Source organism: Eschscholzia californica, unplaced genomic scaffold (assembly GCF_041429995.1).
Source record: "Eschscholzia californica isolate CP2 unplaced genomic scaffold, dmEscCali1.0.p SCAF_3, whole genome shotgun sequence".
NCBI lineage: Eukaryota > Viridiplantae > Streptophyta > Magnoliopsida > Ranunculales > Papaveraceae > Eschscholzia > Eschscholzia californica.
The window spans coordinates 11044730-11105677 of NW_028238420.1; the positions used below are offsets into that span (position 1 = coordinate 11044730).

Genomic DNA, 60948 nt, shown 5'->3' on the forward strand with positions numbered 1-60948 from the left:
TCTCATCTGAATCTTTTAAATTTAGTTAGTTAGTCTATTTCAAGAAGTTATTTTGGTGAATTTCTTGTTTCTCTTACTCAGGTGTCCTCTAAGGAATTGAACACGAAAAACAGATAAAACCAGGAATTAAGAGTAGTCTGGTAATTGTGACTAATTTTGATACTCTGATGAAAACTAGAGCGCAATATGAACTCACCGGCGAAAGCAGAAGTCAAATCGGGGTCCGGGGGGGAAAGATAGTCCAAGTCAAAACCAGTTGACAACATTAGCTGGAGGACACGTGGCACAAATCTAGAGGAAGGACATGGAGCAATCTTGGCGTAAGCGGTATACTATCGGGTTGTGCGGGACAACATTTGAGACTGTCGGTGGACGATCTGGTGTAACCAAGCACACGATAGTTCAGTTGCCTCTCGGTCGCGCAGGCTAGATCCGACGGCTGAAAAACTATCCACTCAGTCCATGGTCCTGGACGCGCGACGCAACTTATTAGCTTGTCCCCGGAAGCATCCAATCAATTGTTATTATGTCAAGCACTCCCTATTGTTGAACCCCAAATTTATGGGAATTCCTATCTCCCTTTCCATCTTGTTTCTCTCTTTCTACTGTTTAAAAGAAAGAGATAAATCTAGAGAGAGATGGAAATAAATGAAAATCTGAGAGCTTGATTGATATCTTTCTTCAGAGTAATTAAGAGGGATTTCGAGAGAAGATGATAATACTCTATAGATATTTTTCCGGAACAATATCTTTATAGTAGAGAGAAGAAATCGAGCACCATTTCTGGAGATTTTATGGAGAGATTAATTGGAACAATATCTCTGTAGAAATTTTTTTTTTCAGAGAATTAAGAGAGAGGATACTTTCTGATTCGATTTGTATATGCAAAGAAAGAGTAAATCAAAGAAAATTAATACACATCCTAGAGAGAGAAATCGGGAGCTATGATTATAGTCTCTTTATAGTAGAAAGATAGAAACTTTGAGCAAGATCACATGGATTTGATTGAGCTGCTACTATATTGGTTCTCCTCTGATATAAAAGGAGAATTGGGAGAATAGAGGAAAGACATCTTGTCTTCATCTGGAATAGGACTGCAACAGAGAACTAACTCCATTGAGAAGTCATCACTTTGTTCTTCTCCTCTGAACTTCGAAGACAGTTTAGAGAGAGAGATAGAGAAAAGAAGAACAGAGAGAGGGAAGCAAATTACTGTAGAGAGAGTGAGGAGAATTTAGAGCGGAGATTAGAAAGAATTTTGTTAGTTGTCTATGAGTTGTTCTTCTTCTTCATCTTCGTTTGTTTTTCTATTAATTAGAACAACTCAGAGACAACTTCCTTTGTTCTTCTTCATCTTCCTCTCACTAATAGAAAAAGAAAGGAAGATGATGAAGAAGAACAACTGAGAGACAACTTACAAAATTCTTTCTAATCTCTTCTCTATTTTCTCCTTGCCCTCTGTACAACTCTGTTCTTCTTTTCACTCTCTCTCTCTAAAATATCCTTGAAGTTTAGAGAAGAAGAAAAACAGAGAGATGAATTCTCAATGGAGTTCTCTGTTACAGAACTTACAAAAAGGCAGCCGAGAGGGGGGAGTTTTAGGAGGCAGAAAGTGGACAGAGAGCTTAACAGACCCGAACTTGGAGTTAGTAGAAGGAGGACAACAACTACAACTTTGAAGGTGGACGAAGATCGACATTTGTGACTTATTTCTCATTTTCTTTGTTTCGACTACTTTCATTGTTGTAATGGAGTACTAACCTCTTCACCTAGAGTGAAAGATAAAGCCATGAATATGAATAAAATAGTGTTCAATCTCTATGATTCTTTTGAATGTGTTTTATTATAGGAAAATATCAAACTCTTATTAGTTTCTTCTCATGATACATTTTCATTATTTATTCTTTCGATTTGATATATCATATTTAGATTTGAATCTTTAATGATTAATGATACATTTTCATTATTTATTCTTTCGATTTGATATACAGTATCATATTTAGATTTGAATCTTTAATGATTTATGCTTTTAGTTGATAGATAATAGTTAAATTATCATTGTTTCGCTAAATTGACTTTAATTCTATATATGATTGTGTGCTTTAATTTGAAACTACATATTATCCGATGTTTGAATGCAAGTGATATATCAAATATCTATATAATATAATAGAAAGGAAAAATGATGATTGGGACAAACATCCTTTTTTAATAAAAGACTAGGTTCCCACCGCGCCCGTAGGGCGCGGTAGATCTCTCTTGGCTAACGCCGTCGAGACAGACAGATCACATGGTCCGACTTTTTCGGGGCGAGCATACATCTACGTGTACATGTTCCAAAGAAAAAAAGACTTACTAAAATATTTTACGAAAAAAATTATTGAAGAAACAAAATAAAATACTTCAAAAGAGGTCTTCGATTGTCAAACAACTTTAAAAATTCAAAAAGCTATTGTGATATGTGACAAAGTCAATAATTATTTTAGGATGTAGATATTCGTTTACAACTAATGAGTATACATTTAACAAAAAAAAAAAGAGTATACATTATAGACTATGAGCAAGAAATTAGAATGTCCAAAATAAAGTGCATTATGGAATCAGAGATAACAAAAAGAACGAAAGTTATACAAACTTGCATTTTTTACAAATTCTTAAATGATACAGTCATATCATATATAGAGAGCACCCACAAAAAACGTCCAAAAATTATTAATGTGCACGCCCTTTATGTCCTACCTTGATAATAGGATTTATGAATGTAGGTGGTTCGTTGTTCTTCTTCATTGCACAGAGAAAACACTGCCTACAAAGAAAAAGAAGACAATGAAAATTAGAACATAAATGAATATCTTTGTCAATTATATACTGTGAAAAAGACAATGAAAATGGAAGAATAAGAAGTTAAGACAACAAAAATTAGAAAGACGATTAAACCTTGAAAGAAATTAAGGAAACTAATGGGTATTTTATGCTCGATTGGTCTCACACGATTTGCTACTAATTGTAGAATTCAAATTTTGAGAGAGAGGCAAGTGTAACTACTTAAATTAGTTTTGATTTTATGAGAAAAAAGTGGAAGAAAACAGTGGGTAGTCTTTTCGGATGCAGGGGTTTTATGTGGGCGGTTATAAAAAAAAGTGGAAGAAAAAAGAGATATTCTCAAAATAAACAAATCGTGAGAGATAAATGTAGAGAGAGAAGAATCTTGAGGTCTGAAATAAGATAACCGTGGGAGAGTAATGGGAGAAAGAAAAACTAATCGTGAGAAAATAAAGGAAGTAGTTTTGTTCAAGTTATTTATTTATTTATTGACATAAATACCCTTCACTTTTGAGTCTATTTACATAAAGAGATTTTATGTCATCTGTCGGATGTGTTTCCAACCAAATCTCTAAAATAAAAGGGACGGTCAGACTTATCCCCTGGATAACCGACTGAGCTGTTTTAATATAATAGATATTATCTAGAAGCCCTTCCTAAAATTTAAATAGTCCTTCTTAGAAATAAAATAACCATAACGAAAAATAACGATGTCCTTCTTAGAAATAAAATAACAATTCATTCTCTTCTTCTCTTCTAACAATTAGTATTCTGTGTGTCTAGAATGCTGATTAGGAAGTAATTCTAGTATATGTAGAAAAAGGAAGAAAGAAGTTTTGAGTGAATTTTTAAGGCGTCTAGAAGATCATCCGCATTAGTCCAAGAGCTCATAATATTTATGAAGGTTTGTCTGCTTTCAGAATATAGAAGTATCATCTTAAAATTCTGAAAGGAAAGTCGTTGTATCTCGAAGGCATACACCCTAACGTTTGGTACTATTACGGGGGTGCAAAATCTCTTAAGGAAAGAGAACTTATTCTCCCCTCGACTTCTTCTCTTAAGGAAAGAGGAACAACATCTTCTTCTTCTCCTTTTTCTTCTCCTTCTACTTCTCCTTCTTCTTCTCCTTCTTCTCTTATTCTTCTCCATGCTAATAAAGAAGATAGAAGGAATCTAGAGTTATCCATTAGATAGTTACAAGATGACTGTGGAATTTAACTTTTATCTATGATACATTAAAACTTTAATGATTGTAATATATCCACCACAAATGTATATCCTATCAAGAGGGGCTTATATCTTCAAAGTTTCTTACTTTCCGTGAGCACTTGTTAATCAACATGACATGTTATACTTGTCCAGTTCAACTGAATCATTTAGTTATGGTACTTGAACCCAGCAATTAAACCTATATGCAGATAATCCTAAAATCTATATCTTGAAACCTGTGGAACTCTTCTATACCTCTTTGTATTCTCAATTGACAATTCTGAGTCCTAACTTAGGGGTATTAATTTCTTAATTTTGTATGATCGTGGTTTCAGGTTATGTGGGATGATAATAGCATTCTCTGCAGAATGTAACGAGTGTGAGCCCTAGACAAGTTCAAGTGATTACAACACCATATCCTCCTAGAAAGAGACAATGTGGTTCACACGCTGAGTTTATACCTGATGGAAATGGGCCTTATTTAGTTCACCTAACAGGATTAACTAACTTCGTGATCGGGTCAAGCTCGTGCCCCTTCGCTGGGGACAAAGGAGAGAGAGAGATACTAAAGGGAAGAAGAAGAAGAAGAAGACGAAGAACAAGAATAAGAGAGAAGAAGGAAGAAGAAAAGAGAGAGAAAAGTTTTTTTCAAGTTTGGTCGTCGGTCGGTGAGTTCACGCCGTTAGGCCCAACTTTGATTTAGGCATTGCCTCCTAAACACACATTGCCTTTAACCCTACTAGGAATTGCCCCTTTATCGATATTTCCTTTAACAACTTTGGGCATTGTCTATAAAATCTCCCTTCATCTTTTACCAATACTTCCTATAACAAATTAATAGGTTTTGTTGCTGTTATATGATATATTCCTGTAAATGTTTGTTTGTTTGGGCTCGTGAGCAGCAACTTTCATCTACTTCCAATTTTTTTTGGCTGCTGGTATTTATAGAGGTACTTTGGTTTTTTGCAGAGTCCAAAAATTGGAATTTTTTCACATTCTCTGTAAATAAGACTTTGTTATTTACAGATCACAGAGGGACTAAAATCAAATTTTGAAAAGGATCAAACTGAAAAAAGATTATCTCCTTCATCCTAAACCTCACCACCAACACCTTCCACCACCAACACCTTCCACCACCCCAACAATCCCCATTACAATTATGAACAAGCAACTCACAATCACCACCACTGGTAATGGAAGAAACTAACAATGAGAAAGGTGCAATAATAAAGGAGCTTGGTTGTCCAGAAGCTTCATTAATGAAAGAGTTTGATATTGAAGAACTCAATTACAACTCTTTATTGGACTTATATAACAACATTCTAAGTGAAGACAGAAGTTTAGAGGTAAGATCAACTAATTTGTGGTGATTATTCCGAAAAAGAACTCAGATTTTGGGTCAACATTTTTTCCTCGCTTTTATGAACAACCCAAACTTTTGGTCAAATATTTCTTAATACGATGAACATTTTCGGTCAGTTCTATGTTTAATTTTTCAACATTTTTGGTCACTTCCACGATTATCTTTTCTACATTTACGTTCAATGTGGCCATTTTTTTATGCAAATTTATGGTCATTCTGACCGTTTTTTGGCAAAATTTTGACACGATTATTTACACTAGGATTGTTAGATTAGTAGGTCATTATGCTTAAGTAATGGTGATTTAGCTAAAGTAAAAGAATACTATCTCAAACATATTTAGATTTGATTACGGAAAAAAATACGAAAGCCCCACTCTCGTCTTACAACCCCAAAAGTTTAGAAACACCAAAAGTCTTACAATATCTATTATATATAGCACAATGGTCTTTTTTTAGAAGGACCGTAGGATTTATCTCTAGATATTCATGATCGTCCGATTTATTTCTAATCTAATGACTGATTTTAAATTTTAGAAAAATAACCACCCACCCACTATTCTCTCCCTCCCACGTTTTTTTCACAACTCTCCCTTAGGCCTCGTTTGGTTCGGCTGAAAATAAGCTAAAAGCTAGTTTTTAGCTTATTTTTAAGTGCTTATTGGAAGTGAGTAGCGTTTGGGTAAATAAGCTACAACTTATTTTAAGCTGTAAAAGCCCATTATTCCTAAAAAGCAGAAGCCAAGAATTTCTGGCTTCTGCTAATAGCTTTTTCGGGAAGCTATCGCGGAGCGTGCAAAGACGGAAAACGAATTTGTTGAGTACCAAATTTATTTTTAAAATAAAAAATTATTCTCTAGGGCAGAGTTCCCTTTGCTTCGTTCTTCTATAAATCAAAATTTTAGGGTTTTGAGAAGGTTGCTCGTTGTCAGGGGTGATCATTTGATCTTCATTGCAAGCAACCATAGTTATAGACTGCTCATGTGTGATTTGTGTTCATTTAATACCAAAATCAATCTATCATTGTTCATTGATAATATGTTCAATATTTGATTGGATTACATACTAGTTTAATTAAAATTTTAAAGTCTAGATGATCTTATTTAACTCAAGAACTTCCGATTGGATTAATGGAGATGATGATTTAGAAAACCTTGTTATCTTCTCATTAGATCAAAACTTTCTCTCTCTAGAAACCTTCCTTGTAAAGAGAGAAACTCTCTGTTTAGAGAGATAAAAGAGACCATATGTAACACCCTCACTTTATAGGGGTGCTATTAGCAAAAACGAGTGTGCAAATAGCAACACCCCTATAAAGCTTGAAAACCCTTTAACCCTTCCCGACCCTTTAATTTCTTTCACCCTTTTTATTTCTTTTCTTCTCATTAGCTGGGAATTGAAAAAAGGTAATACAACCTAGAGAGAGAAAGTGATTTCTAGAGAGAAGAAGTGTGGGAAAGTGAGGGAGCTTCAAAGGGTTACTAAAGGGTTTGGTTTCTTCTTCTTGGTGCTACAAAAATCAAGTAGGTTTCTTCTTCCCTAGGGTTTACATAGCCCTTTTCAATTTTAAACCTAGATTTGAATGGTTAGAACAATAACAACTTTAAACCATGAATTTTTGCTAGGTTATCATCAAATTAGTACCAATTAGTGATACAATAGACTTATACCATGATTAGAAACTAATTCCAACAACAATAAAGTAACCCGAGAACATTATAGTTATATTAATGGAGTATACATATACCCGGACAACAACCTAGGTTATTTAGGTTATACAAATATGATATATATATATACACCCGGACAACAACCTAGATATTAAGAATTGTTTGTGTTTATGTTATTGTTATTGATAATTGATTGTATGAGATTATTTGTGTGATATTGGAGCATGAGTGCTACCAATAGTTGTGTGTGATATATTGCTTTAGGTTGTTAACCTAGAAAGCATAGGCTAGTCGGAACCAAGACTGGTTGGCTCGACATGTGAGTCGATTGCAAACACTAGTTATTTATGTGATATTAGATAACTTGGTGGACCATGATCTTGAGTTCCGTTAATGGAATGAACTAAGACTGGTTGGCTCGACATGTGGATCGATTGCAAACACGGGTTTGTCAATGTGATATTGGACAACCCAGTGGACCAGGGGTTTGAGTTCAAATATGGATTGACGATCGTAATCCATAAGTAATCGGTGGTTGGCTCGCTTCCTGTTCATATGTGCTCGTGTTGCACGGATCCCCTTTTTCGGAGGTATCCCTAATTTATGAAGAGGTCTAAGTCGATGCAAACACAAGATCATTCTTGTGGACCACATACTTCTAGTTTGAGAAGTAATTACCAACTAGAGGTTGGCTCACCTCCTGCTCATATGTAAAGTGCTCGTGTTGCACTGTGCTCGTGTTGCACGGATCCCCTTTTTGGGTGGTATCCTTTGTCTATTGAGAGGTTTAAGACGATGCAAACACGAATGGTAAGTGACGCTATCTCGTGGACCTCAAAATTGGTTATGCCCCTCCAAAAGGGAAGTTGTATTGTACGAATCCTTTCAACCGTGTAACAGGTTGACTTCAGTTGTGTCGGCACGAAAGGTGTAACATAATGGACTGTTATTATTGTTCTGTTGTTCGATACTTGGTTTTGTGTTGAATTGGTCTATTTAGACCTTAGGTAATTAGAAATCTACTAGTTGGGTTCTGACCCAGCCTACTATTTTTCAGGTGATAGAGATCGGGGAGCGCCACCAGTTTGATCTCAGTTCGTCAGCTCGGAGTTTCTTTCTTAGTTTTTGCTTTCGAGATTAGGTAGTTATTTGGAGTTTCGCTTTCTAGATAGTTATTTGTTTCATTCGTTATTGTCCGACCTACGTGTCGATGATTCAGAACCATTGTTTGGGTTAAGAAAGTTTAATGAATTTCTTTTAGATGATTTATTGATTCTTATGAGCTTCACATTTGATATTATTTGTCTCTTATGATGGGTATATCAACTATGTTTACTGCTCTGCGGAGAAATGCTTTGAGTTTAGGTTTTCATGGCGGCCGACGTGGAAATCTAGGCTTGGGGCGTTACAAAGTGGTATCAGAGCTCTAGGTTAATCAATCCTAGGATCAGTGTGTAGGGTTCAACCCTTCTAAGCGCATAGTACGTAGTTAATTTTTGTACGAAGCTCTTGACTGTCTAAGTTTTGACTTGGTTTCTCTTTTGGATTTGAATAGAGTAATGGTTAGCGAAGGGGCTACTGGTCGTGGCAGAGGTCGTCGCAGTGCTCGCACCCGAGGGGGTGGTAGAGGTCGAGGTCGAGGTGTCCTACCTGAGGAAAGGGGTTCTACAGCACCAGAGGGTACACATGGACAGTCAGGTGGTCATGAGACCACAAATCCTAATCTGAACGGAGGAAATACAGTAACAATTGATGCAGCCGCATTGCAAAATTTGATTAACATTGCAGCAGAGGCTCAAACAAGGGAACAAGCTCAGACGCAGAATCCGACACTAGAGACGGGAGGTCCTGCTGTGAATCTGAGGCCACCGACTGAGATGACCTGGTTGAAGTACTACCATGAGTTTATGAAAATGAAACCGCCAACATTTGATGGGACTGGAGGACCGGTAGAGGCATATGAATGGTGTAAGGAGATAGAGAGGATCTTCGTGGCGTTTGATTGCTCCGAGGAATATAAGCAACGGATGGCAGTGTTCCAGTTGAAGAAAAATGCAGCTACTTGGTGGGACACTCAGTCTAGGCTAGTGGATCCGTTGAGGTTCACCTGGGAAGAATTTAAGAAGGTCTTCATGGAAAACTTTATTCCTTTCTCGGCACAACAAACACTTAAGAGGGAATTTCAGGAATTGAAGCAAGGGGAGAATCAATCAGTTTTGGAATATGAGAATGAGTTTCACAGACTCTCCCTCTTTGCCACTCAACTGATTCCCACAGAGGAGGAAAAGATTGAGAGGTTTGTCAATGGGTTGCGTGACAACATTGCTAGGTACATTGCTGGACAACCTAGTTTCGACACCTATCAGAAGGTGGTTTCTTGTGCTAAGGTTCACGATGCTCGGATACAGGAGGCAAAGAAGCAGAGAGGAATCAAAGTGCAAAGCAAGGGTGAACAAAAGGGGAACAGTAACAATTATGGGAAGGTTGGTTGGAATCAGCGCAACAACTATAATGGTCAACGGGATGGTAAGAGGCCTCGGATCGAGGGAGGCAACAGGGATATGACAGTGGTGACTACAGGTAGGCAACCGCCAGTGACTAATGTTGATGGTGTGGAACAGAGACCATTTAGAGGAGTTTGTTTTAATTGTCAGGAAGTAGGACACAGGTCTTTTGATTGTTCGAGGAGGACTAGAGCTCAGACAGGAAATCAGGGGCGTCATCATGAGCGTAACCCGCAGGGCAGACCACAGGGACGTGGGCAACAACCACAGTTGAATGCCATCCTTCCTAGAGATGACCGCGAACCTACTGATGTGGTGGAAGGTACATTCCTTATTCATACTAGAATGGGTAAAATTTTATTTGATCTTGGTGCCATGGGCACATTTATCTCTATTTCTTTTGTTCGTAAGTTACCCATAGAGCTAGATCGATGTGGGAGATCTTTTTCGGTGTCTTCTGCTTGGGGTGGTTTGATTGTGATAGACCACATCTGTAAGGGGTGTATCATTAGATTGGGTGAGCGAGACTTCGCTGCAGACCTTTTTGTGCTTGAGTTGGTGCGGTATGATGTGATTTTAGGCATGGATTGGCTTGCCTCATACCATGCACTTGTGGACTGTTATGCCAAGACAGTCACATTTTCTCTTCCAGGGGAAGAAGTGTTTACAGTGTCAACGTTGACTTGTCAGATGAGGGAGGTTCACCTGAGTCACGTAGAGCTAGAAGAGCATCCGGTAATGAGTGAGGGGCTTGATAGTATTGATGTGGTTAGTGAGTACCACGATGTGTTCAGAGATGTACCAGGGTTGCCACCACGCAGAGAGGTTGACTTCTGCATTCAGTTGGAACCGGGTACTAAACCTATAGCCCGAACTCCTTATCGAATGGCTCCGATAGAACTGCGAGAGCTTAAGGACCAGATTCAGAAATTACTAGATCAGGGGTTCATACGTCAGAGTAGTTCTCCTTGGGGTGCACCTGTTCTTTTTGTTAAAAAGAAAGATGGGTCAATGAGGTTGTGTATAGATTATAGAGAGCTCAATAAGGTTACTGTGAAGAATAAATATCCTTTACCAAGGATTGACGATCTGTTCGATCAACTGAGAGGGACCAAGTGGTTCTCTAAGATTGACTTGAGGTCAGGGTACCATCAGTTACGAGTCCGAGAGGAGGACATTCCTAAGACGGCATTTGTGACACGTTATGGCTCGTATGAGTTTCTTGTTATGTCTTTCGGTTTGACTAACGCACCTGCAGTGTTTATGGACCTCATGAATCGGGTGTTCAGGGACTTCTTGGATAAATTTGTCATTGTCTTTATTGATGACATTCTTATCTACTCCAAGACTAAGGAGGATCATGAAGATCACTTGAGATTGGTGTTAGAGAGACTGATGGAACATCAGTTATATGCAAAGTTCGAGAAATGTGATTTTTGGCAAGAGGAAGTAAAATTCCTAGGCCATGTTATTTCGAAGGACGGAGTATTGGTTGACCCTTCTAAGGTTGAAGCTGTGCTTAATTGGAAGCAACCTACCTCGGTTACTGAGATTCGCAGTTTTCTGGGATTGGCTGGGAATTATCGTCGGTTCATCAAGGGGTTCTCAAGTATTGCAGGACCTTTGACGAATCTTACAAAGAAGGGAGTGACATTCTCGTGGGATACAAAGTGTGATAAGGCTTTCAAAGAACTTAAAACGAAGTTGACTACGGCACCGGTGTTGGTCATTCCAGAGAGTGGCACCAGATTTGTGATTTATACAGATGCTTCTATTCAGGGTTTAGGGTGTGTATTGATGCAAAAAGATAAAGTGATTGCTTATGCTTCTAGGCAGTTGAGGCCACATGAGCAAAACTATCCAACTCATGACTTAGAGTTGGCAGCTATAGTGTTTGCTTTGAAGATTTGGAGGCACTATCTGTATGGTGAGAAGTTCGATCTCTTTACCGATCATAAGAGCCTCAAGTATCTCTTCTCACAAAAGGAGTTGAACATGCGTCAGCGCAGGTGGTTGGAGTTGATGAAGGATTATAACTTCACGTTGCAATACCACCCGGGTAAGGCAAATGTGGTAGCCGATGCACTAAGCCGACAACCGAGGGGTATCGTGGCAACATTGATGATGAACCAGTGGAAGATGTTGGAAGATGTAGCAACATACGACATTGACGTGGTTGGGTCAGGAATTGACTCGTTATTTCTGGGTAGTATGGTTGTTAGACCATCTTTGTTGAATCGTATTGTGGATGCCCAAATTGATGATGAGTGGTGCCAGAAACAGGTTTCGTTAATGCAAGAGACTGAGACTGAGTTCAGTACCGGGCAGGATGGCGTATTGAGATTTCGAGGGAGATTATATGTACCGGCAGATCCGGTCTTGAGACGGGATATATTAGATGAAGCACACCGAAGTAAGTACACAGTTCACCCCGGGGGTAACAAGATGTACAAAGACTTGAAGAGGCAGTACTGGTGGTCAGGGATGAAGAAAGATGTTGCGGAGTATGTGAGGAAGTGTAATGTGTGTCAGATGGTGAAAGCGGAAAATCGACATCCATCCGAACTCTTAGAACCGTTGCCCATTCCGGAGTGGAAATGGGAGAATATATCAATGGACTTCATCACGGGTTTACCGCGATCTAGTAGAGGCTTTGACGCTATTTGGGTGATAGTTGACAGGTTGACTAAGTCGGCTCACTTCTTACCAGTGAAGACGACAGATAGTGGGGACCGACTGACACAGTTTTACATTAAGGAGATTGTCAGGTTACACGGCGTTCCGGTGTCTATTGTTTCAGACAGAGATTCGTCCTTTACTTCACGATTTTGGAAGAGTTTCCAAACTTCTATGGGGACATCTTTACATTTCAGTACAGCTTTTCATCCTCAGACTGATGGGCAGACAGAGCGAGTTAACAGAGTACTTGAAGATATGTTGAGATGCTCAATACTAGATCTTGGAGGGAGTTGGCAAGATCGTTTGCCTTTGGTAGAATTCGCATATAATAATAGTTACCAATCTAGTATTGGCATGGCACCTTTCGAGGCATTATACGGGAGACCTTGTCGGTCACCATTGTGTTGGACAGAGGCAGGTGACGCTAAACTAGAAGGACCAGAGGTGATTCGGGACACTTCTGAGAAAATTGCTTTGATTCGAAGTAGGCTCCAATCAGCTCAAAGTCGTCAAAAGAGTTATGCCGACAACCGACGAAGGGATTTGGAGTTTATTGTTGGAGATGAGGTTTTGTTGAAGGTGGCACCTATGAAAGGTATTTTGCGATTTGGTAAGAAAGGAAAGTTGGCTCCTAGATATATTGGACCTTTCAGAATAGTTGAGAAGGTGGGAAAAGTAGCCTATCGTCTTGAATTGCCTGCAAGCTTCACAGGAGTCCACAATGTCTTTCATATTTCGATGCTTCGAAAACATGTGAGAGATGGAGATCAACATTCAGTGATAGATTACCATGATTTGGAGCTCCAGCCAAATGTGTCATATGAAGAGGAACCAGTTCGTATCATTGATCGTAGAGAGCATGTTCTTCGCCGAAAGACGATTCCCGTGGTCAAGGTTCAGTGGCATCACCACAATGACAAGGAAGTTACTTGGGAGCGTGAGGATGATATGCAACTTCGTTATCCTCATCTTTTCCTCTCATTAGGTACGTTCAATTTCGAGGACGAAATTTCCTTTTAGGAGGGGAGATTGTAACACCCTCACTTTATAGGGGTGCTATTAGCAAAAACGAGTGTGCAAATAGCAACACCCCTATAAAGCTTAAAAACCCTTTAACCCTTCCCGACCCTTTAATTTCTTTCACCCTTTTTATTTCTTTTCTTCTCATTAGCTGGGAATTGAAAGAAGGTAATACAACCTAGAGAGAGAAAGTGATTTCTAGAGAGAAGAAGTGTGGGAAAGTGAGGGAGCTTCAAAGGGTTACTAAAGGGTTTGGTTTCTTCTTCTTGGTGCTACAAAAATCAAGTAGGTTTCTTCTTCCCTAGGGTTTACATAGCCCTTTTCAATTTTAAACCTAGATTTGAATGGTTAGAACAATAACAACTTTAAACCATGAATTTTTGCTAGGTTATCATCAAATTAGTACCAATTAGTGATACAATAGACTTATACCATGATTAGAAACTAATTCCAACAACAATAAAGTAACCCTAGAACATTATAGTTATATTAATGGAGTAAACATATACCCGGACAGCAACCTAGGTTATTTAGGTTATACAAATATGATATATATATATACACCCGGACAACAACCTAGATATTAAGAATTGTTTGTGTTTATGTTATTGTTATTGATAATTGATTGTATGAGATTATTTGTGTGATATTGGAGCATGAGTGCTACCAATAGTTGTGTGTGATATATTGCTTTAGGTTTTTAACCTAGAAAGCATAGGCTAGTCGGAACCAAGACTGGTTGGCTCGACATGTGAGTCGATTGCAAACACTAGTTATTTATGTGATATTAGATAACTTGGTGGACCATGATCTTGAGTTCCGTTAATGGAATGAACTAAGACTGGTTGGCTCGACATGTGGATCGATTGCAAACACGGGTTTGTCAATGTGATATTGGACAACCAAGTGGACCAGGGGTTTGAGTTCAAATATGGATTGACGATCGTAATCCATAAGTAATCGGTGGTTGGCTCGCTTCCTGTTCATATGTGCTCGTGTTGCACGGATCCCCTTTTTCGGAGGTATCCATAGTTTATGAAGAGGTCTAAGTCGATGCAAACACAAGATCATTCTTGTGGACCACATACTTCTAGTTTGAGAAGTAATTACCAACTAGAGGTTGGCTCGCCTCCTGCTCATATGTAAAGTGCTCGTGTTGCACTGTGCTCGTGTTGCACGGATCCCCTTTTTGGGTGGTATCCTTTGTCTATTGAGAGGTTTAAGACGATGCAAACACGAATGGTAAGTGACGCTATCTCGTGGACCTCAAAATTGGTTATGCCCCTCCAAAAGGGAAGTTGTATTGTATGAATCCTTTCAACCGTGTAACAGGTTGACTTCAGTTGTGTCGGCATGAAAGGTGTAACATAATGGATTGTTATTATTGTACTGTTGTTCGATACTTGGTTTTGTGTTGAATTGGTCTATTTAGACCTTAGGTAATTAGAAATCTACTAGCTGGGTTCTGACCCAACCTACTATTTTTCAGGTGATAGAGATCGGGGAGCGCCACCAGTTTGATCTCAGTTCGTCAGCTCGGAGTTTCTTTCTTAGTTTTCGCTTTCGAGATTATGTAGTTATTTGGAGTTTCACTTTCTAGATAGTTATTTGTTTCATTCGTTATTGTCCGACCTACGTGTCGATGATTCAGAACCATTGTTTGGGTTAAGAAAGTTTAATGGATTTCTTTTAGATGATTTATTGATTCTTATGAGCTTCACATTTGATATTATTTGTCTCTTTTGATGGGTATATCAACTATGTTTACTGTTCTGCGGAGAAATGCTTTGAGTTTAGGTTTTCATGGCGGCCGACGTGGAAATCTAGGCTTGGGGCGTTACACCATATTCCTTATATTTTTAAATTTGTATATCAAAAACTGAAAAACTCTATCTTATGTTCTATAAAGAACTCTCTCTTCTTACATTCAAACAGATTGTATAGAATCTATATGTTTAACTTTCTCTCATGATGATCATCAAGTTCTGAACCTCCCTTACCATTTTTTATGCTTGTTCCAAATAACAAAGTGTCAACTTATTCATATGTTAATTGTTACAAACATTTTAGATTAGTGTTCAAGGTTGATATTAACTAATGTTTGTGTAATTTCTCTTTTAAGTAATTTCCCTTGTTTTTATATTAAGTTGAGCCTTTTATACCAGATGCAACCTTATGTTTTGGAGATAAATAAAAGCTCTTTTAACTTGATTTACCAAACGATCAAAATAGCTTATCACAAAGCCCTTATATTTAAGTGCTGAAAAAGAAGCCCATGAAAAAAGCTATATGTGTTCCCAAATGAGGCCTTAAACATCCTATAATCTCTCCACATGTTCAGAAAATTAGTTACAAACCACCCACTAAATTCTCTTGCTTCCCACTTCCTACTTATTTTCACACGAAATTATGCCGTGGTGGAGGCACGGGCTATACCCTAGTTACTAAAATAGAAAAAGATTTGTTTCGTCTTTCTTCATGCCTATGATTTCACAAAAAAGTTCTACCCCTCTGCGAGCATTTTCCTTACTAATCTTCACTTTCATTGTCTTCATCATCTTCATCGCTTGATTCTACCAACGCGACCGTAGTTTCTTCATCGTTTTCATTCAGCCTCTTAACTTTCCATAATACGGACCATAGTTCTTGTGACAAATGATTGACCTCTTTATGTCGTGTTTGAACCCTTTAAGGATAAATAACAACAGTTGTGTCGAAACACACAATAAAACCAACGTAATATTGTCAGGGTCCCAATGGATAATTTGTTCGATTTGCTTTGTAAGGATCCCACACAACGTGAAAAAAAATAAGAAAATCAATATACAATTAGCTAGACTCGTACAAGTGCAAATTGTAAGATTTTTTACACTTAAATTTTCATTTTATACTTACATCTTCATCTTTGAGATCATCAATTTCCTGGCGTAGATTCCTTAAACTCAAGTTCATGTCATTTACTTTTTTCATTTCAGGTTTGCTCCGACGTAAAAAATGCATCCCAGGTTGGAAACCATGTAGTTCGACTCTTCTGTGAGTCGGCAAATGAAGGTAAATCCAACTTTGTGATAAAAAAATGGAGGAAAAAAAATAAGCAAATTTGTCAAACAAGCAGTGTTCCCCATGAATAGTTTTTATCCTCATGAACATCCCTCAAACATATATAACAAGTATAAACTGAAACCCTACCACCACCTCGATTTGGAAACAAACAAGTACCAACACCTTATCTAACAAGCAATGTGATTTTTAAAGGAACGGATAAGAGAAGGGTCGGATGGTGCGAAAGAAGATTCATTAACTGCCGAGGAACTAGGGATGATAAAGGAAGTGTGGGTAGAAGATGGTGAAGGTGCAGTTTCCCCCTCTTAAGTTTGTGTTACGACTTCCTTCTCTAAAGTTGGTGTTATGACTTCTACCTCTCGAGTTGGTGGTACGACTTCCTCTAAAGATGATGGTGCGGTTTCCTCCAGTGTTTGTAATGCGGCTTCTTTTTGAATTCGTTGCCATTTTTCAGCTCTCTTCCTTAGATTAGACTGTGTTGGTCTCTCTCTTTCAACTCGTACTTCTTTGTTTCTTTCCGTCTGATCAGTTAGACGGGTGTCGGGTTTCGTTCACCTGTATAAAGTAATGAAGTGAAATATCTAATCTATAACATAGGAATGAATATAAACTATGAACATCAAATAAATTTTTAACTAGAAAAAAAATTTTCAAACTGAAAAAAAAAACAAAAACTATAAGCAAAATATGGTAACAAAAAAAAGATGTGTTGTCGGTAGGAACCGCCGAATTTAAGCCGAAAATTTTCGGGAAGGATCAACAAAAATATGGCAGCAAAATCTCATCTTATTCTATGAATTTTCAACCAAAATTTTTAATCATCCTCAAAATCCTACCATGGAACCCTAATACTCAGTAAAAGAAGCCATGAAACCCTAGTTAAAACTAGTAAAATCCTACCTAAAGAGCTAAAGAGAAATCTACTTCCATGAGCATATATGGTTTCTAGAGAAAAAAAGTTAAAAAATCATAACATAATCAGATTAACTACAAGAAGCCATGAAACCCTTATACATCAAGATATATCTATAACATTAAGGAGAAACTTTTGACCAATAAAACCCTAAATCTATAACAAGATTGTTATTAAAAATATAATTAAAACTAGTAAAAAAAATAGAGAAAATAATTGAGCAATGATTCAGTAAAATAATAAAGAAACTTATCTTTTTTCAAGTGCTTTATGATAACCAGTAAATGAACCAACCGAGATAATAAACCTGCAACCGTCGAATTTGGTATTGCTTTTGCAGTATCTGAGCGAAGTCCCCTAGGATTCAACTGTTCTTTATCAGAAATTGAAGAAGCAACCTTCAAATCTTGATCTTCTGATCTTGATAGAGCTATAACAGAGTAGAGAAGAAGAAAGTAGAGAGAGAGAGAGAGAGAGAGAAAGGGGGAGATTTCGTTTTCCGTGTGTTTTTCCTGTTGGTTTCCTTATTTATAGAGTGGGAAACTTGATCAGACGACTCAAGGTCATTTTGACCCAACCGTGAAAAATAACTAACCAGTACACACGTACTTGGACTGTTTCCAATGTAGCAGTGGGAGGAAAAATTAGGTACTTCTCTAGTAGACCTAGACCAAGACCAGGACCAGAACCAGAGCCAGAGTTGGGGGCGGCGCAAGGTCGGTGACCCGACCCGCGAGTGTATACATGTGAGAAAGAGAAGAAATGAATGTGCTAAGGTATAGGTGTGCCTCTAAAAAGTGATGAGTCTTTCCTCCGGAGAGCACTATTGTAACCCCTAGGGGCGACACCCCTTACACCCAATTTTCTTTATATAAACTCAAACTAGTTTCTTTCTTTGAAAGATGTGGAATAAAACACTTTGTTTGAAGTTTTCATTTCTATTTTAGAAAGAGGGAAGAAAAAGGTTTTACACTTTATGTTATTAGTGTTGTTAGAACAAAAGTAAGTTTTTGTTTATTATGGGTAAAAAAAGTTCCCTCCAAAAAGGTGAGCTCACTTTAGCTCATTTTTCAAATGTAATAAAACTAACAATCAGTCAAATGAATAAAATTAAAAGAACTGAAGAGAGAAGAGAAGAATACGAGGCATGTGTATCAGCAGAGGTGTCGTTATGACTTGAACCTTTGCCTTGTGATAGTTTGTCGGTACTACTAGTCTTTCGGTGAATATTATATTCTTGAACTGAACTTCTATATTGTAGACTCGATCAACACCTCACACGCAATTCCTCTAATTTTTATCAAGATCATTCGGTTGTGCTCGTTATCCGCCATGAACATATCATAGTGTTCATGATGCTCTAGAGAATAACCCAATTTTCATAGAAAGCGACCCCACTTCCACACTCATATAGGTGAGTCTATCAAGGGTGTCATGTTCCACCCCACTTGGTATACTCAAGCTACAGATCTCATCCCCCACATTGAACATGTACACTCTTTGTTTGTCATAGGGATGGCTAGGAGTTAGCTCCTTTGAGTGTTCACAATCTATCATCTACAACTTAGTTGCCCATTGAACCAAGATCATGGGATCTCCAATTCCAAGGTTGGGTGTCCGTCATAGATGATTTAGTCTGATATAGGCTTTAACACCATCTTCCTCGACGTTACATTTACAACATCTCTTGATAATCCTTTCGCCAAAGGATCTACCAGGTTTTCCTTCGACCTCACAAAACCTATGGAAATTATTCCATTAGCCAACAATTTCTTAACAGAGTTATGCCTTTGGCGAAGATGTCTAGACTTTCCGTTATAAATGTTGTTTTTAGCTTTAGCTATTGCAGCTGTTAAATCACAGTGAATCAGAATTGAGGGAATTGGTTAAGGTCAAATTGGTATATCGTCCAAAAAGCTTCGTAGCCATTCAACCTCTTCAGCAGCTTTATCAAGTGCGATGAATTCTAATTCCATAGTCTATCTAGCTATGCAAGTCTGCTTTGAGGACTTCCATGCAACTGTCGCTCCTGCTAGTGTAAAAACAAACCCACTAGTGGATTTGAATTCTTCTGAGTCTGAAATCCAGTTTGTGTCAGTATGTCCTTCTAAAATCGCAGGGTTAATGTAAACTGTGTGATAGGGTGTATTTAAGGTATCTTAGTACCTTAAATAGTGCATCCCAATGGGTGTGCTCAATATTACATGTGTACCTGCTTAGTCTGTTTACCGTGTAAAAAATGTTTGGTCTAGTGAAGTTCATTAGAGCATCTCCAATGCAACACTCAACTTACAAAACTCATTTTGACACATAGGACTACTTGAGTTTTTGACAAATAACACTCTCTAATGCAACACTCAACTGGAGTCTCAATATGATGTGGCAACAATAAATATTGAGTTACTCAAAAGAAAACTCAATTATTGAGTTTTCTTTTGAGTATCTCAACATTTATTGTTGTATCTCAATTGATCCACATCAACATTTTATATATTAAAATAATAACTAAAAGTAAAAAAGTAAATGTTGAGTTTTTTTTAGTGTTGCATTGGGGATGAATTTTGAATTGAGTATCTCAATAATGCAACCTAGGAAAGAGAAACTCAACCCATACTTGACACATTGGATTAATTGAGTTTTTGTTGAGTGTTGCATTGGAGATGCTCTTATATACATTGGACTTCCTATCGCCTTAGAGTACTCAAGTTGGGATACTGCATACTGCCCTACCCTTATTTTTCTTGAAGACTAAAGAATGGTCAAATGGTCAAATTGAGATAAAAGGCGAGCTCAATTTAACTCATTTAATTCAAATGTGTTAATAAAACTAACAAAAATGTTTTTGAAAACTTAAACAAACAAGCAAGGAGAGTAAAAAGAACAAGAATCTTACCTTTGCGTCTGAAAGTACGGGTATACGACCCATAAGCTAAGTATAAATATTAAAGGAGAGAAAATTGTCTCTTTTAGTGATTTCAAACTTTGTTTTTTCTTTATTATGTGAAATATTTTGATTCATGTATGTATTTGTCTGTTTGTCTGCCATCCTACTCCCAATGTAGTCCATATTTTTACACAAAAGTAGGACCAATAAGCTAAACACAAAAGAGTAAAGGAAAGAAAATTGTCTAAATATTTGGTTATTGGATTCTTTTCACTCCTTTTCAAGACAAGTCCTCATTCTTCTCTTTGAGAAATACTAGAAAGAGAAAATGGAAAATGAAAGACACCAGCAGCACTTGAGGAGTGATTGAAGGAGAAACTTTAGGTTAAAGAACAGATTTAAAAAGGGAAGGAGATGAAAAGTGATTAATGGCAGGAGCAGAGGAAGAGTTAGAGAGAAGGAGTAGATTTTTAAGTAGTCTTATTCAGAACAAGAAAGTTATTGAACAACACCAACATCATGAACGTCTTAATATCAAAGTAAGAGCAGCTGATATGTCCCTTCCTCTTCAAAACCTAGCTTTCCGCTGTGCTAAGGATTCTCTTGATTCCATGCCCAACAAAAAACTCGACAGTAAACGCCTAGCTCTTGCCCTAAAAAAGGTCCTCCCCTCTCTCTCTCTCTTATTCTGATTTAAATGCTTTCTTTCTTCAGAAATTTGAAGGATTTGGGTCATTCTTTATGGTTGAACAAATTGGAACTCTTTCTCTGATTATTCTCTAAATATAAGGTATCAAAGGAATGTTAAATTTCCCCACTATTTTTTCCATTACTAGTGAAAATAGAGTAAAATTGAGTTCTTTTTGTTTGAGGAAAAAAGTTTGTTGAATTTAGGAAAATGGATAATTACCCATATTTAGAGAATTCTTGATTAAGAAAAAGGGGTAACTTTGGGTCAAAATCAAAATACAAAGATAAATAATAGTTTGGGGAAGTCTTTTTTTTTTGAAGCCACGGGAATCGATTTCCATTCATAAGTGATAAAATCACATTGTTTACATGGATGAAATTGTTATTTCTCTCTTCCAACTTCACGAGAGTTGCATACCTTTAAATGCAAAGTACCTCGTGAATAAGAAAGAAATTGGACTAGACTCTGACGAAAAAGAAAGAAAAAGATGAAAGGATCCTAAAGATCACGAATAAAAGGACCCTAAAGGTCAACAAAACATAGAATAATACAGAATAAAGAAAAACTAATTTAAATCTCCGTCACATTCGTCGGCAAACCGCCATTGTCGCCGGAAAACCGCCGTCATCACCGAAAAAACGTCACCACCATAGAAAAAACCGCCATCATCAACTCTTGAATAGTTGGATTTCACTGCCTACCATGGTTCATAATCTTGTCTTTTCTACTCACATGGTTCATAATCTTCGTTTTCATCTTCTTAATCAACATCTTTGTTAGAACAAAGGAGAAACTCACAACAAAATAATTACAACAACCAAGAATAATAGAAAAATGAAGTAGTTACATTCATTTTCATTTAATCAAGAGAGGTAGAATAGTTGTTCTCTGTGTACAAAAGTAACTAGATCGAAGAATAAATTTGTTGCGAGAGTGAAAGAGATCATTATGGTAGTTATAATGGTTATGAGTAGTAGTGATTTTGGGGGAAATTGCAGAGAGGATCATGCTCTTCAATGAAAGATGAACGACAAACAGAGGAAGTAAAGGTTATTCTTCTTCTTACTTTCTCTCTCTAAAGAAATGAAAGAAGAGAGAAGAAGGATTGAAGATATAATATGTACATATAAAAGAGGAAATTCCGGCGAAGGAAGACCCTTCACCGGAAAACTAATTGATCAAGGTAAAGAGAGAAACAGAGGAGAGGATATCTATCTTTGCAAATTCTTATGTGATGTTTTATAGTTTGGGGAAGTCTTGAAAAATTGGGATGTGGTTTGAGGTTTAGATGCACAAAATGTTGTGGTAAAGTGCAACATGTGGTCAAAGTAAGCCCTTAAATCATGCCGACCCATTCTCTGCTGTAATTTAGGCAGCTTATACTTAAACATTTAGGTGTACTAGGGCAGCAATTTATCTAGATTTTAAATTCATCAAATGGTTTGATACCCGAGCCCTAGATGAGCATGTGCGCATGACTTTCGTAGTCGTTTTCTTTTTTCAAGAATTCTTTTGATGACTTTCGTAGTCGTTTTCTTTTTTAGAAAACATTTTTTTTACTTCCCGTTCGTGTTAGACTAAGTCTACTTATTGTTATTGAGGACTTTGATGTCTTTCAACTTGGCACCACTAGCACTAGATTCTTGTTAAACACCGATCTATACACAAATATATGTATCAAGGCCCAAAGCTGGAGTTTCAGTAGATTGTAGAGTAACGTTATTCCGGAAGTATAAGTTTCTTAATTCCAATTTTCAGCAGTATTTAAAGTAGACAAGTAGTGTCATTCTCCATACCGAAATTTGTAGAATTACTCCTAATGGCGAACGCTAAGTTTGTAAGTATGCCAGTAATAGATTCTTTTTTTCTTGCCAAGCTAGGGATCTAGTTCCATGGTAGGACTAGATTAAGCGCATCAAATATTGGAGGAAATGGATATCCCATTAATGTCGTGCCATAAAAAGCATAATTTTTCAATAATAGAGTTGGCTACTAGAGTGGGATGAAGCCGGAATCCGACCGGTTAGCTAAGGCTTGTTGGTTGTTGCCAAGGTGGGAATGTCTAAATTCGTGGAATCTCAAAAAAGGGTTTGGCCAACATTGTATGTGCCAAGTAACTTTAGGAAGGTATAGGCATCGGTGTTCTTTGAGAGATGGGTTCTGCGAAGTGGTTACAAATTTATTTCAACACTGAAGATTTGCATGTTGGAAGTTTTATATTCTTTCACCATTAGTCTCCCTAATCCTTCTTATATCTTCTTATTTCATCTTGTAACCTCATCTTATCATGCAGCTTTCGCCATGCCTAACCTAGTTTGTTGTATATTTACATAAAGTTGGAAAGAAATTTAGTTGGTAAATGAAGATGTTTAGTTGATGAATCATTCATAAAATTGCTTTAGTTACATTTCATACATTTACCTAGTTCCAGGTATGTGATGCTTAAACTGTTCAACCATTAAGTATCTCCACTCTATCTTTACGAAAAATCTACTGCATTTTCCTGTTCAAACTGCACCAACAAGATATTATTATTCAGAAATTTAGAAATTCAAGTTAAAATTAGAGAACTACACCTATTATATTAGTTAAGATCTAAGTAGTTGGCTCACGAGTAAGTCGAACTCACCAGTAGGCTTATACTAGAGCTTAGTTAGGCATAATATGGATTGTTTCTTCTACTCATCATGTAATCGTTTTTTTTTAACTTGAATGTAGTTACTTTTTTGTATTAACCAAGTGTTCAATATTGCTTTCTCTCGTATTTATGTTTACCAGGAATTCGACTTATCATATGGTCCGGCGTGGCACTGTATAGTTGGAACAAGCTTTGGTTCGTACGTTACCCATTCTGTAGGAGGTTTCTTATACTTCTCCATCGACAAGGTTTACATACTTCTTTTCAGGACTGCTGTTGAGCCTTTAGAGAAAACTCCTACTGATAATGTGATTTAAACTCTTGCAAAATTGTAAGATTTCATCTGTTTGTAAACTATTGCACGAAAATTGGGTTATTTGCTTGTTCCCTATCATTCGTAATCTAGAAATGGTTGGTTTCTTCGACTATAGTATTAGTTTATCTTTTATATTCTTTTTGGCTTTGAAATGGAAAATATATACTACCCATTGTTAAATCATTGAAATGAGACGAAAAATGAAAAAAAGGGTTTATTGGTATTTGTCTTCACTATGCTTACTGCTAAGCTGATATCCCTGTCTCTCTGTTCCTCAATTTGAGGGTGATTTTAGAGATTAGATGATGTTGGTACAGAGGTGTAAGCTAACCCAAAGAAGAAATGAATGGAGTTCCTTTACGATAATGGGAATGTGTCTGATGTTAAGCTTACCGGACGCAACTACGTCATGAATGAAGTGGTAATCTATTGTAATGTGTTTTTTGCCCCAGTTTTGTCTCAATATAGAATAAACAGATCAGTAGTTTCAAACGATATAGCCTTGTAGTCGGGTTCTGATGAAGAACGGGCTACAATAGCTTTTTTCGAGCTTCAAGAGACCAAGGAACTCCCCAAAACAATGCAATAATCAGTTGTACCTCTTCGAGTATCAAGAAACCCTGCCCAATCTGAAGGGGAGGCTACCAACTTAGGGATATGCTCTTTAATGATGGTGACTCCACAGTCAGATGAGAACGAGGGGCATGCATATGTTGTGTTGCATAGCATATGCAGTGTTACCCTGATCATGACATCCCCCATGGTTCTGTAAATGACCATCAAGCATTGACAGTTTGTTACCACTGAAAAGTGGAGTCGAACTCAATTTGGAATCAAGTAAATCGCCCTTCTTAAGTAACTCGAGCATATTTCTTCTGAGGGAGGAAAAAAGCAGAAGAAGGGTGTCTAGTGGCTTCATATGTGGAGGAGATGACGATCTTCTTGTCGTGTCCTTGGGTAAAGGAGGTGGTTGAGGAGTTTGCGCCGGGATTAGTTGAATTACACATGGTCATCTCCTTGAGTCGACCGAAACTAGGCGAGGGAGGCAATCTCTTGAGCTTTAACAAAATGGCATGTCACCTGGAAACATTTGGAAGGAAGGATGAGAAGCATTTTACTAGGAAGCAGTTTAGGTCGGAAAGAGTAATCCTTCGAGCTCAACATGACTTTCACAACTTACGAACAATAGAGACAAACATCGAAAGTGTAGCGAGTACTATTCTTGCTCGGGAATAATCGGCCTAGACAACGCCACCATAGGGATGGGTAAAGATTAACGTGGATGAGGCATACAAGAGTTTTGATGCTGCGTGTGCTGCGTTGGCTCAAGACATAAATGATGAATTCATCAGGGGAGCAAGAAAGGTTCTATCACCGGAAGAGAGTAAGGCTCAAACTTCCTGTTGGGGATGTCAATATCAACGGGATTTAGAGACATCTTTATAGATGGGGGACTCGCGGGAACTAGTGAGACATCTTCTAAATCCGGAGGGAGGAGTACCATGGCGCATCCGCAACATCATATCCGACACCATCTCAATCACGCGGGAGGTCCACTCGGTTTTCTTTTTTGTTTTGTACTCAGTGATCCAATTTGATGATGTTGAAAAGCTATTTCTCAGTTATCTTCCTGATTGTCTAGATCTATGGTTAGATGATGAATTCTATGCAAGTATTTAATGAAATTCAAGTGGGACTGAGCCTGCAAAAAATAAAGATACTCTGAAGATCAAGTCAGTGAAACGTTTTTTGCAATTTAAGGAAATAATTCAAAGTCTAAAGTGTGACATTCCACCCCTTTTTAGGGAAAACTTGATATGGTGATATAGGTTTGGATGACTGCAACACTGAATGGTTGAGATGATGCGGTGGTAAGTCGCCAATTTTGATGATATCCACGCGTGTATTGGAGGATAATATATGATGATCACGTATGTTCTGACACTGACAGATCTTCTAACACATAAAAGTTCGTTGGATCTTTGACTTTGCCTGGCCTTCAACGACAATGTTATTCTTTTTAATCAGAGCGGAGCTCAAGGTGCGGAGCTAACTTCTGCGGACCTCCTACTTCGGCTCTCTGACCAAAGCAGAGTTCAAGGGAAGAGCTAAGTCGGACCCACCTTCTTTTTTGCCTTGAGGCAGTATAACGGTCAAGGTGCCGAGGTGATTAATGCAGACCTTATTTTGTTTCGAGTCTTAAGCAGCTCTTGGGTAGAGCTGACTCTGCATTTTGCCGTGCTTCTTGACCAGCTCAAGGTTTAGGTGCCTAAGAGACTCATGCTGACCTCCCATGCCCGAACTCAAGTAGCAAGATTTCGTTTTATCCACCTCCTTGATAGTCTCAACGAGGATCTGTTCTCGTTTGCAACCTTGGTCAATTCGTTTATTCTTGACGTGGTCAAAGCTGGTCAATATTTGACTCAACTGTAACATCGCAACAATTAGCTGCTTATGTTTTTTTGTCCCTTATGTTTTTTTGCTGCAAAATTAGCTGCCTATGTTAGTATTAATAATGTAGAGTAAGCCACCTTTTTGTACTGTGAGTACCCTCACTAGTGATCTTTGAAGCTAATGGAATCTTTCTTATCGAACAAATAAAAAGAAGTTCTGTCACACCATAAAATTGAGTAAGCTTCATTGTTCATAATCTATTAAGCATAGTCCTAAAAAAGAGTGTATCTTTAACACTAAGCACAAATTTATAATCCTTTAATAAAATCTCACTTTTTTTTCTTAAAATATAGGAATAACATAAAACAAATCAATATACATATAACTATTAGTAGCAATGTACATATATATGTAATTACTTTTATTCTCAAAGATATAATTGTAAATTGTATTCCTTCAACTTTATTTTAATTATAACGGTGAGTTCTATCATCTTCATGGTATCCTTGCAACTTTCTAATCATGTTCTTCTCCTTGGTTTTTAGTGCCTTCACCCTTGCTTCTTTTTCAATGGTCGACTCAACAGTTAATACCACTTCTCCTACTCTTCATACCCCACCACAACCGTCCTCCACCTCCATCCAGTATGTTTCTTCATTTCCTAACCTTTCTAACATTGCTCATCTGGTTTCTGCTCTCCTTGATAACTCAAACTACCTGTTGTTGAAGAGCCAATTTCTTCCAATTCTTCATTCTCAAGACTTATTCAAATTTGTTAATGGCTCTTATCCTCCTCATTCTCCTGAGTTTCTACCCTCTCCCCCTAAGACTTCCTCTGCTCCATTAATCAACCCTGACTATGTCTACTGGCTCTTATCCTCCTCCTCTTCCTGAGTATTGCATAGACCAGATGCTTCTCTCTTGGCTTAATTCCACTCTTCTTGAACCAGTGTTGAGTCAAAATTCTTGGCCTCACTTCCTCCAAAGTTTTCTGGGATTCTCTTGAAAGAATTTTCTCCTCCATTAATTCTGCTCGCCTAATGAACCTGAAATTACAACTTCAAACCACAAAAAAGGGGACTCTCTCTATCAATGATTATCTTCTTTGAATCAAATCAATTTCTGACTATCTTGATGTTGTTGGTCACCTAATAGCCGATGTTGAACTTGTGTTGGTTATCTTATCTGGTCTTCGTTTAGATTATGAAGGTTTTGTTACCTCCATTACCACTCGTCTCACCCCACTAACTTCCCCTGAGTTACACTCTCTATTACTTACTCATGAATTTCGTATCGAGCTTCTTCCTACCTAAAACATTCAACCTGCTGCTCTTCTCTTTCAATCTTCTCCAGCTCCTCGAGCTCATTCTTTTTCTCCTCATAGAGGTAAAAGAGGTCGTGAAAACAGAGGAGGTTATAAAGGTTTTATCAGAGGTTACAATCTAATAGAGGAGGTTATCAGAGACATACCTCTTCTATTCTTGGTCCTCACCCTCAACCTCTTATATGTCAATACTGTGGAAAAGCTAGTCATTCAGCTCGTCAATGTTATAGTCTACCCCATATCAATGAAATGGCTCAGTCTTTTGCTGCCATGGGTGTAGAATCTGTTTGTTCTGACCCAAACTGGTACATCGACTTTGGAGCATCAATGCACATCACTTCTGATATTGCTTCTACTTCATCTAGGTATGAGCTAAACCTTCCTGAACATATTATGGTTGGCACTGGTAATGCCACTCCTGTCTCAGGTATAAGAAATATCCTTCTCTCTTCCACTAATTTCTCTCTTAAAAATGTTTTGGTATTTCCTACCTTAAAAATGAATTTAATCTCTGTTTCACACCTTCTTCGAGATTTTAACCGTTTCGTTGTATTCCATCACAATGGTTTCTATGTTCAGGACATTCCATCAAAGAAGAAATTCCTCGTAGGAACGTGGTCTCTTTCGTCTTTCACCCAGCAAAGCCACTTCAACTCCAACATCACTCTTTGCTTCATCTCTGTCCTCTGCCTCCTCTGCTACCTCTAAAGTCTGGCATCGCCGTTTAGCCACCCACATCTGCAAATTTTCAATTTAGTAGTTAAGAACAATGTTTTACCTTTCAAAAATTCTGTGATGAAATCAATTAAATGTTCGAGTTGCATTTCAGCCAAACACCATCGTTTTCCCTTGACCAATATGGTTCATAATTCCTCTGCACCTAATGATATATTCAGTCTGACCTTTGGGGACCATCTTCGATCACCTCCCCATCTCAGCATACATCAAATCAGCGAGAGACACATGGCGAATGCACAAAGAGTCAGATGGATGGTAACGATTTGCGAGTGAGACACGTTCGGGCAGATCATGAGGACGCAGGCAAATCAGCGAGATCCTCAATTTTTTTGTGTCTCCAATGCAAAACTCTGAACTTATCTTAGTTACTTATGTGTCATTGTTATTTTTGTAAATAAATAATTAGTTATTTAGAAAATATAGAAGAATCGATTTCAATTGGTTGAAAATCTAATATTGATGAGTTGGACAATTAGAGAAGAAGACACTCTAGAAATAGAGTGTCCTCTTGAGATATCTCTATTTCACCCTCGACACGTCATCTTAGAGATCCAAATAGAGTGTTGCATTGGAGAGAGTTTTTAAGAAAAAAACTCTGAAAACCATATGTGGCACTCAAAGTTTCTAAGACTGAGTATTGCATTGGAGATGCTCTTAGAAACCAGAGAAAGTGTCTGAAATTGAGAGAGATAGAACTGAATATGGAAAGAGAGATTTGGCGAGATTGATTGAGAGGATTTCGAATTCAGTTTACTCTCTTTATAACAGGAAGAACAGAGACAGAGGAGACATCTCCCTTTGGAACAAATTTTTTTATCAGAAACCTTCCATCATCCATCTCATCTCTGACCCTGAAGAAGAACGGAAAAAACCAGAGAACATTACTTTTATCATTTCATCTACTTGTTTTCTTGTGAGAGTGTTAGAGTGAGAGAAAGTGAGAAACGAATTACAGTAAAGAGAGAAAGAAAAATAAAACAGAGAACCTTCATATTTCACTTGTCCTTCGCCATCCTCTGATCTTTGTGAGAGAGAAAAGAGGGTCTTTGTAGAGAGAGGGAGAAATAGAGATTAAACAGTGCAATATCAAGGAGTCAATATTATTTTCTTTACATTCTTTATCAAAGGATCTTTATTTGTATTTTTTAATAGTTGTTTGAGAGAGAGGGGGATTAGAAGAAGAGCAAAGAGAGAGATGAATTTTGCTGTTGAAGAAGAAGACCTTGTTTGGCTTTCCAAGGTTGTAGGAAAATTATTTTCTCCAAAGGAGCGTTTGGCTATCAGAGGGAAAATCACTGAGACAATTGTAATTCTTCTTCCATATTTCTCCCTCATTTTTCATTATAATTAGTTTTAATCGCAATCGGGTTACGTCTTTTGTCTAAACGGAGGAGCAGTAAGCTGGAAAAGCTCAAAGCAGACTACTGTAGCAGACTCTACCACAGAAGCAGAATACCTAGCTGCTTCAGAAGCAGCCAAGGAAGGAGTTTGGATCAAGAAGTTTATCTCCGAACTTGGTGTCGTTCCTAGCATAGAAAGAGGGGTAACTCTATATTGTGACAATAATGGAGCTATTGCCCAAGCTAAGGAACCAAGAACACACCAAAAGTCCAAACATATCCAAAGGAAGTACCACGTGATAAGGGAAATCACTGAGCGAAAAGATGTGGTCATTTGCAAAGTCGATACGGACGACAACGTTGCCGATCCGTTAACTAAACCACTACCTCAGCCCAAGTATGCGAGTCATAGAAGCGGCATAGGTATAAAGCGATAAAGCGCATCGAAGAATGGCTTTAGGTTGTAATTGGATTAATAAAAGGAGTTTTATGTAATCAATTAGCTACATTCAATTAAAGAAATAAATTAATTATTTCTGTCATTAAATAATGGTTTAGTGTTTAATTGACAGTCCAAAAATAATGAAGCATTCCAGGTAGGTTTATCAGATGCGTGATCTGGTAAATGAAACCCTACTAAGTGAATTTGGAATAGATTCATTATTAGGTCCCTAGTCCAGGTCATTGCATGGACTACGACTCATGAAGACTAGCATGGGAGATTGACTGATAGCGCAGTTTCATGGGCTATAGGAATATAGTATTTAAGTCAATTACATGAGTGTATGATTAGAGAACTCTAATATACACTGGATAACCCAAACATGAGAGTTCTTCAAAAGTTGAAAAACGTCATGAACACTCATAGGCAAGATTGGAGAGATTCCTTAACATGAGTACTTCACTCATCTTATGTACGGAATGTCGAAATTTGGTACCGTCAAACGTCGTGCCGTAAAAGGAGGTTATAAAGACGGATTACTGGGGGAGACATGATAGACATAAAGTTAAGTGAGAGTACAAGACTGGATGATGTCCTCCTATTAAGTTAAGATAAGTATCTCCGGGCCACTTGAGGAGAAGCAACTGGAAAATGTGTGGCCACACTCAAATGGATTAATGGTTAATCATTTGCTTTGACAGTTGTTCTCCATATCAAGAAAGTCTGAGTAATATGACGTATCAGATGAGATACGAAGAGACATGGGAATCGAGCATTGCACTTGTTCTAAGTACAAGTGGGAGACTGAAGGATATATCCGTTCGGTCTGAAGGAGATGTCCTTCGACCAAGATGGCAATGCGATCAATTTGTCAGCTAGGATAACGATGACCATACTGTGAAGATCATCCAGTCCGGTCCAATTAGGGGTCGTAATGCTTTGCTAGAAGCCAACTACGATCATCAGATCACTTCGGTGATTAGCGGCTAACATAGACCGGATCCTACAACGGGTTACACATAAGAGTGGTAACTTGATCGGAGAGACTTGACTAGATGGGAACAGGCTATAGATGGATTGGATCCAACTAAATAAGCTGAAAAGGTTCGAATGGAGATTCAGAACTAGATAGAAAGAACCGGGCCTAAAAGGGGTGCCCGGAGTAAGGCTTTTTTGGCCGGCCATATGATGGCCGACCAAGGTAAGTGGGCCGGCCATATAAAGCCCATAGTGGGCTGCCCTGGCCGACCACACTTAAAGGGATAGCCAAAATACCCTAAAAGGGTATTTTCGTAATTATCTTTTCTGTGACCCAAAAATAGAAAGACCCAATTGTATATGATTCTAATTAGGGTTTCTCTATATATATGGTCATTAGAGAACAGAAAAGGTGTGGATTTTTCTTATGATTTTTCTAAGGAAGGAACAATATACAGCTCTCTCTCTCTCTCTCTCAATATACAGCTCTCTCTCTCAATATACAGCTAGTGGAGAGAGAGGATTGTAGAGAAAAAGCTCCCGTTCTATCAATCTAGTCAAGAAGAAGAGTTTTTCTCAACCTTCTATTAAGTCCTAGCAGTCTGAAAGGAAGGGAGATCAAGTAAACCTACTCGGTGTCTCAAGTAGAGGAGCGACAATTGGAGCTCTCGATCTTCACACGCGATTGGAAAGATTCGGGGGAAAAACGTGATAGAGGTATTTTTCTTATTCTAGTTCATTGAATAGTTCATGCATAATCGATCCTGATAATCTAGTGTTAACATATATGTATGTTGAGATTCCGCTTAGAACACTAGACAATTAGGTGTATTCGATACACACATATCCCTATAGTTTCGGTATTGAAACAATCAAACGAGGGTTTCGATGCTAGAGATGTCTCTATTTCACGGTTTTTAGTGGTGTATAGCCGACCTGTTACATCTAGTAGTTAGCTTCTTTCTGATGGTGCAACTAGGGTTACGTGAGGTGCACCAGTGAAACCCTAATTTATTAGTTGAGAAGAAACTCTCAATGGAGATTTTCTCGACGGGTTAACTAAGGTTTCTGGACTTGACACCCGAGTTACACCATTAGAATGAAGCTAACAATTGTACCATTGATAGTGTCTTTCCTACAGATGTTTGTTTTGAGGAATTTTGGAGAAGAATTGAGACGAAAGCTTTATGGAGACGCTATAATTTGTGTATCCTCTTGCTAGTCCTTTTTATTGTGATTTTCTTTATCATATGTTTTCGATCGAAGATAATCCCTTATTTGCCTCCATTATGACAAAATGAGTCTAGCTTTTAGGGAGCGCACCTTATCTTTCTTCTTAGTCCAACGGGGGTGCTCTAAGTCTCTGGCCTTAACTATTTTATTTGTTGTGAAAGCCCTCCTAGCGGGCTTTCAGGCGAGTTATTTGTTTACTGGTTGGGGTAGAGTCGGGAGCGTCTGAAGGAGTTGAAGGAGATGTCCTTTGACCAAGATTGCAACGCGAGCAATTTGTCGGCTAGGAAAATTGATGAAGAAGATCATCAAGTCCGATTGATTTAGGGGTCGTAGAGTTTATGCTAGGAACCAACTACGATCGTCGAATTACGAAGTAATTCGCGGCTAACTTCGATCGGATCCTACATCGGGTTACACATAAGAATGGGTATTTAATCGGATGATATGACTAGTGAGAGTGTGATATAACATTGGGAATGTCCATAAACATATCTCACAGGTTTAAATAGAATTTGGGCAAAGATAGTACAAAAAGCCCAAAAACAGCGTTTTGGGTCTAGACCGATTCGGGCACTTTTAGGGCTCGGATTGGGCTGATTTTTGGAGGGGCGTTTCCTTATGTTATGAACATTAAATATGCCAATTTTGGCTGGTTTTGGACGTCATCTCCTTAGAGAATTGAGAAAATATCAACTAGTTGCTATTTTCGATAATTTCCCTAAATCTTATTCTAAAGGGTGTTTTAGGAAACCTAAAAAGAGGTGGATTCTTATTAGGGTTCTATATAAACACTCTTAGGACAGAGAATAAGGTGTGGAATTTCTCCTTAAGCTTTCTTACTCTACCACATCAAGTAGAGAGGAGAAAGTGAGCTAATTCCCAAGCTATCTTCTAGTCAAACAGGAAGAAGGTTTTCTTATTATCAAACCACCATTGGAGTGATAGAAAGCTTTCAAGGAGGGAGATTAAATACACTATTCGGTGTCCCAAGTAGAGGAGCGACGATTGGAGCTCTTGGTCTTCTTTAATCTATTCTACTTGTTTGAGGGAAATAACGATTAAGGTAATCTACTATCTCCTATTAGTTAATTACTAGTTTATGCATGATGATCATGGGACCAATACTAATGTCAAGACATTAGATGTCTGAGATTCCGCTTATACGACATTAGTAGACACCACCATAACCCAACAACGTCTACTAGTAAATAGATCCCGGTTGCTCAATCATTTGATAACCAGAGTCATCCTTTGATAAATGATCACTATGAGCTCCCGATTCCACCATTTAGTTCGTAATTTTGACGGTTGGTTGTTATTCGTTGGTAAAAATGGGTGTAAAAAGAAGAAATTTTAGGGAGAGTCGAGATAACCACTAACCCTCTCTAAAATCTTGTTCTTAGTCCTATCTCAAGGAGTGACTTCTCTATCCTGAGATGAATAATATTTAGTCTATCAACAACAAAAGAAGATTAAAAGATTCCAGATAAAAAGAAGAGATTTAAGAGAACGAAATGAGGGTGGGAATAACCCAAGACTTAGTCAAACTAAATTTATCAAATTAAAAGGGAATAACGTTTGGTTAGGGAAGTTGAGTCTGTTTTTGGGAAAACTTTATGGTTGGGGACAAGTAAACATTAGGAAATGGAGATAAAACTGTAGGTTTATTACTTTAAATTCCTTAAATATATGGATTTTAAATTTAAAACTCAAATTTTTGAAGGGCTGAAAGTGAAATTGTGACGCCCCCGTGTTCCGAATCACGATTTGTCATGGAAGTTTATAGAAGGAACTCGATCTAAATCCTACTTAGACAAGTCTCGGGTTTAAACCCAAACCAATATTCTCATCATGGATTACAAATCAAGATCAAAACTAGCAGAAATCAAATACATTTTAAATCTTTTCTGAATATGTCATCATCGGACATGCTCAGAAAATGTGTAACCCAAAAATAATTTTGATAAAGTTAAAGATAACCTGAAATCACATGTCAATAATAACAAAGTCAAAGTTACAAGGTGCATAAAATTTACGTGTGTACAATCACAAACAAATCAAAAAACGATCCTAAACTACTCTATACATATATAATATTGATGTTGTGAAAACAGACATAAGTCAAAATGTAGGAAAATATATTAAGCTTATATAATGTGAGATAACGAAGTAAACTATGTCACTCTAGGTCACCAGTACCTGAACAAAAACAAATTAAGGAGCGAGATAACTCGAAAGTCGGCCCAGTAAGATTCACATCTAATTACCAGCACCACACACACGACAGTTTGATGTATAAATAGTTTTAAGTAATATATTAATCAAGAGATATCATTATGCACATCAAGCAAGCAATGCAACAAGATAGTTCTTCTAGCTTACCAAGATCACGACTGAATACACGCTCAGCTGGGGACACCTACTATTCGGCTAAGATGATGTAGGCCTATGTTAGTTTGTAGGCAAGTGGCGCCTTATCGAAGCAAATGACTACTGTAGTGTACACATTGATGATGCATAAATTGTACAGACATTGACTATCGTCTAAGAGTCAAGAACATACCTGAAGTTCAACGGGTCAACCAGGCTTAAGGTAACAGAATAGCTAAACCCTCGACACTCTGTCACCTACTCCCCTAACTAGGAAATCGGCTAAAAGTATCGGCCATGTTTCGCCCCCGACACAAACAGATCAGCTCTAGAATCTTCAAAGGAATGAGGGTGACCCGCGTAAGTTAGGTCGATTCCTCACACCCTAAACTGCGGAGGCAAAAGCGCGCCAACAGTTTACCAACTTAATCCCGGAATCTCCTTAAAGATTTCAGTCGGCTACAAATCTTAAGTGTTTAAGCAAGCTTGGACTTCAAGAGTCTCAAAGGATGAAACATCTCCTAGAAGATCTATCACCTCGGCAGGATATCTACGAAGGATCCTTGAACTTAGGAACTTCTTTTTATCCTAGATACGAGATAATTACAAGCGAAGCCCTAACCACGACCAGCGGGAAACTTCCCTAAAACGGTGGATTACAGCCGCTTCATCTAGACCGTCTAATCACATTCGACATACTTCAGCCTATAAAAAGGCCCCCCATCGTCTTCCACAAGACAAGTTGAAAAACACAAGCACTTTACACTGAGTTCCCATAACTCGCCCCCCAAAAGATTCAATCAATATTCAATCTTTTACTACAAAGAACACCCTGACTGTCTTGAGCGTCAAAGCGGTTTTCGAACCCTTTGCAGGTTTTCCCCCCAAGAATCAGGAGCTGGAGCACGGAGCAGGAGCAGGAGCAATGAGCGGGAGCAAGGAGCAGAGGAAAGAAATCTCAATCAACCTACCAGAATATTCGATCATAACGGACGCTGTCATGCATTAAGTCCCTGTTTCATGCTAATATAACAGAAGACTATTTTTTGACATCAACACATATGAATCCACGTCTACCCCTGTAAGAGTCTATGTAACTTTCCCTTCGCATCATTGCCCATCGGGCTTGTGATCTCAATAAGCATCGAATAATGAATCTCACCTAAATAATGATAAGCTTTGAATATGTCATAACTCACCCAAACAATTAAAAGAGCATCATCCTGTGGTAGAGTCATATACTCGTGACGATACAACTATCTCTTCATGAGGAGCGTCATATCTAAGGAAGATTTGACCTTACCTCTTAAGGTAGTTTATTAACAATTCGAAGAATACCCAAACAAATACATCACCATAATAATATTGACCTGGATGGCTCCCAAAGCTACAAGAGCAGAGACGTCCTGACAGGTAACATCCACCAAGGAGAATAACACTTTTGCGTATCAATGTAAGATAAACCCTGCTTAAAGATAAACTTTTACGAGTTTCCACTTTTATAATATCACTCTTTGATCGAATTTGTGGTTTTTTACGTAACAGAATGTAAACGATGTGTAATTTATATGAAATTATGTGTACTTTATTAAACATCACAATTTTGTACCAGAAAAGATTTCGTACATTTTTTTGTAACAGAATGTAAACGATGTGTAATTTACATGGAAGTATGTCCATTTATTGAATATCACACATTTGTACCATAGAAGATTCCGTACGATGTTACTGTAACAGAATGTAAACAATGTGTATTGTGCAAAAAATTATATGTACTTTGTTGCGCTTTACACACCACTGAAGATTTTGTACAATTATATTGTAACAGAATGTAAACATTATGTAATGTTCCAAAAATTATATGTAATTTATTGCACATTATACATATTTTTTCACATAACAGTGACCTTGTGATTCGAACGAAAGTGTTGTCTGTCTCCTAACACATTATGAAGTTTAACAAACAGTATGCATAATTTATTTCATTATACATGTCGTTTCTAATAAACTATATGTTTTGTTGACAAATTTATATGTTTTCATTTTGTAGTTTTGTTGTTACTTATGGAATTTCCTACAGAATCATCCAATCTAAGTAAGACCACAAAACTAAAATCTGATGGCTGGGATAAAATATTTACTAAAGTTGGTCAGTTGTTTTCTGGTGGTGCAAAAGCATTTCGATATGCTCTTCGACAATATAGTGTAACTGTTGTTTGTCCTGTTCAAGACTACAAATGGAGAGTACATGGATGGACACCATTTTTGAACCAGAGAAGATTTTGTACGTTTTTTTTGTAACAGAATGTAAACGATGTGTAATGCAAAAGAAATTATGTGTAATTTATTGAACATGACACACATACATTTGATAAATTACGTTGTATACATGACAAATGAGGGTTTCCTCGTCATAAATAACACATAATTTACGTAATTGTTTTATAATTTGTATCCCATGCGTGTTTATGTATGAGTGAAAACGAAAACAAATGCTTCTGTAATGTTCTCATAAAAATATACTCTTTCCGAATCTGAAAGTTAAGTGGGAGAAAGTGATATATACGTTTTGTATAATAACCCCCAAATCACGCTAAATTGATCCCAGAAAATATACTCTTCCCAAATCTAAAAGTTAAGTGGGAGAAAGTGATATATACATTTCAAATACTCCCAAATCACGCTAATTGATCTCAGAAAATATACTCTTTCCAAATATGAAATTTCGTTAGGGTTTTGGTAACTAATCGTTAGGGGAAAGTTTTGATTCGGTTTCAAAATAGATGATAGATGAGAGAAAAAATCTTGTTTAAATTATATCCTTTTTTAAACCCAGAATCATGGTACAATATGCCATTTGAATTTCGGTCTGGCCCCACGTTAAAAACTCCCACGAAATTTGTTTAGGGTCATGGACGGTATTTTGTCTAATATATTAAGGGTTTTTAGTCCCAAGAGCAAAAGGACTAAAAACCTATTTTTTGGGAAGATTGGACCATAAATCTTTTTTGAACATTATTTTGGGCTATATACCCATGGACCCTATTTAAATTGATATTTATGCATGATTAGAATAGATACAAAATCCTAGACTTTCCCCCCTTTTCTCCTTCCTTTGTTCTAAATAGTTTTACTACTTTATTTTGACCTCACAAAACCAATTTTCCAAGAAAACCGTATTAGTTATAAGATTTCGAATAGATTTGACTTAGTATTTGTGGATAGACCTCGGTCTTACCGAGATGCTACTTGACACCCGTATACTTGCGGGTAGAGACCTTATAAGAAAACTTTCTAAGCCCATCAAGTATGTCAGCTCTGAATTCTCTACTTTTCTTACTACAAATTGTATTCATCATCGTCGTTCTTGTCCTCAAACCCCTCGCCAGAATGGGATGGCCGAGCGTAAAATTAGGCATCTGATTGAAACAGCCATCACATTACTTCATCACGCTTCGGTTCCTCATAAATTTTGGCCTGAGGCCTTCCAAACTGAAATTTATACAATCAATAGACCACTCAGTTCTGGAATTCATGGCATCTCCGACGCCTTTGAGAAACTACTTCGAATCAAACCCAATTATCATGACCTCAGAGTTTTTGGATGTCGGTGCTACCCACTATTATTGATGAGTTCGCTAGAACTCATTTATTTATCGTCAATGTACGTTCGTTAGTCTTTAATTTTGGTGAAACTAATGAAGTTAATTAGTTTTTCAGGAATAACACATAAATGTGAAGAAGCAAATAGAAATGGGAATTTGATGTGTAATTTGGTACCAAAGAGAGTCAGTTCGGTGCATCTAAAGTTAGTTTTGAAGACATTTGACGGGGGTGTTCTACAGAAGTGGTCAATGCAGATGCACTATTAATTGGAAAATATCCCCCATTCCACCTACAAGTGCTATACTATTAATTTGGCAATGTAAAGTGGGTCCCACCACTTGTCATTTAGGTGCCATTTCTTATGTCTTTTTGAGGTAAATTAGGTTTGTAATTTGGGAGCCCAAAAGGAAGATAAAGTTGGTCGACTTTCATATCCTATAACAGGGGATTAACCGGTTGCATTCAGGGGTAGAGTTGGAAGTGGGAGTTAATTAGAAAACCCTAGATTACATGTATGAGATGACCGCAACTTTAAAAGGGGTTGGGGGGATCAACTGTAAAGGGGAATTAATTTTGGAGGAACAAACAGTGAGAGGCAGCCGGACAGAGAGCCACGAGGAAGATTAGAGGCAGCCGAACAAGAAGATTAGGACCATACTCAATCAAGAATAAGGAGGGATAACAAGAGAAGAAGAGACAAAGACCAAGATCAGAACTTAAATATCTCATTTGGGTGATTTCTTTTAATATTATTTTTTTGTCTCTTTATTATAATGACAGTAATTCTTGATTATATGTGTTGCTAAATATTCATCTAGAGTGGAGGATGAAACCCATATTAGATCTTTTGATACATGTTCTTAATCGATTAAACTCTTTTATTTGATCTTTAATGAATATATAATTATTTTTCATCGATAGTACTATTTGATTTAATTTCATTGTTTATGCTTTTAGTTTGATATATCATGCTTGAGTGAAATCTTTTTGATGATATATGCTTATTGATTGATAAGCAATAGTTTAAAAAATCTTATTTTCTAAGAGAAGGTAATTATGATTTTATGTTACAATGGCGTACTTAATCGAAAAATCTTCCGGAATTTGGGTAGTTCGTTATCTCGAATTCCGAGTTTATAAAAGAGAGTTTTAGTCAGTTAGTTACATGTGTTTAAAAGTGATTTATGTGGTAGATTCTGAAACTCTATACCTTTCTCCGTTATTATTTGTCATTATTATTTTAATATCTCATCACGAAATCAATTTGAAAAGAAAACGTGCTACTTCTAAGTTTTAGAATAGGTTTTAATTAGTCACTGTGGATCGATCCCGGTCTTACTGGGTTTTACTACTTGACGCCCGTATACTTGCGGGTGGTGACCTATTTAGGAAACTTTCTAGGTCCATCAAGTTTTTGGCGCCGCTGCAGGGGACTTGGTTTAAATTTAATCTAATTTTATTTCTATTTTTGGTAAGTTTTTATTTTTGGACACTTTTACTTGCTTTTCCGTTTTTGGTGTAGAAAAAACACTAAGGAACAAAGGAGAAGGCGCAACAAGGAGAGGAGCTCAAGAAGAAGAACTTACATTTTATTTTTAGTATTTTTTTTTTTTTGGTGAGAGAGAGACTTTTAGACTTTCCAGTTTTTATTTTTGGTTTTAAAGTTTTGACCCTAAATTAGAGGGCTTATAAATTGTAACCAAAAATCAAACGAGGCCTCGGATTCGGACACTTAAGGGAAGAGTGGCCCGGGTCGTCCTCAAAGGTCATCGCCCGTCTTGAACGGGAGGTAATTTCTCTGACCACCCACGAATCCCCTGTAAGTGGGTACTTGAATGTTGTGTGCCTCATTGATTTGACGAACTGCTTAGTTTAATCATCTTTAATAAGGGCACAAACCCCATTACAAGATAGGAGTCGGATTTCATCACCGATCTCTTGCCCATTTAGGAAACAACGTTGCGAATCCCAAACCTCACTTAAATTAAAATCTGGTTTAGACATTGGCCTTAGGGTATCGAGCTCATAGGATCTTTAAACAATTCAGGGACTTAATTTTTATTTGGGCATTCCTAAAAGGAAAGTGTCACTCAATTCTTTAAAAGGTCACCTCGAGAAGAGGAAACGTTACCGAAGGTTGGACGGCTATCATAATGTTCATCGTTGGTCGTCTCCAAGAATTGTTTGACCGTACTACTTTGACGGAGTAACCCTCATAACAATTATAGTTCAGGCTTTGTTACAATATAGGAGCTGTCTAGACTTTTAAGTGAAATTGACCAACCTGTCAGTCGTCTAGATTTTGTTTAGGTTGCTTGGTTGAGTCAGCTTGATTGTGGTTGTTTTCCTTCTTGGATCTTCGTAGTGCTTCCCCGGTTTAAAAAAAAAAAAAAAAAATTGATGAGAAATGGATAGATCGTGGTGTAGGAATTTAAACCCTTATACTAGTGTTTATAGCGGAAATAAGCAGGGGCGGAACTATGTAGAGACCAGGCTGGGCAGTTGCCCAGCCTGGTCTCCACATATTTGTGTGAAACTACCAATAGAACACTACAATTACTTTAGCTCCTGTGGTTGAGTGCATGTGATTCCAACCCAAAGACTTGGGTTCAACTCTCACTGCCGGCCCCATTTTCATTTTTTTATTCCTTTTGGTTTCAAAAGACTAATTGACCTTAATTAACTTGCCAATTGCTAAAGAAAATCTTGTTTTTGCTTGGTAATACTTTCGGCTTGCCCTCTCTAGCATGGAATCTTGGTTCCGCCCCTGGAAATAAGGCATCTAATGTCTACACTAGTATTCCCAGGATCACATGCAAAACTAGTAATTAAACTAATGGAGATAGTAGATTACCTTAATCGCTTTTCCCTCGAACTAGTTGAATTGATTGAAGAAGACCAAGAGCTTCAAACGTAGCTCCTCTACTTGGGACACGAGTAATCAACTTGATCTCCCACCTTGTTGTATAGCTAGCACACCAATGGTGGTTGGAAAGAAGAACACCTTCTTCTTTGACTAGATAGAAATGGGAATTAGCTCACTTTCTCCTCTCTACTCGATGTGGTAGATTAAGAAAGCTTAGAGAGAAATTCCACACCTTATTCTCTGCCCTAAGAGTGTTTATATAGAACCCTAATAAGAATCCACCTCCATTTAGGTTTCCTAAAACACCCTTTAGAATAAGATTTAGGGAAATAGTCGAAAATAGCAACTATTGGTATTTTCTCAATTCCCTAAGTAGATGGCGTCCAAACCCAGCCAAAATTGGCAGATTTAATGTTCATAACATAAGGAAACGTCCCTCCAAAAATCAGCCCAATCCGAGCCCTAGAAGTGCCTGAATCGGCTAAGGCCCAAAAACCCTTTTTTTGGCCTTTTTGTACTATCTTTGCCTAATTCCTTTTTAGGCCTATGAGATATGTTTATGGGACACTCCCATGATTATATCTCACTCCCACTAGTCATATCCTAGATCAATTTGACACTCTTATGTGTAACCCGTTGTAGGATCCGATCGAAGTTAGCCGCGAATTACTTCGTAATTCGACGATCGTAGTTGGTCTCTAGCTACAACTCTACGATCCCTAAATCAATCGGACTTGATGATCTTCCACATCAATTGTCCTATCCGACAAATTGTTCGCATTGTCACCTTGGTCGAAGGACATCTCCTTCAACTCCTTCACGTGGTCCCAACATAATGGCAGAAGGGACGAGAGTTCTTCAAATCTACCATGGTGGTATTTAGCAAATGGGCAGAATAGTAGTAGTCATCCTAGAGACAATGTGCATAATGATGGTCGTAGGAATTATTATCAACCTCAAGAAGGTTATGAACCATATTATAGATATCCTGACAGATCATCTTACATGCATTATAGTAGAGAGTCTTATGCTCCAAATGTGTCCCAACCTCAATGGGAAAACATTGAAACTAATGACTCTTACATGCATTATAACGAAGAATTTTATGCTTCACACGTATCTCAACCTCAATGGGATAACGGTGAAACTGTTGATCCTTCATCTTTAGCATCACCTTCATTAGTCCAAGCTGTCAGTGATCTTCAAAAGATTACTTTCGAATCTATTAGTGCGTTAAGGAGGATTAATGGAGAGTCTTATGCTCCACACGTGTCTCAACCTCAATGGGATAACGGTGAAAAGGTTGACTCTCCATCATTAGGATCGTCTTCGTTGGCCGAAACTATGAGCATGTTCAGGAAGATTACTGAAGAGTCTTATGCTTTAAATGTGTCTCAACCTCAATGGGATAACGTTGAAACTATTGACTCTCCCTCTTTTGGATCATCTTCATTAACCCAAATTGTTAATGATTTTCAAAAGAGTACTTCCGAGTTTTGTCAGACTTTAGAAGAAAAGACTGACAATATCTGTAGACCTCTACAAGAAATAACAACTAGTATTATAGAAGGAGATCGCCGTGAGAATGTAGAGTACGGTCCACAGTGTCCTGTGTACTATGATGACGAGGATACAATTTTAGAGGAGTATAGTTCTCCCGACAACATCGTTATTGAGACTAAAGTCTCAGAAACGATGGAGCCCAATATTAAGATATCCTCTCATTGTACCGAACTTGAAATCCATTCAGACCATAATGAAGAGTTCACTAGAGTTGAGGATGATTTGCTAAATGAGAGTTTTGACTCGCCTGACTCAGGCAAAGATTTAGAATTCTTCAGGGACACCGATGATAACATGATAAAAGAAGTTATAGAAGGACTATCTAACTCGACTTCTAGGGACTGTGAGTCTGATAGCAGGGTTTCTCCATTGAAGGAACCCGAAGTACCTCTTTTAGAGAACCCTAGTTTAAGTTCGGGTGTCATTGATAGTCATCTAGATTGCTTTGTATTTTGTCCCTCGAAACCATGTGTAGATTTTGAAACACTCACTCCCTCTGTCGATCATCCATATGAAGATCCATTTTATCCGATCTGTACTCTCTCTAGTGCGGTGCCAAACTTAACGACTTTATTGTCGTCTAAGTTTGGGGATCGCCCTTCTTACTTGATAGTCTCACTTACACTATCACCAATTCACAAAAATGTGACACTATCGTTCACTGAAAACTTTGTGTTTTGGGTAGACCCACAGATGTATCGAATATTGGTTTACAGTTAGTTACACTTCTGTAATCCAGTAGGTATAATTTTTTTCCATTTTTTCGAATCATCTGTTTCGTCTGGCTGAAGACGTTAAACTTAGCGCTTTCTTGGAGGCAACCCATGCAGAGGACGCTGAATCGGGTAATATCTCTCCCTTCACCCTGTTATTTTTTGCATAGTCTTCAAAACATTGAGGACAATGTTTGGTTTAAGTTTGGGGATAGGGGATTGAAATTTTTGCTAAGTCCTTATTTCAAAAATTCAAAAGGGTTTAGAATTTTTCAAAATTTTTATTTTTGGATTGAAAAAGGGAGTCTAGTTGTTTTTGCTTGTTAATAGTTATAGAGTCTAGTTGGTCGTGCTATGCATTTGCTAAAGGTTTTTCCACGAATTTCGAGTCTTGAAGTTGTCTGTGCACTAGCCATGTGAGTGTCAGATAGGTGAAGAGTTGACTTTTCTGAGAGAACTTAATCGATCATTAGTGGAGACTTAACCGATGTGAGATTCTGAGCCTTTCTTGTTGTTTTGAGTGATCTCTTCTGAGCTAATTCCGAGTAGAGTGAAGAGCTACTCAACCTCGCAATATTGAAAGAAGAACTCATTTGATCTCTTCAGTTCAAATTTTACAACTACTAGGGATGTCATCAGGAAGTAAACCTTTCTCTTGTAGTCTGAGAAACTTGAAAACAATGTCAACTAGAGGAAGATAGATACCCCATCCTTATTTAGAACCCTGAGAATAAGACATGAAGCAAAAGGAAGAGAATATTACCAAGGAAAAAATAATATCAAGAAAGTAGTATTTGTATTTTGAGTATAGTATCAGTGTACTGGAAGAAAAAAAAAAAAAAAAAAAAAAAAAAAAAAAAAAAAGAAAGAAAAAAAAATTAAAAAAAAAAAACAAAAGAGAAGAAGAAGAATAAGAAATAAATAGAAATGTTTGTTTTTGTTTATCCCTTGAAGTAGTTCTTGAAGATTTGAAGACGTCGAGTTCTCAGGAGTTCGAGTCACATCATCACTAGTGTCTATCGACCTCTAGCAAGCATTGTTAGATAGTAGATCAGGTGAGAAGAGTTGGTTAGCTTCCCCATTCCATATTAGTGGTTGTTTCTTTTCTTTGAAATCAGTCGTCCACAAAAGTTTAGTCCGTCTTTTTCATGTGTTGAGTTTTCCTTCATATTCATACTAACACATAGAGTGAACCATTCTGAGTGACTTTAATTTTTGAGTGTATGACCGTGAGACAGTAGTCGAGGCGAAATGTATCGAGACGGTAATCGAGGTCTTGTCTTTTCAGGACCGAAATGATACTCATATTGGCTGGTCACGTCCACTTTAGGTCTGGATTACTAGTGAAGGGATTCTTAGCGTTTGTATGGTATGTTTGACTTGGATTTCATTTCTATTAACTTTCGAAAATCTGATGGATGAACATTTTTAGTCCATATCATATTTAGACCCTTCTGCATTTTTGAGATTTTTGAATTTTGTGGGTATATTCACTGCATACCTTCACGAGACAAAACTCGTCCTCTAAGGTAACCTAGAGGTTTAACGGCTTGTTGCACGTGCTAAGTGCAATCGTGATTCCCTACGAAGCTGGTGAAATGGGTATGGTTTTATTTTTCTGTTTTGCTCGAGGACTAACAAAATATAAGTTTGGGGATGTTTGATGAATTCGCTAGAACTCATTTATTTATCGTCAATGTACATTCGTTAGTCTTTAATTTTGGTGAAACTAATGAAGTTAATTAGTTTTTCAGGAATAACACATAAATGTGAAGAAGCGAATAGAAATGGGAATTTGATGTGTAATTTGGTACCAAAGAGAGTCAGTTCGGTGCAACTAAACTTAGTTTTGAGGTTGGTTTGCAATAAAGACATTTGACGGGGGTGTTCTACTGAAGTGGTCATTGCAGATTCACTATTAATTGGAAAATATCCCACCATTCCTCCTACAAGTGTTATACTATTAATTGGCAATGTAAAGTGGGTCCCACCACTTGTCATTTAGGTGCCATTTCTTATGTCTTTTTGAGGGGAATTAGGTTTGTAATTTGGGAGCCCAAACGGAAGATAAAGTTGGCCGACTTTCATATCCTGTAACAGGGGATTAACCGGTTGCATTCAAGGGTAGAGTTGGAAGTGGGAGTTAATTAGAAAACCCTAGACACCATTACATGTATGAGATGACCGCAACTTTAAAAGGGGTTGGGGGGATCAACAATAAAGGGGAATTAATTTTGGAGGAACAAACAGTGAGAGGCAGCCGGACAGAGAGCCACAAGGAAGATTAGAGGCAGCCAAACAAGAAGATTAGGACCATACTCAATCAAGAATAAGGAGGCATAACAAGAGAAGAAGAGACAAAGACCATGATCAGAACTTAAATATCTCATTCGGGTGATTTCTTTTAATATTATTTTTTTGTCTCTTTATTATAATGACAGTAATTCTTGATTATATGTGTTGCTAAATATTCATCTAGAGTGGAGGATGAAACCCATATTAGATCTTTTGATACATGTTCTTAATCGATTAAACTCTTTTATTTGATCTTTAATGAATATATAATTATTTTTCATCGATAGTACTATTTGATTTAATTTCATTGTTTATGCTTTTAGTTTGATATATCATGCTTGAGTGAAATCTTTTTGATGATATATGCTTATTGATTGATAAGCAATAGCTTAAAAAATCTTATTTTCTAAGAGAAGGTAATTATGATTTTATGTTACAATAGCGTACTTAATCGAAAAATCTTCTGGAATTCGGCTAGTTCATTATCTCGAATTCCGAGTTAATAAAAGAGAGTTTTAGTCAGTTAGTTACATGTGTTTAAAAGTGATTTATGTGGTAGATTCTGAAACTCTATACCTTTCTTCGTTATTATTTGTCATTATTATTTTAATATCTCATCACCAAATCAATTTGAAAAGAAAACGTGCTACTTCTAAGTTTTAGAATAGGTTTTAACTAGTCTCTGTGGATCGATCCCGGTCTTACTGGGTTTTACTACTTGACGCCCGTATACTTGCGGGTGGTGACCTATTTAGAAATGAAATTACACCAACACAACTATCCCTGACCACCTATCTCCCACTCACCCATTGGCGTCTGTAACTTAACAAGTGGCAGGAAACCCTTCTTTAATAATTCAAAACCCTAATGACCAAATTACACAACCTTCTTTTGAAACACTCCACCCTAACTTACCTATTTCAGAAAATGTTAATCCCAATCCACCTTCACCTTCAACCATCCCATCTTCATCTTTTGTCCACCCCATGATCACACACAGTCGTGATGGCACAAGAAAACCAAAGGTCTTGCTCACCACTCCTCATCTTTTATCGCCCTCTCTTTTCTCAACCACTCAGTCTACCAACTTTGCTGAACCATCCACTTATCTTCAAGCGTCGAAACTTGATCATTGGAAACAAGAAATGGTGGAAAAAATTCAAGCTCTTAATAAAAATAACACATGGTCTTTAGTTCCTGCTCCTTCTATTGGTAATATTGTTGATTGCAAATGGATTTATAAAGTGGAACAGAAGGCAGGCGGCTCCACTCAATGTTACAAGGCTCGCCTGGTTGCTCGAGGTTACACTCAAGAACATGGAGTTAATTATGATGAAACATACATTCCAGTGGTTTGACCGGCGACAATTCGATCAGTTAGCTCTCTTGGCTTAACAGGTAATAGGAAAATTCAACAGCTGGATGTTAAAAATGAATTTTTATATGGGGATCTCTTGGAGTCTGTTTATATGACTCAATCCAAAGGTTTTGAAAATCCTTCTTTCCCAAACCATGTTTGCAAACTCCACAATGCCATTTATGGCCTCAAACAAGCACCTAGGGCTTGGCATTCTCGTTTTAGCTCAAGCATCATAAAACTTGGTTTTCAACTGTCTATCTCTGATCCCTCCATGTTCTATTTTCGGTCTTTGAAAGAAATTATAATTTTACTACTTTACGTAGATGACATTCTTGTCACTAGGGTTCATCAGAAGCTTTATTGCTTAAGTTAATTTCTCGGTTGAAATCTCAATTTGAGATGACAGATCTCGGCAATATAAGTTATTTCTTAGGAATGGAGGCAACTCGTACGAACGATTTTTTAACTCTTACTCCGCAAAAATATTCGATTGATTTATTAAAACGATTTGGTTTACTGGCCTCGAACCTGTCACCATGCCTGTTCTCACCGGCACCAAGTTATCCAAATTAGAGGGAGAGGTTTTACCAAACCCCCCAAACCTTCAGAAGTCTAGTAGGTGCCTTACAGTATCTGACTTTAACAAGACCTGATATAGCCTAGGCCGTCAACCAAGTATCGAAGTTCATGGAAAAACCATGTACTGTGCATTTATCGGCGGCGAAAAGGATACTTCGATACCTGAAAGGTACTCTCTCTCATAGGATGTGTTTTCGGCGAGCCACTTCTCTACCTCTCGTTGGCTATTTTGATGCTGACTGGGCTGGGGCGCCTGATGATAGACGTTCAACAACTGGATATTGTGTTTTTCTTGGGCCCAACGGGCCTCCAAAACTCAACCCACATCAATGTATATATATGTAATTACTTTTATTCTCAAGGATATTATTGTAAATTGTATTCCTTCAACTTTATTATAAATATAACAATATCCTAACTTTTAGGGTATGTTGAGTTCTATCATCTATAATAACAACTATTATCACATATCTTGATATATTTCTTTTTATTGAAATTAGATATAAAATACACAAACTGCAGATATCTGAAATAAAATGTGAAGAATGTCTAAGGTGACCCATATCAGGGGTGTGGCCGAGATATTGTGGGCCCTGTGCCAAATTTCAAAAGCTCTTTTTTCGAAAAATTATTACTAGGAAAAATTTCATCGCCAACTCTCATTTAAAAAATTTTCTCCTTCTAGTTTTTGAAACAACCAAATCTTCATAATCATTTTAGTCAAAAATTCACTTTCAAGGATGAATATTATAAATTAAGACTCATTAATCAACAATGAGTAGAGAGATAGATTGTGATTAGAAATTTGAGATTGAGAAGGTTAGAGACTAGCATGGAGAGAGAGCGCGAAAAAAAAATTAAGGGTGGGAAAACGACTTTCCCACCTTTTTTGTTATAAAATTTGTAAAATAATTTTGTTATCTTTTCTTCCTATGAAATTCGATTTTTTCACGTTTTAAGTCCAATCAAACAGTAAAAAATCGATGGTCTATTTTCCCATTTCACATGTATCAAACAGACCCTTCATTCGATATAAATTTGTTAATTGAATAAACACGGAAATTTTGTACTTGAAGTTACAGATAATAGGTAGATGAATAAAAAATAATTAACAAAGATGGGAGAAGTATGAGAATATTGAATTTTTTTTTGATGAATAGAATAGTGAAATTGAAAAGACATAACACACTGTTTCTTTATAAAAGGGTAGGAAATGGAAATTAGAGCGGAGAGGGAGAGTTAGAGGGAGAATTAGGGAGAGTTAAGAGTTCGAGTTATATAGAGAGAGAGTTAGAGAGTAAAAAAGCAAAGCCTATTAAATAGGCATGTCATAGCTAATTTGACATTTTCAAATGTCACTTCTACGGGTTCATTACTGTTGGAAACTTAAAAAGAAATTCTTTATTAACCACTAGTACACCATACAACCCTACAACAGTACAAATCTCAAGAATTTTACTTGATTTCTATTTACCATTGTACCGTACATCCTATACCAGTGCAAATTCCAATATTTTTAATTGATCTTTTTTAACCATTGGTTAATATAACGGGCCCCTGGGTAAAGGTGGGCCCTGTGCCACCGCACCGGTGGCACCCCTTTACCCACGGCTCTGACCCATATAATGAACCGATATAACTTTTTTAGAGTTAAAATGATTGAAGTGGTAGGATCATCATGTAAAGAATCTCCAAAACTTATTTTAAAAATCATTTCAACTCTTATCACCTGCCTCCCACTCCTATTTAGGTCTAACGCTGCATGCCACCTTGAAGGATGGGAGGAGTCACGACTTCATTTTGTCTTTCCATGTTACCCTGCCATCCTACAAAAGTTCAATAATTTCAATGAACACGGTTATCATACACATAACGACCTACTCTATATCCGTAAGAATCAAAAAATTGGAAATAGGCGATAGTATAAAATTGGAATCAATAAAAAGATTTGCATATATACCGAGCCACATGTCAAAACCCTTGTTTTTCAACTCCCTATATTCTTGTGTCATTGAGCAGACAATACAAAAAGTATGTGCCAAGCAATCGCAACAACAATTCCCCTCTATCTTGTAGAGTTTTCTCAATTTGGTACGGTAGAAACAAGGTAAAATGCAAGAGCACGTGCATGGGGGCCAAGTCGCCAAGTTTATAAGCACGCAAAGCGCCGCGTTGCATCGACATGCTGCACCATATATTTAACATTAGTTTTTAACTAAATAATGTAGATTACATATTATGAAAAATATATATATACACACTTACATGAAGTTCCTATATCAATTATCTCTGAAGTTAGACCAAATGCAACGCAAGGACACCACAATGTTAAGCAACCTGGAAGAGGATGGATCAGACAAATCGAAACAATTACGAGGAAAGAGATTTATATATATATATATATATATATATATATATATATATATATATATATATATGTATATGTATATTATACAAAATAGAAAGGTTGTGACTGGGAAAAATAAATGTTCCCTTTCGCTGACTGGGATGGCATATGTGGTCCATTTGTTGAGTACATAGAATGTGTTCCTATTCACACAAATCCGGTCTCCAAATTCACATATTTTGATCAAAACCTTTAAATATTTCAGTCTGACTCTTTATTTGTCTTTCAATTTAACGGTTGATTGTATCCTTCTTAAAAAATGATATGGGGGAGCGGGGTTATTTCAGTTTCCCCTTCCACATTTTTTTTCTTTACTTCATTTGACTTTTCACGGGAATGCATCCGAATCTCGTTTTCTTCGTCTTTCGTAAACTGAATCAAATTGATAAATTCATCTATTGCAACCATTCTTCTCCACTTATCTCCCAAAATTAATGGTATCTTTGATCTTCATCTTCTCTAGACCTGCTCTGTTTACTATGTTTGTTTGTTTTAATTTTTAAACATCTTCACACTCTTTATCTAATAGTTTTGTTGTCTCCTACGTTAAGTTTTTGTAATTGATTATTTCATTTTGTTTTCTTTGATGTTGTTTGAGGTGTTATATGAACTTTGTTGAAACTAGGCTTTTAAACCAAATTTGGATTTGGGCCTAATATGAAACGTGTGATTGAATTAAATGTAATATTAAATAGAAGGGGAAATAAAGGAGAATAAGCCTTATGTAATTAATTAAAAAGAGAGTAGAGCTCTTTTGTTTTTCTAGTTCAAGAGTAACTAGTGAGAGAAAGTTTCTTGAGTGAATATTAGTAATGGAGCAAATAGAAGAAATCTATAGGTATGTATCTAAGACTATTATCTAGTTATGAATGTGTTTCTTTTGTTAATGAAAAAACAACAACTAGAGTTTATGTTTGATGAAGATTTGAGATTGAAGGTTAATTAATTTAAGTATATTGTGTTAGATTGTTTATGTTATAGTTGGTATATCTTTCTTAATACAAATCTTATTAAAGAGTTAAAATCATGTAATAGTCCCTGATCTAAACTTTTTAGCCATTAGTCTTGTTTTTCAATTTGTTCTTGCTACATTACTACACCCTCATAGCTCATACTAATAAAAGGTTGTGGCTTTGGGGAATAAAGAATAATCTCTGAGGAATAAATTCTCTAGGGCATCCATGTTTTTTTTGTATATTTTCGGGAGGTTGTGGCTTTGGGGAATAAAGAATAATCTCTGAGGAATAAATTCTCTAGGACATCCATGTTTTTTTTGTATATTTTCGGGAAAATATTTTATTTTAGTCCAAAAACTCACTTGATCAAACATTTCCCCCTAATCTTCATCTTCTTTATCACCTTCACCACAACAACTTCCCACCACCACCATTCCGGCCACCACCATGCCGACCACCATTGCCACCTCTTCTCTTTCTTCTCTTCTCCTCCCTAACTCATCGTTACCCGTTACCCCTCAATCTCTCTACCTCTCTCTCTCTCTCTCTCTCTTTCATTTGAGATCACTCTCATTATTTCTCTCGTTGTAGACACTTCTCTCTGTCGAATCGGTGTCTGTGAAGGAGAGAGAGAGAAACAATGAGAGATCGATTGAGAAATAATGAGAGATTGAGAGAGAAACAATGAGATATCGATTGAGAAACAATGAGAGATTGAGAGAGAAACAATGAGAGATCAAGAGACATAGATAGTGTCAAAGCAATAGAGAGAGATAATAAGATAGACAATGAGAAAATCGAGAAAAAGACTAAGAGAAGAAGGAAAGAATAAGAGAACAAGAGATAGATAGTGCGAGACAGTGGGAGAAAACGATAGAGAGAGAAAGAGAAGAGAGAGAAGAGAAGAGAGAGATAGAGAGACAGGGAGATAGAGAGACAGAGAGTGAGAAGATGAAGGTTAGGGGCAATGTTAGATCAAGACAAATTTTGGACTAAAAAAAATGAGAGATCGATTGAGAAACAATGAGATTGAGAGAGAAACAATGAGAGATCAAGAGACATAGATAGTCAAAGCAATAGAGAGAGAATAAGAGAGAGACAATGACAAAATCGAGAAAGAGACTAAGAGAAGAAGAAGGAAAGAATAAGAGAACAAGAGATAGATGGTGCGAGACAGTGGGAGAAAACGATAGAGAGAGAAATAGAAGAGAGAGAAAGAGAAAAGAGAGATAGGGAGATAGGGAGATAGAGAGACAGAGAGTGAGAAGATGAAGGTTAGGGGCAATGTTAGATCAAGGCAAATTTTGGACTAAAAAAAAATATGCCTTTGAGTCAATATTTATTGACTTAAATCTCTATTCCTCAGAGAACTTTTTTTATTCCTCAAAGCCGGCCTAATAAAATTAGGGGTTATTTTCTAAATAGCCCCCAACTTTGTGACCGGTTTCCTGTCTAGCCCCCTACTTTATCAAAAATACCCAGATGGCCCCCTTTTTAAGATTCCGTTATAACACCGTTAATTAATCATCATTTCGCTCTCCTCCATCTCATCACCTTTGTCTGCCACCTCATCTTCTCGCCATCTCATCGTCTTCCTCGACAAAAGTTGTCGGCCGAGCAATTTTCTTGCCGGCGACCTTCAAACCTAAAAAAACAAATTTATTCATTTTTTCTCTTTCCTCTCTTTCTCTAAAATAATAAAAAAAAAAAAAAAATTCTTTCCTCTCTCTCCCTCCCTCAATAGTCCGGCAAAGATATGTTCCAAGGGGTTTCTTTAATGAGTTTCGTCTACTTTGTATGTATTCATGTACTCCTGTGATGGTGGTGGGTGCAATCGATTGGTGTGGTAACCAGAGAGAATAAAATTGAAAACCCCTTTCTTCCTTTGGTACTCTTGATGATGATGATGATAATGGTGGTGGTAGTGGGTGAATCGGCTAATGGTGGTGGCAGAAAGCAAGGGGAAACCTTATAAAGTGATTTCATAAAACCTTTCTTCCTGATGATGATGGGGTTGATTAGTAGGTGAAATTGACTGATGTCAAATTTATTGTGTGTGTTGATTAAAGTTTATTGATCTGATTTCTAATTATGTTTGGATTGATTTCGGTTTCAAAGATCTATGTTTGCTTGTTTGCTGGTTCAGATCTCTTTGATCATCAATTTCTGATGATGAATTTCTAGGGTTTCTTTCATCTAATCTTCCACCATCAAAGAAATTAGAGAAGAAGAAGAATCACGCTCACGAATCACGATGTATAATTTTCGTATCACGAGTACTAACTATTCCGTCATCACCCACCATTAAACTACTAACATCTTCAAAATTATCATTAGGGATTCACCTATAACTCATTTCATCATCTTCTACTTATTTCATCATCATCTTCTCCAACATCTTCAATCTTATTTACCCTTTGAAGAAACAAAAATTGATGACAAGAAAATATTAATTTTAGGAGGAACTGGTTACTTGGGTCAACATCTATTACTAGGGTTCTTCTATAGTTTCAAAGATGAAAAAAAATTATCATTTGGGATTTAACCATCACTCATCTGTTTATCCTCAACCATTACTTGATGTTATATCTCCTTCAATGGCTTTTCATGTTGATTTACAAACTGGTGAAGGATTTGATATCAGGGTGCTTCTAAAGGCACCTGACCAAACAGCTGTTAGCATCCAAAAATATTGTTGACTCAAGTCAATGATTTTTGACTCGAGGTCTCTATAAGCACCAGTTTTTAATGTGGGTGACGTTCACCTTCGTTTACTTCTTCCATCTTCTTCTTCCAACAAAAAAGGAATCCTAATCAATTCTTCTTCCAAAACAAAACCCTAGAAAAGAGTGCAACATTCTCCGGCAACGGCGACGGCAACGTCTCCGACACCTACCGGCAACATTATCTGGATGTAGAACGTCTCCGACATCAAAAGGATGAAGAAGAATGGCTTAATGGGAAATCATTTGTCACTGAAAAATCTATCGAGAAATAATCAGATAAAGCAAATTCAGACTCTGGTTTTAACACAAATAAACCTACTACTAATCATCAGTTTCCAATACTATTTCCTCCCTTCATCTATAATCCAATGCCTGATCAGAATCCTCCCCAACAAACCAAAATCAGAACCAGTTGCTATCAGCCTCATAGAAGAATCAATGGCGGTGGATTCCTAACACTAAACATGGCCCCAGCAGTTCAAGTTAGATCAGTGATCCCAGTTTGTGCTACCCCACCAATGGTGGTGGATTCATCATCATCATCATCAGAGAATCTACCAAAACAATTAACTCAGCTGAAAGAAGCATCTCCTACATCAATCCCAACTACTGTCTCTATAAGTACAGGACAAAAGACAATAGTAGCTAGTAGCTTAAAGATGAACAATCTACAATTATGAAGAAACTTAATATACTTATCATCGTCTGTTTCAAATCCATAGTTATAAAAGGGAATGCTGTTTTTTTGCTTCATGGGTATTAAATTAAACATTAGACTTTTGGTTTCTGATACCATGGTTTTGTTTCTTCATGTTTCTTATTTACAGAGAATTTTTTTTTCCCTTTCTTTTGATATCTTATTTGAACAACAAAGTCAGAATTTTTTTTTCCCTTTCCTTTGTTTCTCATCAAAGGAATCCTTTTGATGTAGAAGATATGGTTAGGGTCAACAGATAATGGACCGGTGCCTACATACTTGAGTGGTGCCAACAGAGAATAGAGCGGTTGGGCGTGGTGCCAACAGAGATGGATGCTAACAGCTGTTTGGTCAGGTGCCTTTAGAAGCACCCTTGATATCATTTCTACTACATTTGGTCAGGTTTGTATTTCTTAATTCTTAGTTGAATGAGTTCAATTTCTATCTTGTGGGTAATTTGGAAATGAAATCATATGATTTCAGGAACTGACTTATTGGTTACTAGATTTAAGCCCTAATTTTGTATTTGCTACTTTATATGGTCATAATAATCTAGGGTTTTTTATATGGTCGTAATAAACTGGTTCGAAGACCTCGGGGCGAACGGAAACCTCTTCGCCGGAGTATTTAGAGAGAGAAAATGAGGTGAGAAAGGAAGAGAGAGAAAAGGAGATGAAAGATATTTTTTTTAGAGAGAGATGAGAGAGAAAAAAATAAATTTGTTTTTTTTTTAAGTTTGAACGTCGCCGGCCGGAAAATTGGCCGGCCGACGACTTTTGCCGGTGAAGGCGATGAGGTGGCGAGAAGATGACGTGGCAGAGAAAGGTGATGAGATGGTGGAGAGAGAAATGATGACTAGTTAACGGTGTTATAACGAAATCTTAAAAAAGGGGCCATCTGGGTATTTTTGATAAAGTAGGGGGCTAGGCAGGAAACCGGTCACAAAGTTGGAGGCTATTTGGAAAACAGGAAATTGGGCCGGAGGCCCAATTTCTTGTATTTTTTTGTTAAGAAGACAACCCATCTTTTTAACTAGCTAGACCCCAAGTAAGTTATAAAAATAGGCTTGAAGGACATTTTTAAAAGCACCAACTTTTTAAGAGTCAAAAATACCCTTCATTCAATTAGAAATACCTAGTAATAATCTAACTAATAAATTAGGAACTTGAGTTTTTCTTATGAACGAACCGAGTTGGATTGTCGATGCCGATTAGAATTTCTGGGGTTTGAATCGATTTTGGCTATAAGATAAGTTGATGTTTTTAGGTTTTGGTGATTTAATCTATTTGCTTGTTGTTTGAAGAGGCTTTTAAGGGGTTTGATTTAGTTTTTAGTTCTAAATTCTAGAGAGAGAAAGTTTTATATACTTTCAATGGAAGGAGAATTTGATAGTGTTTCAAGGTGTAATCCAACTTCTTCATTGCTTTATTTTCATTGAGTTATGAATGATGGATGACAATTTGTTAGTTTTGATGTTTTTGTTGGGTTTATATGGAAGTTGTGAAAGTATAGTTGATGCAAGCAATGTGTTTGATAAAATGCTTGAAAGAGATGTTGTTGCTTGGAATGCAACGTTAGTTGGTTATACAAGACTTAGGTTGATTGAAATAGCAATAAAGTTGTTAGATGAAATGCCTGTGAGAAATATTTTTTCTTGGATAATCATGATTGGTATTTATGTTCAAATTGAGAATTTCATAAAAGCTTTGGAAGTTTTTCAAAGAAATGTAAAATGATGGTGCTAGAGCTTATAAAATGACTATTATGAATTTGTAGGGGTTTTAGCTAGTTTTTCGATACAACATTCTATTAGACAATATATAATAATTTGTAACAAATTTCATGTTAAATCAATTCAAAAACTAATTTGCAAACCATTTGCATGGCATTGCAAGGTGTTTGCAAGGCTCTGTAAGGTGTTTGCAAGGCTCTGCAAGGTGTTTGCAAGGCTCTGCAAGGTGTTTGCAAGGCTCTGCAAGGTATGTGCAAAGCTTTGCAAGGTGTTCGTAAGGTTGTGCAAGGTATTTGCAAAAGTTATGCAAGGTGTTCGCAAGGCTCTGCAAAGTTTTTGCAAGGCTCTGCAAGGTGTTTGCAAGGCTCTGCAAGGTGTTTGCAAGGCTCTGCAAGGTGTTTGCAAGGCTTTGCAAGGCAGTGCAAAGTGTTTGCAAGGCAGTGCAAGGTATTTTCTTAGACTAGGGTTAGGTTGGTCTTTTTACTGAAATTGAAAATTACATAATTGCCATCAGGGAGGTGAAGCCTAAAAAACTTTGATTCGTATGTTACCCATTTTGTAGGAGGTTTCTTATACTTCTCCAGCGACAAGGTTTACATCCTTCTTTTCAGGACTGCTGTCGAGCCTTTAGAGAAAACTCCTTGTGATAATGTGATTTAAACTCTTGTAAAGTTATAAGATTATCTGCTTGTAAACTATTGCACGAAAATCTGTTTTTGCTTGTTCCCTATCATTCGTAATCTAGAAATGATTGGTTTCTCTGAATATATTTTTTGTTGGCTTGGAAATGGAAAATCTAGACTCCCCATTGTCAAATCATTGAAACGAGACGAAAGATGAAAAAGGGTTTATCGATATTCGTCTTTACTACGCTTAGTGCCAACCTGACATCTCTGTCTCTTTGTTCCTCGGTTCGAGGGGCATGTTACAGTTTAGATGACGTTGGTACAGAGGTGTAAGCTAACACAAAGAAGAAATGAATGGAGTGCCTTTACGTGAGTGGAAATGTGTCTGATGTTAAGCTTTCCAAACGCAACTACGTCATGAATGAAGTGGTAATCTATTTTAATATGCTTGGAAAGAGCACGGCAGATTGAAATTCAAGCTATGTTTTTTCCTCAGGTTGGCTGAATAGAGAATAAACAGATCAGTCTGGGGACGTTGAAGCTCAGCAAGGTTCTGATGAAGAACGAGCTACAATAGGTGTTTTCGAGCTTCAAGATACCAAGGAGCTCCCCAAAACAATGCAATAACCAGTTGTACTTCTTAGAGTATCAAGACACCCTGCCCAATCTAAACGGGAGGCTACCAACTTAGGGATATGCCCGTTGGTGATGGTGCCTCCACAGTCAGATGAGACTGAGGGCCATGCATATATAAATGGTGTTGCATAGCATATGCAATGTTACTGTGATGATGACATCCTCCATGGTTCTGAAAAAGGAGGGGTTAGGAGAGGGATAACCATCAAGCATTGACAGTTTGTTAGCACTAAAATTGTAATAGAACTCAATTTGGTATAAAGTAAATCGGCCTTCTTAAGTAATTCAACTGCATATTTCTTCTGAGGGAGCAGAAAAGCAGATGCAGAGTGTCTAGTGGCTTCATATGTGGAGAAAATGAAGAGTCGGTTGACCATATGTTTTTACGGTGTCCTTCAGTAAAGGAGGTCGTTGAGGAGTAATCCTTCGAGTTCAACATGAGTTTCGCAACTTAGGAACAATAGAGACAAACGTCGAAAGTGTAAAGAATACTATTCATGCTCGGGAACAGTTGGCCTAGACAACACCACTGTAGGGATGGGTAAAGATTAACGTGGATGGGGCATACAAGAGTTTTAAATTTGATGCTGCGTGTGCTGTGGGTCAAGAGATAAATGACCCATTCATGAGGGGAGCGAGAAAGGTTTTATCACCTCGATCACCGAAAGAAAGCTCTTTCCTATTGGGGATAGAAATGACAATGTCAATGGGACTTTGAGACATCTTTATAGAGGGCGACTCGTGGGAACTAGTGAGACAACTTTAATATCCAAAGGGAAAAGTACCATGGCGCATCCGCGACATCATATCGCATCTCAATCACGCGGGAGGTCCACTCGGTTTGTTTTTTGTTTTGTACTTGTGATGATGATGTTGAAAAGTGGTTTCTCGGTTATCTTCCTGATTATCGAGATCTACAGTTATATGATGAATTTTCTTCAAGTTAGTGAGATGTTTTTTGCAATTGAAGGAAATAATCCGAAGTCTAAATTTAGAGTGGGACATTTGATCCCTTTTTAGGGCAAACTTGATATGCCCATATAGGTTTGGATGACCGCGACACTACACGGCTGAGATGATGCGGTGGTAAGGCGCTAATTTTGATGATATCCATGTGTGTATGGTTGTTTGATTATGATGAGTGCATATCTTTTAACACTAACAGATCCTCTGACATATAACAGTTTGTTGGATCTTTGACTCTGTATGACCTTCCATGTCAATATTATTCTTTTTAAACAGAGCAGAGCTCAAGATGTAGAGCTAACTTCTGCTGACCTCCCACTTTGGCTCTCTGACCAGAGCAAAGTTTAGGGGCATAGCTGAGTCAGATCCACCTTCCCTTTTTCCTCGAGGTAGTAAAACGGTAAAGGTGCCGAGGTGATTGATGCAAACCTTCTTATTTTGTTTTCGACTTAAGTAGAGCTTTTGGGTAAAAGTGACTCGGATCTACCTCTTTCTGTGCCTTTTGACCAGCATAAGGTTTAGGTCCCTAAGAGACTCATGCTGACATCTCATGACCGGACTCAAGTAGCAAGGTTTCGTCTTATCCTCGGCAGTCTCAACGAGGATCTGCTCTCGTTTGCAACTTTGGTCAATTTGTTTATTTCTTGACGTGGTCAAAGCTGAACGATATTTGGCTCAGCTGTAATGTCGCAACAATAAACTGCTTATGTTTTTTCTATTTTTTTGTTGCAAAATTAGCTGCTTATGCTAGTATTAATTAAGTCATATGGAATGTTTCTGGAATGAGACACTTATTGCATTGTGAATACTCTCACTAGTGATCTTTGAACCTAACGGAAACTTGCTTATTGTACAAATAAAAAGAAGTTCCATGACACCATAAAGTTGAGTAAGCTTCATTCTTCATAGACTATGAATCATAGTCCAAAGTAACCATGTATCTTTAACATTAGGCACAAAATCAGCATTCTTGAATAAAATCTCTCACTTTTCTTTTACAATCTTGTATACATATAACAATAATTATCACACATTTTGCGGTCTTTCTTTTATTGAAATTAGATATAAATAAAACAAACGACAGGTATCTGAAATAGAATTGGGAGAAAATGTTTAAAGTGGCCCATATAAATTAACTGATAGTATAATTTTTTTTAAGCTTTGAAATGATTGAAGTGGCTGGATCATCAAGTAATGAACCTCTGAAAATTATTTAAAATATCATTTCAACTCTTGCCACCCTAGACATGTCTCCCTCTCCTATTTCATTTATGTATTACCCTCAACAATCTTTCCCGTCTACCGTTGCATACCACCTTCAATGATGGGGGGATTCACGACCTCATTTTGTCTTTCCATATTACCATGCCATCCTACAAAAATTAATAATTTCAATCAACGCCATTGTCATATAGTGATATACATAACGACGTGCTCAAGAATCTAAAAATTTAAAATAAGGTTGATAGTTCATAGTTAAAATCAATAAAAGATTTGCATACATACCGAGCCACATGTCGAAACCCTTCTTTTCCAACTCTCTATATTCTTGGGTCATTGCGCATACACTACAAAAAGTATGTGTCAAGCAATCGCAACAATTATCCCCCTCTATTTTGTAGAGTCTCCTCAATTTGGTACGATAGAAACAAGAGTATATGCAAGGACAACCAGTCAACATTGCTATAAGCACGTATAGTGCTCCGTTCGATCCACAAGCTGCACCATATATATAACATTAGATTTTTTGTAAATAATGTAGATTATATTTTATGAATATATATACAAAAACTAACATGAGGATCCTCTATCAACTATCTCGGATGTTTGACCAAACGTAACGCAAGGGCACCACCATGTTAAGCAACCTGTAAAAGGATCCATCAGCCAAATTGAAACATATATTTATATAAATAAAGGGAGAGAAGGGGTACATACAATTGCCACAATCATCAAAACAATCACAAAGTCCAGTAGACCAAGGCACCAATGCTTCTTGATTAGTTTGAGATATTGAAAATGGTGGTGGTGGATGACTTTGAAAGTGAGTTGGAGGTTTATCGGAAGAGAATTGGTTTGGGGAACTTACGGGAATACCGGTGGCGGGTGGAGGTGGATATGATGGTGTAGAATCGGTGGGAGCAGAAGGGTAAGAAGAAGAAGATTGCCTTGTCATATTGAGAGATGATCCTCTTCTAACTCAAGACAAATGAGGAGAGAGAGAATAGTACATCTTGGGTTATTAGTTTGGTGGGGATTTTATAGAAGAAAGAAGGAAGTGGGAAAGAAATGGTCTGTCATTTATTAGACTATTAGAGTTTCATATTATTAACTGGGTAGATAAACCCATTGACTTATTCACGAATTTATAAAAGATCAAAGAATATTGTTCATCAAATTGAAGAAAGAGACGTGTAGCTGCTTTAATTATCTAAGGGAGTTGATTTCTATTTAGGAAGTCTGCTTAGCGGCGTCAAGGAGACCAGATATAGAGCAGACACCTTTCTCCTTTAAAATGCAATTATATGATCATAAAATAATATGAAACTCGAGCCCCGTTATTGGATTCATCCTCAACTTTATTTATACAAGTTAGAAACTTACAAACATAGAAAGAGAATCAAATGATAA

General features: G+C 37.3%; 2 protein-coding genes across 3 annotated transcripts; one reads left to right on the forward strand and one right to left on the reverse strand.

The window, feature by feature from the left end:
• The first annotated feature begins 20377 nt into the window (after positions 1 to 20377).
• On the forward strand, positions 20378 to 23882 carry LOC147548371 (uncharacterized). Its single transcript, XM_086671608.1, has 2 exons — positions 20378 to 20787; positions 23595 to 23882. Exons 1-2 carry the CDS (start codon positions 20554 to 20556, stop codon positions 23769 to 23771), a joined length of 411 nt encoding a protein of 136 aa, XP_086527734.1. The 5' UTR covers positions 20378 to 20553; the 3' UTR covers positions 23772 to 23882.
• A 2582-nt stretch (positions 23883 to 26464) lies between these two features.
• Positions 26465 to 60567, reverse strand: LOC147548372 (protein PLANT CADMIUM RESISTANCE 2-like). 2 transcript variants are annotated; one of them, XR_015238007.1, is made up of 5 exons: positions 60256 to 60567; positions 60114 to 60185; positions 59824 to 60036; positions 59348 to 59690; positions 26465 to 26549 (listed from the first exon to the last, which is right to left on the reverse strand). XR_015238007.1 is itself a non-coding variant. In XM_086670290.1 (4 exons), the coding sequence occupies exons 1-4, from the start codon at positions 60491 to 60493 to the stop codon at positions 59617 to 59619; spliced, it is 597 nt and encodes a 198-aa protein (XP_086526416.1). In that variant the 5' UTR covers positions 60494 to 60567; the 3' UTR covers positions 59270 to 59616. The 2 variants fall into 2 exon arrangements, 1 of the variants encoding a protein (XP_086526416.1); XM_086670290.1 differs by lacking the exon at positions 26465 to 26549 and having other exon boundaries at positions 59270 to 59690.
• Between the last annotated feature and the right edge of the window lie 381 nt (positions 60568 to 60948).

What these genes read in the sequence shown, in the direction of transcription:
- LOC147548371 (XM_086671608.1), top strand. Translation starts at nt 20,554, where the DNA reads ATGGCAGGAGCAGAGGAAGAGTTAGAGAGAAGGAGTAGATTTTTAAGT. An exon ending in TAGCTCTTGCCCTAAAAAAG is followed by an intron (nt 20,788 to 23,594) that starts GTCCTCCCCTCT and finishes TATGTTTACCAG; the next exon opens with GAATTCGACTTATCATATGG.
- LOC147548372 (XM_086670290.1), bottom strand. Translation starts at nt 60,493, where the DNA reads ATGACAAGGCAATCTTCTTCTTCTTACCCTTCTGCTCCCACCGATTCT. An exon ending in TTTTGATGATTGTGGCAATT is followed by an intron (nt 60,186 to 60,255) that starts GTATGTACCCCT and finishes ATCCTTTTACAG; the next exon opens with GTTGCTTAACATGGTGGTGC. An exon ending in GGGTTTCGACATGTGGCTCG is followed by an intron (nt 59,691 to 59,823) that starts GTATGTATGCAA and finishes TAATTTTTGTAG; the next exon opens with GATGGCATGGTAATATGGAA.